The sequence below is a fragment of the Mugil cephalus genome, chromosome 12 (genome assembly GCF_022458985.1).
Source record: "Mugil cephalus isolate CIBA_MC_2020 chromosome 12, CIBA_Mcephalus_1.1, whole genome shotgun sequence".
Lineage (NCBI taxonomy): Eukaryota > Metazoa > Chordata > Actinopteri > Mugiliformes > Mugilidae > Mugil > Mugil cephalus.
Genome location: NC_061781.1, coordinates 24,835,229 through 24,896,176, shown reverse-complemented (window position 1 = coordinate 24,896,176; position 60,948 = coordinate 24,835,229). Strand labels below are relative to the sequence as shown.

The window sequence follows — 60,948 nt, the reverse complement described above, 5'->3', positions numbered from 1 at the left end:
CTCTCATTGGCCTTGTAAGTGAACATGCTCGGCCGTCTAATAGGTAAATGTAATGTTCATATCACCATTTTTATCTTTAACATCCTGATTCCTGAGCATTTGTTTGGAATGCATCATCTTTCTTTGAGATAAGAGTGTGTTCTTTATGCATTCGAGATTAGTAAGACCTGAGAAATATAATAAAAAATAAGCATCATCTTAGAACTGGAAGTAGTTTTTAAAAATAAATTATGTGAACATAGGGATTATTTCACTGTATATTATAATTTATGTCAGGTGTCTCCAACGTTTTTCAGGCCAAGGAAAGATTAAGTAGGAACCCCGTACCTGCTACATGTGTTCTATATTAATCTTGGCCTAGAGCTATTTATAAATATACATTCAATATTAAGTGATCCCTTATTATTACTAACTATGTATAAAAAAATGTCTAATCAACCAACAACTTTGCAGCCCCCACCCCTGCAGTACCTCCATAGAACCTCTAGGGGTCCTGGATCCCTGTTGAAGGCCAATGATTTAAGTCACCAATGTGTAACCAAAATGTAAAACTGTTTATTTTAAAGCAATAGCAGAATTAGAAACATCGAAATCCCAACGTCCTCAGACGAGCACTTGTGAATTTATTAAATTTTCATGTCACATCGAACTAGAAAAGTTAATAAGCATAAATAAACAAGTGTATTCGCTGCCATTGCGTGGCAGACAAAAGTGTCTCATGAGGACAACAGGTCTAAAGGAGGCAGAATAAGAAGCTGCAACGAACCTCAAAAATTATGTCCCCATATAAGGACACCAGGACCAAGGAGGAAACAGAAACAAAAATCTTAAACACTTAAATATGTACGGTCAAGTAATAGTCAAGAAAGTTATTTTTCTCCTTCTTATCAGTTTTAACTCTGTTTCTTCTCTCTACAAAAAAACAGAAGTATTGTTTATGGAAAGAGGCGGTGCATTAGTACTAATGATAAGAAATGAAACCATTGCTCACGCTGCCTGTTTAATGTTTAACTACCCTCCTCTCGTATGAGGGAGGAGGAAATGTCTGTGAGTTGAACGCTGGCTGACACTTTGCTCGGACTGAGGTGAAACCACCCGACTCTACACACGGGTTTACGAGGACTCCGGGGGAAATACTACGTGATCATTTGAGCTGTGAAGACATGGACCAGGCTTAGAGCCATACAACGAACAGGTCAATTTATCAAATATTTAGATTATAACAGAGAGTGCAGAAGAGTCCTCATATTTCCTTTCTGTGAGTTTTATACCTGTTGTTATCTGAGTAACACACCCACCGGGACACTAACCTTTAAGAATCAAGAATAACTTCTTCAGTATAAGGTGTTACCCTGTGAAACTGGTCACCTCTGGATCTCGGCTCTAATCTGTGAGGCTGCACCCAGACGGACTGATAAGCTAATCAATACCTGGAAAAAATCTGAGCTCGACACTTTGCAACCATGAATGAAGAAATAGAGATATCAGAAGAGAAGGACTGGAGTGAGCTTGAACCCAACTACCCGGTCAAAATCTTCCTCACAATCTTTTACAGCGCCATGTTGGTGACGGGCATCGTGGGCAATTCGGTCACCATCAGAGCGACCCAGGTGCTGAAGCGTAACGGCTACCTGCAGAAGAACGTGACCGACCACATGGTTAGCCTGGCGTGCTCAGACTTGTTGGTGCTCCTCATCGGCATGCCGGTGGAGCTCTACAGCGCCATCTGGTTCCCCTTCACGTCCATGTCGGGCAATGTCACCTGCAAGATCTACAACTTTCTGTTCGAAGCTTGCAGCTACGCCACCATCCTCAACGTAGCTACGCTTAGCTTCGAGCGCTATGTCGCCATCTGTCACCCCTTTCATTTTAAAGGCCTGGGCGGGAAGCGCACCTCCGCCCTCATCGCCTTTGCCTGGGTGGTTTCGGTGCTCGTGGCCCTGCCGTTGCTCATCGCCACGGGTACGCAAGGACACATCCCCCTTCGATCTGAAACTCCCGTCCAGAATCTGACCTTCTGCACCAACCTGAGGGAACGCTGGGTCATGTACAGGGCCAGCATCTTTGTGGCTTTCATCGTCTACATGGTGGTGTTGATCTGCGTGGCCTTCATGTGTCGGGCCATGATACTGGTCCTGAAGAAACCTTTGGGATCCACAGATCCAGGAGTCAACGAAAATCCAAAGCATGAAAGTTCAAAGGTCAGGGCAGCCAGGAAGCAGACCATCATCTTTCTTGGTAAGTCCCAGTTTAATATCTCCTCCTGAGACCCGGCGTCCTCATATGGGGACATTAGGTGTTAGCTTTGTTGCAGCTTCTTATTCTGCTTCATTTAGACCTGATGTCCTCATAAGGAGACACTTTTATCTGTCATGTCCTGGTAGTGAAGTGTCAATACTCTTGTTTATTTATGCTTATTAACTTTTATGTTGTGTAAATGTAACAAATTCACAAGGTCTCGTTTGAGGACGTTGGGATTCCATCGTTTTCAATTCTGCTTTTGCATTAAAATAAACTTTAATATTCTGGTTCACGCTGGTGACTTAAATTTTAATATACAGTAAAATAACGTCCACAAAACCACTTCCAGTTCAAAGATGATGCTTATTTTTTATTATACCTCTTAGGTCCTACTCATCCCAAATTCCTAAATATTGGATGGATGTAAATCTGTGAATGATGCCAGCAGAAATGTTTGTTGAAATAATATTATGGGGATGTGCAGATGTGCTCGACAGCCTTTTCATCTGTTTACACCGGCAGTGTAAACAGCACTTTGACTCAGTGCCACGAGTGGAAGTGATGAAGACGACGTTTCCAATGTTATGACAATTCAAATGATTAATTGCGCACAAAGACACACGGACACACACAGTGTTTTTATTTAGGGTGTAGTCTTGGTGTTTAAGTGATGTCTTTACAGTCGCTCCTCTCTGTTCTGTCAGGAGGCTAAAAGTCCACGTTGTAAACTAGCAACAACAACAGCCATTAGGTTATTTTTTCCATTTTTAATAACAGAATAAACATCCTGTGGACAAGATCGTGCACCTTGTTCCACTCGCTACTAGCTTGCGTTGGACAAATACACAATATTGCCAAAAGTATTTGCTCACCCATCCAAATAACAGAATTCAGGTGTATAAATCAAGCCCGTAGGCTGCAGACTGCTCCTACAAACTTTGTTGCTGAAAGAATGGGGTGCTCTCAAGAGCTCAGTGGGTTCAGGTCCAGGTCCAGTCACTGCTAAATATTCCACAGCAAACTGGTTTTAGATGAAAGTGGAAGCCCTTGAAGTGGCAGGCCCCGTAAACTGACAGAGGTCACCAGCTTTCTGCAGGGTTAGTCACTCCAGACCTCCAGACGACATGTTTAGCTTCAGATTAGCTCAACAACAGAGCGTGGACACAAAGCTTCATGGATGGGTTTCCATGGCCGAGCAGCTGCATCCCAGCCAAACATCACCAAAGCCAATGCAAAGCGTGGGATGCAGCATCACTGGACTCTAGAGCAGTGGAGACGTTCTCTGGTTCTCTGATGGACCAATCCATCTTTGGAGCAGAACAGCACTGGTCTGCATCGAACCAAGTGTGAAGGATGAGGGGATTATGGTGTGGGGTTGTTGTTCATGAGCTGGGTTTCCCCCCCCTTCGTTCCTGTGAAATTAACTCTGAATGCTTCAGCACACCAACAGATTTTGGCCGATTCCATCCCAACTTTGTGGGAACAGTTTGCACCAGTGCACAAAGCAAAGTCCATAAAGACCTGGATGAGGAAGAACTGGACCGGCCTACACAGAGTCCTGACCTCAACCAAAATAAAACACCTTTGGGATGAATTAGATGAAGACTGGGAGCCAGGCCTTCTCATCCAATGCCAGTGTCTGACCTCACTAATGAGCTTCTGGAATAATGAGTTAAAAATGTGGAAAGTCTTTCCAGAAATGTTGAAGCTGTTACAGCTGCAAAGGGCAGAGACGTCATATTAAAGCCTAATGGATTAAGAATGGGACGTTCATGTCAATATGGTGTAGATAGGAGACACATCATAACAACACAACGCACTTCTGAGGTCCCTAAGTCCAACAGAAGACCAGTTTCAGGATGAAGTCAGAAGCATTTACTATGTATTTTAATAAGATTCCCATGTGATCCTAAAGTGTGAATTTGTTTCAATGAACTCGTCTGTGACGTCATGTTGGATCAGTCTGACATTGAACTTAGAGTCACATTTTAAAAGGTATTGATTTGATAAACCTCTCTGGAGCCTTTCTGTGTTCTGTTTTCCTGTTGTAGGAGCACAGGGTCAAGTTTACTGATAACAGAAACATGGATGTAGAGTTGTTAATCTCTCAAACTATGAGCGTAGAAGAAGAGCATAAAAGGAGAGACTGGGGGAAAGATATGGTGTGACATGAACGCAGAGGGAAGCTGCCTGGAAACATGGCTCATAGAGACAGTTATGGTGCTTGGAAACCTGCAGTGCTGATTGATGCAAATTGCGTCAAGCATGACGCTCGTCCTCTGAGACGTAATTCTGTCAAATAATGCACAGACATGACAAACATCATTTTAGATTCCGTGCAAATTACACCCTCCCAGCATCATCACAATCGTCACACCCATAAAGCTACTCGGAAAGAACCATTTATGGTATTTATAAAGATGACTCTGGGAGTGAAAACTAATGTTAGAATCAGAATCAGACTCTATTGATCCCACGGGGAAATACTCTGTGTATCAGTGTTCAGAACAAAGAGCAATGTAGGCAATAAGAATAAGGCTGTTAAGAGGCTGAATAATTATCGCTCCAGTAATTATATAAGGAAATCTGGGTGCTACATGTCTAAGTAACATCCACATTAATGAATTCCAGGTCTAAACGTTTCCCAGCAGAACACTGAATTATCACAAGATGGTTTAAATGTTATTTACTTCTCCTGTCAGTGGTCATAATGTTATGCCTGATCGGTGAATACTAAAACACACAACAGAACACAAACACAGTTTAGACACTAATGCCACATATTTGTTGGAAAGTTCGAAGGAAAGATAGAACCTGTACATCAAAAAGGAAAGAACAAAATAAAGTAAAATTAGAATAATAAATGTAAACCTGTGAACACAAAGCTACTAAAATACTTATGAGGATGTTCAGAATCATCACATCTGGGACTTTGACTAAGCTTAAGTTCTCTGGTTAGTTGTGTATAAGCCACAGTGAGACTCACTCAGACATTCAGGCAGCTTCCTGAGGAAGAAACTGAATTTAGGACAAGTTTACTTCTGGTTTGTACCCCAGATAAGTAATTAACAGCTGGGTGTGAAGTAGTTTAGTAGCTGATGTAAAACAACACAGAGCTGCTAATAGAGTTCTTCTTCTTCTTCTTCTTCATTGGTGCATATGGATCAAATTCTACCAGTTTTATGCATAAATATCAGATCAGCTGTCAGTGAGTCGAGTAAATCAGTAGTATATACGTACTGTATTTACACTAGAATACTGCTCAGATCCAGAGTTTCCTTTACTTAATACTGGTTTGTATTTTGATGAGATGCAACTCACATAACACGCTGCATTACAGAGGAAGTACGGATAATAAATATTAGAATAAAACTTAATAGATTCATTCTCATTCATTCTTAATTATTGTCAGGTAGGATGGGTGTTGGTAGGATCTGGACCCAGATGCAGGAGGCAGGGAATCCAGGGAAACGTTTTTTTTTTTTTAATAATTAACAAAAAGCGCTGCACACGGCAGGAAAACCAGAAGTCCAAAAGAATCATCAAACATGGAACAAGACATGAAAACATGGATCTAACATTAACGACGCAACAAGGAACAAAGGGGAAGGCAGGGCTATATATACACAAGAGGAAAGACAAGACACAGGTGAGACGCATGAGGACAATCAACACAGGTGAAACCAATGAACAATCAAGAGACAAAGAGGCACAAGACAGGAAATCTGGAACTTAACAAAATAAAACAGGAAACACAACATGACCCAGACAAACTACAAGGAAACACGATGGACAGGAAACTAGGAAACATGACAAAATAAAACAGGAAACTTTAAAACATGAGCACAAAATAAAAGACAGACACAGAACCTTGATATTTATGAGATGTTGCCTCCTAATTAATCTCATAATTATGGCGCAATAGGTCAGGATATCACCTAAAACATGGTTTATGTTCTAATAAAGCAACATGTCATTACTAGAAGAGAATAAGTCGTATGATAATAAATAAATAAATAAACTGATTCAAATCTCACAGCAGGACGATGTGTGGTTAAAGAGTTATGAAGAACTATAATATAAATTAAACATATATTACTACTGTATACTAGTATATAGTATAGTAAGATCAAATTTACTGGTTTTATTCAGAGAAGTGGACAGAACACAACAATGAGACCCAGGACTGAACAGAAATGAGCCCAAATTACACTTATTATTATTGAGAAACATCTTTTTTTTTAAACTATACTTTGTTAAATGTGAACATTTTCTTAGTTTACTTGTTGTTCTTTGCACTAAAACTAACAGGACGGGTCGTCTTCATTACAGCCAAGTCATAAAATGAGCTCAGGTCCATTTGTTCCAGTCCCTGTACAGACTAATTGTGTAATAGGGCATCATTTGTTCTGATGTGTAGATATGACTTTGAACCAGCTTGTAAAAATTTTGATTAACGGTCGTAATCTGATGATAAATATAAAGTCACTGCACCACAACTCCACCAGCAACACACACACAAAAAGTAGTGACGTTGACTTTGCAGCTCCAGCAGAAAACAGCCAACTTTATAAAAATCAATACCCTGAAAATGTGAAACTTCAGAGTACGTAAGAAAATTCCAGCGCTGTGACTCACGCAGACACAAGTTCAATGCCAGACTGATCCAACACGATGATCCTGGTTATTCAAACAAACTGTGTGAAGCCAGTCAAATAAAAAATAAATCCCTCCCACAGACAGATACAGGAATCACTCCTCCAAACTGAAACTACTGTGTTGACTGTGGTACATGTTTCTACCTTCATCATTATCTATGCATATAATAAAAATATCACACCCCCTCCTGCCCCACACACTCAGCCATGTCATTAGTTAGTACATGATGGAGCCACAAAACACAAAACTGAGGCAGAACATTTTCATCAGCTACAATCACCGATGCCCCTGGAGGGTTTTTAAGCGTCTTTCAGCTCCTAGTTTTGGTCTTAGAACCTGCAGGTTGATGCAGCTTCTCTCAACCACAGCAGGAAACTGCGTTCATGAAATCTCTGATAAGCAGCCGGACCAACAATAAATACAGAGATAAGTAATTAACAGTTGGACGGTTTGTGGCTGGAACCATTTCTCCCTGGAGCTGGTGTAAACTGAAACAGAGCCACGAATAGAGTTCTTCTTCTTCTTCTTCTTCTTCTTCTTTATGCATAAATATATCAGTTTATCTCTCAGTGAAGCAGTCGATATTTTTCAATTTACCATATTTTGTTTTGCAAGTTGACCTCAAATTTAGAATGATTGCTCAGATAGATAGATAGATAGATAGATAGATAGATAGATAGATAGATAGATAGATAGATAGATAGATAGATAGATAGATAGATAGATAGCAGGCGTCTGGCTCGAGGCAGGAAACATTTCCTGCAGCGTTCTTCGTCTGAGTCTCTTGGAGACTCGTCCGTTTTCTGTCTCATCCATGATTGATAACAGCTTGTTTATTGTCCTGAGGAACAGCTGTAAGACAGTTAAACTCTGGTGGAGCTGTGTGAATACATCTATCCTGTTTTTATTTAATACCTACTGTATTTATTACAGTTACTTCATAGTAAATCTCACACTTGTGTGTGAAAGAGACCAGAAAGCTGTTAGTTACGCTTCAATTTATGCAACTGTTTGCAACAGGCAAATACTTCAACTAAAGGAAAAGATTTCCTCCGTAACAGAAAGAAATAATTTCCTAATTAGACACAAAACACAAAGTGAGCAAATAAGCTGAAAATGAAAATGGGAACAGTTTAGAGACAGTAACACTACGAGTGTGAGTCTGGTTTATGATCCAGATGTAGACACAGGTATTAATAACTACACACTAACTGCAGGTGGTGCCTGAACCTCCAGAAATCCACTACAAACCTCTTTGGTTTTAGCTGCATTGATCTGATTTCAACTTATTTATTTATTTTAAACGGTGGAGATACATCACATATCACCAGAGGCACCACCCACAAAATACAGCCTCACATACAAATTCATCCACTTATTATGGAAATGCTGTGGAATGATGGAAGCTAATATACAGTGGTCGTCTCAGAAACACACCAAACATTAATATAACACAGCGGGAGGATTCATAAAGGCTCATGGGACATCTACTATTTACTGACTCGTACCTTATTACAACCTGATGAGGGCCGATCAATATGTATGTATTCTTTTTTTCCTACATCATGCCGGGCACTTTCACTTTTGCTTATTGACGTTTCAGATAATATGTGTTTTTAAACCTGCACCAATGCACAGTTTAACTCCATGACGTCATGTTTTGCCATTTCTGCTGTTAGCGACACAAGGCTAATTGACAAGGTGCACGTACTATGTGCTGTTATTGCCCTTATTACGCTCGTCCTGCAGAGGACAAAGTGATTTTAGAAAAAGTCTGAAGCTACGATGCGATAGCGTCGACGTTTCTCGGTGCATGAGGCAAAACACTGTTTTATTCAAACAGTTTGCTTGCATTTAATTTCAGTCAGAAGTGTGTGGGACGCTGGCAGCGCACACACCCCCTCCCTCCTCCACGTCTCTCCGTCCGACCACACAGAATACTGATATCTTTATAAATATTGATGAGGATGTATATAGAGTGGATTATGCGTTTCTCATGGTTGAGATGCAAGTCAGTCAAGGTTTTTTTTTTTTTTTTTTTTTAATATTTCTACCTTTACTGAACCCAAATTCCAATAAATCAAAAACTCATTATTTCCCAACCAAACAACCACATGGCCATATTCTAATCCCTCCAGTTGTTATCGTCTCTAACATTCACTACAGCACAGGCCCCCGCAAACAACAACAGCTCCAGCAGAAATACTGGACTTCATTATCTTCATAATGGAATATTACATTTCACTGAATATTACTTTGAAAGTCATGACACAGTCTGCAGCTATAGCATCAACAACGTTTCCTCTCCTCTCCTCTTATTGGCTGCCGGTGTGAGAAGGAAGGAGGTCTCCGGTGTGAGCCCGGGTGTCAGCCATCTCTGGAGTGGCCACGGTCTTGTCACTGCTCCACGTTACCTTGAAATAACTTTTAATCCCGGCTGGGCTCTGTGACTTTGGAGAGTAATTAAAAGCAGAGAACATCCTTGTTAAGTTGCCCACACATCACGTCCATGACAGAAGGTTAATTGCTTTAGATAGTTTTTTTTTTTTTTTCAGTCGCAGGGAGCCAGCATTTGTGAAATGAATATTAATTCTGTTTTCTGCTTTCGGGCCCCGACCTTTGACTTTTCACGGTCCGTTTGTGATGCGGACGTTCAGCGAGGCTGAAAGGCTGAAAGGATGCAGGAGGAAGCAGCGACGGGAGACGTGAAATGGTTTAGACTAATGTGTCAGACTGATGCAGAGGCCACAGCGACAGCACAGACCCCTGCACAGTATCTAACGTAACCTCCCCAGACATATAACCACTTGGCAGAGACGTGCGTATCGATCTAGAAATATCGATACTTCCAATCTAGACGTGGGTTTCGTTTTTTTTTTTTTAGAATCGATCTTCACGGCAAAATATCGATGCCAAGTTCACTGTCACAGGAAATATTAACACTTTTATGAATCTGTAATCAATTCGGAAAAAAAAAAGAGAGTGAGAGTTTAAGGGAAGGGACATCTGAGACAGACCTGTGTGTCTGGTATCTGATATGAGGCCTCTAGAAGTCTCAGGTCTTTAACCAGAACAGACGGAGAGGCCTCCTTATGGTCCTCGCTTGTGGAGCAGAGTTTGAGGATAAACAGACGATGTTGACAATGTTTTAAAAACAAACTAAAAATCTACCTTTTTAGTCTTTCAACTGAATTTTATATTTATGAAATTTTAATTATTTTACCATTTTATATTTTTTAGTCGGATTTTTAACAGAATTTTTTATTTATTTATTATTTTTCCCTTTTTAATCTGGTTATTAATTTATTTTTATTTATTTAATATTTTATCTTTTTAGGCTGACCTTTAACTAATTTTATTACTTTATTTTTTTTTTTAGTATGGCTTTTAATTTATAATTAAATTTATTTATTATTCATTTATTCTTATGTCTCTAGTGTTTCCTCAAGTTCAAGGTGGTGATGGTGGGAAAGCGTTTCCTCAGCGTTTTTAAATTTTCGTGTGTGTGTGTGTGTGTGTGTGTGTGTGTGTGTGTGGGGTCTCTCAGGTTTATTGTTTTTGTTTTTTATTTTTATGTAAAGCAGTTTGGGCTTTTGCATAATAAGTGCTCTATAAATAAAGTTTGATTGATTGATTGATTGATTGATTGATTGATTGATTGATTGATTGATTGATTGACATGGTGGAAGCCCTTAAGTTCAGAGAACTGCTGCTGCTGTTTCTTAACAAAAACATAAATGGAAATGACAGAATGTAGAATGAGGCCGTTGTGTTCTGTGAAGTTCTAACATGAAAACTCTGATGCTCTGATTAAAGCGAAGTCTGATATTTGGCAGCTTGTTTAATTCTTATACAGAGGTATAAACCCTTTTTTTTTTTTTTTTAATAATTACAGTCACCAATGTTCAGTGTAAAACTCATCATCTTCATACACACAGGTAGAGTCTGAAAGGATCAGTATCAGGATATTAGCCTTTAGTGTTTTTATTTGGTGTCAGACTGAAAAGTAAACATTGTGGTGAACATCACTTGACGTGTTATGTTTCTGCTTGTTTCTGCTTTCTCTAATTGTATTTTGTTTGATCAGTAAATTGACTCATCGAGTCAAATTGGTAATTGAGGATCAGTAAAGGTGGAACTCATCGAGGTCAAAGGTTAAATGAGGAGGTTCAGAGACACAAACTTTTGTAAAACTCATCTTCAGAAAAAAGTCGTTAAACGTTTCACTGCATAAACTGTGTGCGTAGGTTCCACAGTTTATTAAAAAGAGCCTGAAGAGAGTGGGAAGAGAGCTGTTATTCTTCTTTGACACATTCCTATTCAATGTGTGCACAGTGATAATCACGTGTTTTCACTGTTTAGCGGGAAATTTAAACATCAGATCTGGTTGAAGTTGAATTTTCCATTCAATCAATAAACCAGACATGGTGCTTCTCACACATCTGAACATACAATTGTTCACTAAGTGTTTCTTATGGATTATAAACAGGTCTCTGTCCATCTCTGCACTGATGAATGTGACCTCAGCCTGTTGTTGTTATTCACACAATGCGTTTTCCATTTTGTCCATCTTGCAAAGGATAATTTATTTCTCATTTTTAGCACCAAAGTGAGACGAGCCAGTCGTCATCTGGAAAAACATCTAAAACAACCTGTAACCATTTACAAGTGAGGGAATACTCCATTATAATATGTATGAGGTCGTTCATACTGTTTTAAAAAGAGAATCTGGAGAATGGTTACCTTGCACACTAGTAGGTATTATATTATCAATACTTACAGATCTATTCTGCAGCGTAACCTGGTTTCTTTGTGCTTTTTTTCTCACCTCTCAGTATATTTAAACCATATGATGTCACAGTGTAAATTAGTACCGATAGTTGATTGAAGTTTCATTCTCTGTAAAGACGCTGTTTAAATGCATCACACCAAAGACATGCACAAGAGACGGACTTCCTGGATTACACGGCATCAGTCAGTCCTCTCTTAATGCTAATCAGGAGCAGACAGGGCTCATCTCTCATCAGTCATGCAGGGAAAAGAAAACCTCTAAGGACCTTCTCAGACTCTGCATAAGATCCAATCAGATGTGAAGCAAAAACAAAAATGACAATAATTCTGTGGGTTAAAATCAAACATGATAAACCGTTAGCAGCTGTTAGAATATGTGAGGGGCACCAGGTTATTTTGGCCTTTGGTCTTATGTGTTTACATCAACCACTTTCCACCGCTCTGCTACAGCAGGATCATAACTCATGAAGTGCAGCGACAGCCCAATCGCCACCCTGAACCTCTGGCCGCTGGATCGATGGAGCTGGTTTATTGTCTTTGACCAGACTCCCTCTCAGCCTGTCCACGCTGCGTGGGTGGCTTCTTTCAAAGCCTCTTACCTTCACATGTAAAATAAACCTCGAGGAGGATTTGTTAGACTCTGTGGCCGGGTAGATGAATGTGTTATGATTCCTCCTCCTCATCCACTCCACACTGAGTGACAGAGCAGCAGCACGGTTTAGTAATAAGATCCAGATCCCAGCGGAGCTTCTCCCAGAGAGACAGACCTATTCCAGATTCTTATACCGTGTGGGCATGTTTACTTTATCTGATTTACAACCACACACTGATACTGTAGCCTCCCAGGAGGCGGGTAATTGATGCATTTTTATTTTTTAAGTTTTTTTGTCTTTAAAAAAACAGATTCGGACTCTTCAAAGAGCATTTATGGACGACAAAAGAAAGAAGTTTTCTTTAGTGAAAAGCTGCCACACAACGATGGACCTCGTGATCCAAAGGGTCATTTTTAAAGAGTAATTTTTAAAGCTGCTCTTGTTAATATCAAATGATTAACATATAGTAATATATGTTTATAAGTACATTACAGGCCAAAGGTTCAGAAGCAACTTCAAGTTTCTGTTCACGATGACTTTCTCTAAAACCAGCATGAGTTCTTTGTATTCTGGGATGTATTTACTCCATGATCAGACTTTACTTTTATTGATATGAACCATTTTCCATTGTGACAAGAACATTTCTGAATAAATGTCAGCAGAAGAAAAGAAGAAGGACTTAGTTTTAGGGTCGAGGAGATTTGAAAGACTCACAACTTCAGTACAAAAGTAAAAAAAAAAAATAATCACAGTTTGCATTATTCACTTTAACTCTTTAAAATGGGCTTTTGAGAGTCTTCATATAAATATCTCTTGTGGAACAAATATATGTCATGATGTTGTTAAAGCCAGAGGAGGAAACTATGAAGAAAGAAAAACTTTCTAATGATAATTATAGTAAAATGTCTCCTGATAAGTTACAAAATAAACCAATGAAACTATGATATTTTATGTACAGATTTGATGTTGCTTCCAAACTTTTGTTCTGTAGATTATTCCAGCTATAGAATTATACATTAGCGACATAAACTTTCCACTTTTCACTGATATCGATACTTTCAGACTTGTGTATATGGAAATTATGACTTTTACAATGAACACAGGTGAATGTAATTTTGAATTTTGTATTCTATACCTTTGTATAGGAATTAAACAAACAAATGCCAAATATCAGATTTATCTTTAATCTCAACAGTTACAGAGAATATGAGCAAATCACATTAAAAAAACAAACAAACAAAAGAAATGAAAATAAGATCAGTGTCTCTGACTTGGATCTAATTCTTTTTGGAGCAGGCAGAGTGGTCTTCAGACAACAAAGGTTACAGATTCATAAAAGTGTTAATATTTCTTGTGTATCGATATTTTGATGTGAAAAAAAAACACAGTATCTTGTTAGCTGAACAGTTAATCTTAATATTAATATCATTGGTGTATGTTTAACCTTTTATGGGGCAAAGAACCGTATCTGGTAACTTCATCACATTTTGAACAGTTTAGAAACAGTAAATCAGTTTAAATTAAATGAATTTAAAATTTCTTCAATTTTCTCTCAACTAGGGTTGAGTTTTATTATTTCTGAGTATTTCAATGAGCGCACTGTAAAGGGTTAAGTGGTATTTGAGTTGATGAAATGACCTTTCGCATACATCTGGAGCAGAGAGGATGCAGCACTACAACTCTGAGGGAAGATTAGATTAGTGACTCAGTGCTGGTGTGTCTGGACATAACTCACACTGGAGGAGACTCATCAGATTCCTTCAAGGTGCAGTGGCTTGAGCAATCTAAGCTACGGCAACAGCTACTAATTCAAATCAAATTAAACCTCGGGTCAAGAATGGTGGAGGTATATGCACATTAATTCAATAAATGAATGAATGAATGGAGGCTTTATTTAGAACATGAGAAACACACACAAAACAACAACAAATCAAAATAGTCAAAACAATAAAAAAGTGTTAATATAACATGTGTGAAAGGAAAGTAGGAAGAAGGATTTGTTTATTTAATTCGGCCACTTCTCATTTCTCTGTAATTAATAATGTAAATATTTGAATGTATTTACCAACACTTCATGATTATACATATTTACAGACTAAAGACAATAAAAAAAGTAAATAAGCAAGTGCATAAAAGGGGTTCATTTGATAAATACAGAGCAGACTTTGTCCCCTCTGTGTCCTCCTTTGGTCAAATCGTGTAGGGGTCAGTGAATATAGTCTCATCAGTCAGAGTCAACTTTTTAAAATAACACTCATGCTGTCCATATTAGTATGTTCTCTAAAATATGAGTTTTCCTCGTCCATTCTTCCCAGAACAGTCTGTTGAAATGTGCTAACTGGTGTTTACAGGCTATAGTGTTATAAATATAGATATTTTGCCTCCAGTTAAGCCCCGCCCCTCAAAATATGTCACACTGTTTACTACAATAACCAGTTCATAAAGAATCTAACACTCTGGGAAAAGTGCAAAGGTCGGTATATGAAATAATTTCATCATTTCATCGTGTGATTAAAAGAGGAAATCTCTCATTTACCAAAGGTTTCAAGTGATTAACGAGACACAGTTAAAGTCCTGTTACCTTTAATTACCAGCGTCGTGTCTAGGGAACCGTGTATCACCAGCATTGAGACTGGTCAAAACTAAACGGACAGTAAATGCAGCCAAACACATCAAAGTCCTTGAAGGAAACCTTCTCTAGAGTTCACTGAGTTGAGAAAGAGCTGATGGATTATCTTTATCTGTTTATCGTTCCTCTGGGTGGTTTATGGGACGGCAGCAGCTTTTTGGACCAATCAGAGCTCTGGACACGAGTTGTGTTTGAGTAAATGCTGCATGATGCAATATGTCATTTTCTTCTGATTTCACTGATAAAAGTCATTATAGGATTCAACCAACACACTTCTTCTTTTTTTTTTAACTGTGTGCCAACTTTGATTACTAGAGAACAAAACCACTTAGAGAGATTCTGACTTTTGTGACAGAAACTTCAGAGTCTTCACTTTCAAAAGAGACCGAGACCATGAATGAGCTCCAAAGTGTTTATGAACAGCATTCAGTTTACTTTGAGTCTGTCCCAAATAGGAGTTTTTTTTGCAAAAAGGCTGGAATGATAAAAGTTTAACATGGCAGCAAACCAAAGTAAAGCAAGTTAACAGACAGTTTGCTGTTTCCGGTGTTGAGAAGTTTGAGTTAACCCTCGTTTTTCTGGTGTGTATCACGTCATTAACACTAATCAGATCATTGTCACTGACTTTCAGCCTTTGTTTCCATCTACGCTGAGAATCCAGATAGAATGAATATAATAAATTAACCATCGACCAAATCATCAGCACGATTCAGGAGAGGTCAGTTCTGGTTAACACACACCTGACATGCCGCCTTTTGATGAAAGATCAGAACAAAAAGATCTTTAATTGCAAACCACATCAGAACGATGCTGAGCTTTCTCTGTTCAGGAATCTATCAATGCACAACTCAAAGCTAAAAAAACTGCTTTCTTCCCTAACGAGAGGCCTGTGTCATCCCGGGTGCAGCTGAGGGCGAGGCTGCCGGCACCAGAGTGAGTGGGTGGGTTTGGAGGAGCTCTTTAGTTTTTCCTGTGGGACGCGGAGCTTCAAGGAGCTTTGCCTCCATCAAAACAAAGTGACATGTTTTATCACATTCACCGTTGAAAAGCTATTAAAAAGCAGGAGATTAGAGCAGCGACTGAGCCCACGTAAGTTGACTGATGAATCCCACTAACTTTTGCTGAAGTACACATTTGTTCCCTATTTGTTGTAATCGTTCTGGTGTTGCAGCAATGTCTCTGTGATGACTGTGGTGCTGATAGCCCACAATCATGTACAGTACTGTGCAAAGGTTTCAGGCAGGTGTGAAAAAAGGCTAAGAACATGTTAATAGTGTATTTCCATCAATTAATAAAATGCAGTGAATGAACAGAAGAGGAATCTAAATCAAACTAATATCTGGTGTGACCTCCCTTTTCTTCTATTTACACACAGTTCTTGAAGGAACTTGGCTGGTAGGTTGATCCAAACATCTCAGAGAACTAAACACAGATCTTCCTCAGATCCTTCTGTCTCTTCATATAATGCCAGACTCACTCCATGATGCTGAGATCAGGGCTCTGTGGGGTTCATGCCATCACTTCCAGGACTTCTTCTTCTTCTTTCCTCTGAAGATAGTTCTAAATTACCTTGACTGGATGTTTGGGCTCTTTGTCCTGCTGCAGAACAAATATGGGGCCAATCATCCTCCTCCCTGATGGTGTTGATGGTGGATCAGTATGAACCTGTATCTCTCAGCATTGAGGACCATTAATCCTGATCAAACTCTCCAGGAGCCTCCACCATGCTTCACTGTTGCCTGCAGACACTCATTATTGTAGCTCTCTCCAGCCTTCGCTCAACAAACTGACAAATATTTCACATGTTGATTCATCAGTCCAGATGTTTCTGAGCCCAGTTTCTTTGTTCTGGTTCATAGTTGAGTCTCTTGGTCTTGTTTCCATGTCAGAGGGATGGATTTTTAGCTGCAACTCTTCCATGAAGACCACTTGTGTCCAGACTTCTCCAGACAGTAGATGATGAACCTGGGTCCCACTGGTTTCTGACAGTTCTGAGCTGATGTCTCTGCTGGACGTTTTCTGATTTAAAAGGGAAATAATCTTGATGTGTTTTTCATCTGCTGCTCTAAGTTTCCTTGGTCGACCACTGGGTCTAAGATGCTACTAAATCCCTGACTTAGTGAAAGTGCATCCTATAAGGATTGATGCTGGTTTGAAGGCAAAGGGTGGTAACACCGGATACTGATGTGACTTAGGTTTTTCTTTAGTTCGCTCAGACCACTGGGTCTCGGATGCAGTAAGGACTACCTACCTGCTCAGCAGTAGGACTATAAGCATCGTTTTGCAGGTCGGGATCTGTAAGGAAATACACCAGGACACCAAACTCCCGAGTACTGTTTGAGTTTTTGCAATGAAATTTCAACTAAATGGACTAGCCTGTCGCATCATTTTGAATTTTTCTCTTTCATTTCCATCAGTGTTGCATCCTTTCATTCCTAGATTCCTAGCACATTACCCAGTCCATACCAGTATAGACATAGCGTGATCTATTTCCCACTGAGATCTGATGTGTTTACAAAGTGTTACTTTAATTTAAGCAGTGTATTATTAAGTCCTCTTATGTATTTGCAACTTTCTTTTTTTTTTCTCATTCCAGTTCAATAGATTGCTCGTTCTGCAGTCACTGCTGCAACTATAACATCCAATATATTCTTATAACATTCCTCGAAACGGCCATAAAGCAGTTTGAAGATCTGACTCCACATATATCTTGGATACTAAGGGGGAAAAATATATTCAAAAGAGATTAGAAGGCAGCATAATATTATCAGTGGACAGAGGTAGCAGATGGCTGATTGCACTCATGCGAGAACAAGGCCGACCCTGGTTCAAGTCTAACATGATCCATCATTAAATAGTGCCAGGAACAAACAGCACTTGATGTTGTCATTGTGGCAGAGCATTATGATGACGGACACTCATTCAGTGGAGCTCACCTTTCTGACTGGGACTGAAATGCCACTTTTAATTCAGACCAAATTCTGAGTTTTCTTTTTATTTTAGTGAGTATATGGTTTAGTTCTCCTTAGTTTTCAGTTTAATAGGCAATGGTTAACATCAAATTAGAAGAAACCAAGATATTCTGATAAAAAGAAAGATGACTTGTGCATGAAATCAGCTGCAGCCGGGAGTTATTTTTCAACAAATGATGGAAAGAAGAAGAACAAACTGAGACGCTGTGTTCAGTTAGTCCTGTTGTGATGCCTCCATTTAATCAGAGCAAACCAACGTCTGTCTTATTAGTGTGATTTACGCAGCCTTTATACAGTGTAATTGTGAATGTGCTGTTACATGCTCTCTTTTAATCGAACTCTTAGACGATAATCGAATACAGCGAAAGTCAGAGCATCTGGCTGGTGCTGGACTATGAGCTTTACTGACATCTTGTATTTTCCTTGGCCTCATGCTGTGTTTGGTAGAAGAAGGGAGTTGTGAGGGAGTGTGATTACTTAGACTTGGACAGACTTTAATGATCCACGAGGGAAATGACTCGGTCACAGTAGCTTAGTTGCACATAAAAGAAACACTCTTAAAAAGCACAAGCAAAAAGAAAGATAAAATAAAATATTTTGCACAGCAACAGTAACATGGATTGTGTCTGCGTTTCCTTATCCACTGAGGGAGGATTGGATGTAAACTCCAACACACAGGAGTGTGTCCCCACCCGTCCTCAGAGTCCTGAAGCTGCACTGTGGTCCACATGCACCCAGGTCTCCTCAAAACAAGACAAGACACTCTGGGTCCCAACAAGTCCGTCCATTTTGCTGCCAAAGACAAGTTATGTGCAGAATACGGTCACAAAATTGGAACAATTAATGAATAAATAAATGGATTTAAAGAGCAGGCTGTTTCTGTTGTTGGCTGCTGATAAGATCGAATTTAAAACTTTGTTGTTGTTTTTTTGGTTTTGTTTCTTGGTGAAATGTGTTATAGGTACTTCTCCGTATACAAGGGAGTACCTCCACCTCTTTAAGAGAAAACCAGATATTTGTGGCTGGTGGGAAGTGAAGTTACATAAGAGGAGACACCGTCTAGGAGTTTGGCCTTTTCCTATTTTTGTGCAACCAGTTGTTACAGGAATATGGCTGAGTTAATTTTCATCTTCATGAGCATTTCTGCCAGACAATCGCATGACAAACTCTGTCTCTGTAAACAATATAAAAGTCATGTGCTTCTCCATTGTACCTGTTTGAGATCCTCCTCACCACTTCATGTGTTGACGTACATTCCTCTCCTATTGTTATTGCAATATACTCTAATACTTAAACTCTTCCAGTGTTGTGTGATTGTTATGTGTCCACAGTGCTACCTTTCAGATAATATCCACCACCCTGGTACTGATGACTGAGTAGCGATGATGTGAATAAACGACTGATGGTTGTTAGCTGCTGCTACCCGGTCATGTAGACATCGGTACCTGACTTTCTTTGTGTGGCCAAAGGAGTTGATTAAATGGCATCATTTAAACTCCAGATTATAAAGCTTTTACTTTACTGCAGAATTAACAACTGTATGTGGGTGAACTTTCATAGAACTCACTGGATTGAGATATGTCACAGATTTAATTGATTTATACTTAAGGCATCTGCAAAAGTGCATCTTATTGCACCACTGATTGAAAAGGAGCAGGAAGAAGAAAATCGTATAATACCTGCCCCTTTCTTCAGTATGAACACACAGACAGATGGTCTGTCTCACTCTAACTTACTAATGATGTGCTGGCTCAAATTAAAAAACTGATGCAACAATTTGCACGTATATTTTTAAGTTATTTCAACTTAGAGTTGAGCACATACCACAAGACTTTTCAACTCAATTACTTCAGTACAAGGAACGTGATTGGCTACTACAAGGTTATTTGAGTTAATTGTAATTAACTAGAACAACCTTATGATTAATCCCTGTATTTCCAATGACGACAATGCAAACTAATTAATATTACTTTGTAATCAACATAACAAAAACAATAACATTATTTAAACTCAAACAGACACACAATGGATCAGAATCTAGACACTATTCAGCAAGTGTTGGCTTTAAATAATGCATGTGGAGAACATGATTCACTTTGCTCAGGAACACCTGTGCATATCCCTCTTTTATTTTCCTAAGATAACAAACATTAATCTCCACAGCAGGATTATCCAAAAGCACACATGCATGTCTCAGCGAAAATCTCCTCCGTGATAATTAGATTAGTTCCATTAGTACAAATATTCCTCTGTGACTGACTCAAGTTATTTCGAGTGGTTTAATGACGGAGGATAACGTGGCTTCAGACTAATTCCTTCAAACTATTGGAAACGCAGCTTGTGCTGGATAATGTTTGACTATTTGAAGCTGCGGATGCTTTTTTTAATGACGTCTACCTGGCGCTGTGTAAGTTGACCTGCTAGTTAAACCCATCTGGCAACAAAAAAACTCATTAGCGTGCGACTGATGTGCCAAAATTCTGAACTACAAGAGAAGCTCCTTTATTCTTCTCGGCGGGTATAAATCATCCACTGTGATTCTGTCCACTCTCGTCTGATAGTTTGTGGGTTCAAGGGATATTTTTAGTTGCAGTCACAGGCTTTGATGATGTTTGCCTTCATCGTGGTCGGCTTATTATCCACAGGACAGGACATGCGGCACAACTTCATCAAGTGTCTGAGGTGAAAATCTTTCCAGATCAATAAGGCAGGAGATTATTATTCACCTCCGTGTTCTGCATGACTTTGATTTTCTATTTTATTTTCATTTCCTCTCCCAGTTCAGTTTGTGGTTTTGATCTCGGCCTGAGATTAAACACAAGTGTTTTGAGTTCATCAGTTTAAACATTTGGTGAAAATAAAGGAAATTTTGTAATTCACCAGTAATCTTTTTAATAATGATGGAGTAAAACTTAATCTATTCTTTTAGTCTGTGAAGTCTTTCAGCTCCCTCGTTTTTCTGTCTCGTCACGTTTTATCATTTGTCTCTCAGCATTTCTCATTAACCTCATTACATCTGGTTTTACTAATGCTTATACGCTAATGAGATGTTTGTAATTGTGCACAGGCAGTGTAGGGACTGGCTCCTTTGTGGGAGACTTGTGTGCATGCATGCGTGATCGATATATTTTCTGGCTGCACTGTAACAAACTAGATTTACCACTTTGCGGTTGTAAATCCAGCTCAAGTTTCCACGTCTGCCCAGAATCATATAGTCATTTGAAATAATTTAACAAAGTATTACACGTATTGTGACATCGTGATAGTGACAGCTTCATCATGATGCAATGATAAATAACTGTAAAGTTCAATATCAATAAAACCATTGTGGTAAAAGTATATGAATTCTTGAGTAATAGACCCCTTCATGTCTTACGTCACTGTGACTTCACAACGTCAGCTGGAGGCAAAACAGAGGTGAACACTGTCAACTATGAAAATGACGTCAAAACCGTAAAAATTAAAAACACTAACTTGAACTTTGATCCCGGCCACTGCCAGTCATGAACAACTTGGTTTGGCTTTCGCAGTTAAAAGAAATGATTGGATGTCTCATCCAATCTAACCATCTAACCCCTAATCAATAACACATATACTTCATATCAGGTCAGATTATTATGTAATGCAGTATCAGTTTCAGCCTGGATAAGATTATGGCTTAGAATAAACTGTGACTGAAATTGAGTTAATCATTATTTGGGGGAGTGTTGTTAATGCTAATGCTAAACGCTAGCTAACGCCATGTGTTTCAGGGGTTTCCAAACAGAAGTTACTTTACTACGTTACCCTTTACTGGAAAGTACTGAAATATTGTACTCAAGGTACCACTACTAGGATGAAAATTTACTAAAGTACACATAAAAGTACTGGTCAAAAAAGGTACTTAAGTAAAAGTCCAAAGTAGCTTGTTTAAAATGTACTCAGAGTAAAAGTTACTTTTTTAAACAGGGTCCAGAGTTCTTTCTTCTGAAGTTTAAAAGGTTTAAAAAGGACTTCAGGATACACATATGAACTGGTTTTATTTAAACCTTTGACTGTTTGACAAATACCAACATATCAAATGAAGGACATGGCAGCAGCTATATAAAAAAATGACCAGGCTACATCACAGTTCTACTCTTTGAACTTCCTAAGTGAGTGGAATCGTTCAACTTTAATGGTAATTTCTTTGTAGAAGAGACTTCACCTGACAAAGGCAGCCCCTCTGTGTTCATAGAATTTTGTTAAGTTAATTATTTGGGAGATTGCTGTTACATATTAATGCTAACGCTAACTGCTAGCTAACACAACATTAGTTGTATGTTTCAGGGGTGTCCAAGCAAAAGTTGCATTTACTACGTTACTTCACTTGATAAAGTCAGACCAGACTTCGGAGTCAACTTTTTAAACTAACACTCAGTCTCAGGGAGTGAGTGTATTAGTATATTCTCTAAAATATATGTTTTCCTTCCAATTGAAATATACTGATCACCCTTCACAGGCTATAGCATTTGAGATGTTTTGCCTCCAGCTAAGCCCCGCCCCTAAAAAAACATCACATTGTTTACAAACCATGAAGGGTCTTTAGGCCAAACGGTTACAGGACTATAAAGTATATTAATGTTAGGCAACATCTTCATTTCCAAATAAAAAAAATACTGATATTCTTTGTTTATAGAAGTAATAAATATATTTCAGTGGTTCATGTTGCAGTGAATCTCACACAGACTAAAGATGAAATCAGTTGCATAACTGTTCAACGAATAAGTGAAGAAACTCATTCTTTGACTCCTCTTATCATGCAGATCTTCACCACTCACCATCTGCTCCGTCATTAATACTTCGGCATTTTTTTGACAGATTACTGTTTAAATCAATATGTAATCAAGACTTTCTCTTACGGCTGTTCAGGCCTCCAGCAAGACTGAGTCCTCAGTCCTCAGTCAGACAGTGTCTATAAATACTGGAGGGAATATTTCACTTCTCTTGATTATTCAGTTCTGGTCCATGAAGCCATTTCCACTCATGGAAATGAGGGGCATCAGTGACGTGGAGATCCGGTCTATTTGCAGAAACCCTGAGTTATGAGATAAATTTTGTATTTATGAAAGTTTTATGCAGCCTATAAAAATGCAGGTGTGTGTGGTATTTCTGGAAGCAAAAAGAAAAAGCCAAGTGAAAGAGTGAAAGTGGGAGTTCTGAGAGTGATGTTTTCTCCGCCTGCGCTGTTGAATATTTATTTGACTACGGAGCATCATCGTCTGGCTTTCATCCAGGCGCCTCAGTGGTAGATTTACCTGTTCTGAGTCCGTCTCCTCAGTCTGGACAGCCTGATTCCTGGAGGGCGTAGAAAGAACGCTAAATGAACGCTAAATGAACACTAAATGTATCTTAAAAGTGGGAAAATAGACGACTTGATTCCTCAACATCAGTCATCGGCATATTACCTAGACCAGGGTGATGTCCAGACGACACAACAGTTACTCAAAATTATGATTTAAAAAGTTTAGTTAACATAGTTTAACAGCCGTTCAGCTCTTAGACATGTCATCAATTAGTATTCAGTGCTTGCAACTATTTATTAATCCCTTTGTGACTGGACAAACAGGACCACATGGGGAATAATGGTGTCATGCAGAGCTCTTCTTTGCAGGGTGTTCGTCTAATTAAGTCATTTGTCTAATTGAGCTACTGTTCATTAACTTTTAATAATCAACTGCATTTCCTGCAATGTCTGTGATTATTAATTATCTATTTAATTGTGTAAACTAAACTGTTTAAATCATTTCCTGTATGTTTAACCCTTAACAGGGCACTCGTTGAAATACTTGGTGTTATGTTGGGACATAAGACGACCTTTTATTTTTACTTTTGTAGCATTTTTAATTTTAATGGAGGAAATCAAGATGAATTTACTTTATATGGTTGCATTGTTCAAAGTTTTTGCATGATGCTGTTCATACAAACTTAACATATGGCAGGATAATCAAAAATTAAAAAATGGAGCAAAAAGCATGGCAGGGAAACAAACAGATGGAGACATGAACACAAACATGAAGCCAAAACCCAAGAAAACTCAAACTATGAGGACTAAAACAACATGACGGGGAACAAAGGGAAAGGCAGAGCTGTATATACACACAGGGGCAGCGGGATGATGAGACACAGGTGAAACAAGTCAGGGAAATCACACAGGGAGAAACCAATAAGCAATCAAGGGACAACATGAGGAAGCACAACAGACAGGAAACCAAGAAACTTAACAAAATATCACAGGAAACTCAAAACATGATCAAGAATAAGAGACACAGAACCACGACTCAAACTATGAGGTCCCTACTGTTTCAGTGGACATACGCCACTCATTTCTAAATAATGCTCTTATTGTGAAACATCTGCAGGAAGGCGTCATCTTGCATGTTCAGGGTCCACAAAAAGGTTGACAACCACTGGTTTAGAAAACATTAGAACACTTTTTCATGCAGAGGTGGACCTTGTAGATCACGTTAGACCCTGATTAGACCTGAGAAACTTTCCTTGATCTTCTCTGAACGTCTGAATGAAAACCACATGATAATAAACCTCACTGAGAGGAACAGGGACGCAGTTTAAAAATCTGCTGCAGTTACCAGAAAATAGTTAAAACTGTGCGTTTATCAGCAGTTCAACAGTAGCTGCGCATACAGACTTCAGTTTAACTTACCCTGCAGCGCTGTAGCACTTTCCAGTTGTGTTTTTATGTGTTGGTTTTATGTACTGCTTTATGGTTTTGTTGTAAAAGCTCTTTCCTTTCGCATATTGTAAAGGGCTATGCAAATAAAATGTGACTGATAACTAAGCATATAGGCACAAGCCTTCAGCAACATTGTTCCTGTTACGTTCCTCTTTAGAAAAGAAAACCGTAACACTGACAATCAGTAAAACAACAACCCACGGTGCATGTGTGGCAAGAGAAGAGCATTTATTTACAAGTTATTTACAAACAGTGAAGGAACTTTCTGATATGAAAAACAAAAGAAACAAAATGTTTGCCTATCTTCTCTACAACTGGGCTTAAGTAAACCTTACATTGGTGCATCAACCCATTAACTAGTGAGTAACAGTGCAAAGTGTGCAGGTTTCCCCGGTCTTACCTGGGCTCTACCTTCCCACCACAAACCTTTAGGGTGTAGAAGTCAAACAAGAGCAGAGTCCAACAAGCAGGAGGTTCACAGGTGGCGGCCGATCTTCCAACATCCACCTGCAGGAAACGAGGGAGGAGGAGAGAGACACACACAAACAAACCTTCCACTCTTGACACGTAGCCGAGTGAAGTCGACTGACTACCTCAATGTACTGAATGAGCAGGTTATTCCATCCATGGATCTTCTCTGATACGATTCATGGGGCTCAGATAGTGAAAGAGTTCAGAGTCCAGACCTGAACCCCAGCGAGAATCTGGAGAAGACTTTGATCAGTGGTCAGAATCTGACATCATCAATACAAGATCTTGGAGAAAAATTAATGCAACACTGGCTGAAAATACCAATGAAGCTGCATTAATGATTTTGGCTTTGAAGAAACAGGAAATGCTTGAAATACGCTCCTTAAGGGCGAAAGCTTGACGTGGACAGCCTGTCCAGAAATGTTTCATAATAATCTTCTGCTAAAAATGAATGAATGAATGAATGAATGAATGAAATCTTCATTTTCAGTAGTAGCCTTAATGACAAATACACAGTGTTTCCTGGAGCTTCTTTGCTCTGATCGTACAAGGCAAACATGTTTATGCAATGATATAGCAAACACAACTGCTATGAGAATGACTTTCTTATAGCCAGTGAAACATATAGAAGAGTGAACAAGAAACAACACTGATATTATTCATGTACATGTAGAACATACACACTATTTTCCCACTGTTTTTCCCCATGTGACAACATTACAGAGGCTGAGGACGCATTGCATCCTGAGAAAAGTTGCACAAATAGACAAAGTTTCTGCAGCGTTTCTGTTTTCGGTTCTGTTGTTCGAGTATTTGTATCTGTTGTCAAATCTTCATTTGCTTGTATTTTGTATATTTGCATTCCTTACCTCAAGCTGCAGTGCTTCGAGTGGTTGCGTGTAAACGCCCCGTATTACATGAGACAAACTGGATGCTGATGCGCTAATGAAAGACGCAACCCAGCGCGTGTTGTTGGTAAATCAGTTACGTTTTTTGCACATTTCTATACACACAAACCTTTAGTAGATCTGGTTCTCTGCAGAGAGTTATATTTTGCTCATGGCAGGAAGACGATGAGCGTGTTTGAATCCAGGGACGTCACTGATGAGGCTGTCAGCTCACTGCAGTTCATGAGGAAGATCTATTCAACTGCACAATAATAATAATAATAATAATAATAATAATAATAATAATAATAATAATAATAATAATGACGATGATGATGGATCTACAGCACGTGGGCTCTAGAGCACAAACACTCACACTTTCACTACTTCTGCTGCATATAAACTTCTCCGAGGGGTCGTTACTGATCTGCTGACTCAGCTGTAATTTTCCAGACGGACGCTCAGAGTCGTGGTCAACGAGCCGACGTGACAGGTAGAAGGGAAGGGAAAAAATCACCTTATACAGAGATGCTGCTGCTTCCTTCATGATCTGCTGTCTTGATTCGAGAGTGACCTCTCACAATACAGTCAGCTAATCCGTAAAGAGCTGCATCATTCCTCTAAGTAATGACTTTTGTAACAATGTTTTTCAAACCTCAGAACAAACTCACACAATGCGTCACCTCTCTGAGGTTTACAAGAACTGGATCAGTGCCGTGTGTGGTTCAGGTACTGCATTAATTCGGACTATTATTATCAGTTATAAAGATGTCAGGATAATGGATGGCACGTGTTCCTGAACTGACCTTCAGTTCAGAGTTTTAAAAGCAGCTTAAGAACTTAAAGGACCTGCTCAGGATGTTACCAGCAAATGATCATTGTTTCAAGCTGAAACAATGAATCGAGTTACAAAGAGAAAATTAATCTACAACCTCCCTAAAGTTCCCGTTCACTTATCAAACGAAAAAATGTTCTAACAAAAACATTTGCACATTGTCATTCTAAGTCAATTATTTCTGAGTTTTCAGAGTGTTAAAAAGGAAACAACTAGCAATTAAAAGTAAGACTCGGAGCCCCAGAGATTCAGAATCAAATTATACCCGACACCCCAGGGGCCATTCGAGAGCCCCTCCTCCTCAGAAGCTGCATTTATGCAGAGTTTTACAAATCCACATCCTCCTGTTGTGTCCACGGCAACAAATATATACCAACTGGAAATGCAGCTCGGTTTGAATCCACCGGGCGACTGGGTTCTGTCCGGCCTCCTCCCACCCTCCAAAGACGCGCTCGTCAGGTTAATAGTTGATTATAAACCGGTCGTAGGTGTGAATGTGAATAGTTGATAAACTCGAGACGTGTCCAGGGTCTCGTCCAATGACACCGGGGATAAACTCCACCAAAATCCTAAAATCCTGTGTAACGTTTTTAGCATCAGCTGCATAGACGGGGTGCAACCCTGAAATAAGGATTTGAATTAGTGATGTTTGATACCTTTGATTTCCTTTCCGATCCGATACTGAGTAAAATTCAGGCTGTTATCGGCGATACTGGTCCGATACTTTTTGTAAATACACACTAATGTGTCTGATAAACCTAAAAAAAGTAGTGTATTTCAAATTATAGCTACATAAAGAATCAGTCATTTATTTATTTGTTTTAAACTCATTTACGATTTAGCTGAGCTAATATAACAAAAGAAAAAACAGAGACACCATCATACAAAATATGTGAAAATGTTGTTTCAAACACTAAAAAAATCATTTACAAAGAAATAAAATTAAAAAACAACAACAACGTAATAAGCGGCAAAATAATGATAAAAATAAAATAAAATAAAATAAAATAAAATAAAATAAAATAAAAAAGCTGTTGGCCAACACTGACGTTCACGTTCCATTTTAGATACATAAAACAAAACAAAAAATAAATGTTCGTAGACCTTTTTCCACAACTACACAATCAAACTAACATATTTCATTATATTTCCTTAACATACCGGCTTTAATTGTTCATTTAAATGTTAAATTTTGACTTGGATTCTTTGGTTTCTTTGTTCATATTGTTCCATAAACTAATTCCTTTTGTTTAGCTTCTTTCCACTGTGTTCCTGTTAATGACTGAAGTATCAAAAGTATCGATATTTTTTTATTTTGAGAATCGGTTTAAGAGCGTAAAGACCTGGTATCGGATGCATTGTTATTTCAGTATCGATCCGTACGTCACTAATTTGTGTATCTTAACCATCTGTCGTCCTCATTAACGAGCTCTAAGGCCATTTATTGTTTGCAGAAGTGAAAAGATAATTTCATTCAGGTTTCACTGTGCAGTGAGTCTGTTGACTGTCTGTAAATCACTGACTATAAATATATATATATATAAATAAAAAATAGAAAACAGATTGAGGGTTAGCCCTCAGTCGTGGTGCCAGCTTATGTGAACTTTTAAAATGCCAGCACTGAAATGCATCATCCTCCCACATCATATTTATGACACATGTTCAAAAGTGAAGCGCCTTCAATTAAAGCTTCCTCGTTTGTTAGTCACTGACATTTTTAAATGCTCGAATACAATGTGTTGATGTGTCACAATTCCAGCGTCACTCGTGGTTTGATGTAAGAGGATGTGAATGATTTAACATCTAGAAGTTCTTCTAAAATAAAATGCTCACTAACAGTTTAAGGCTCAACTACGGCTGTAAATGCCTTAAAATCCATGAAAGCAACCAGCGTATTTAATGAAAATGTTTATTTGGACTCTAAAAAGCCTGATACAGTACGAAGTCTCCATGGTACTGAATATTTGTGATCACTCATCGTCCTCCTTTAAATGCTACAGTATTAGCATGGCAGTATTGTAAGGCTAAAGCTCTTAGCGTTAGCATCTTTTACTTAGCTGCATTTATCTGAACTGAAATGAAACTGAAACTAACTGAAACTGAGGTTAATCCACTGTTTTTCCAAATAAGGGGGTCCTCTAATACAAAGCCACTGGAGCTGTGTTGTATAAAGTAGCTAAAGGTCACACTTTAGTGTAAGTGAAGTATTTCCTAGTGATAAAATCAGGTCCATGGAAATATCAGGATTTCTGGCCACATGTTAATATTCGTGGACCATTTGTTGTTTGGTAGTTCGTATGGATCATTGTCAGTTCTCTTTAATTTAATCTGATAATCCACATTTTTCCTGGTCTCACTGTATTTACTGCTACATTTCACCATGTTCTTGCCACTCATGTAGCAGCAGTAAAGTCAATGCATACCCTCTATTTTCCATTATAGGACGAGATGCTGTTAATCTCAGGCCTTAGAATAAAGCCGGAGTTGTCACTTATCGACCAAATTGCTCCTTGAGCGATAAACCCAGCCCTGCTGATCAAGTATTTGTATTTTGGAAAAGGTCACATGATAGGAGATTACATTTTGACACAAATAGGCCCATTCATTTATCGTAGAATCTTTAATTATCTTCAAACCTCCGGGGAAAAATGAATCGGCTCCTCCAAAGTCGTATTTATCCTGAAAACAGCCTGACGCCTCCATTGTCTGCGCTCACTCATTCCTCTTCTGTTTCTCTGACATTTGTATTCCATTGTTGTTACTTTTCCTATTTCATCCTCCTCACGACTCGTTTTCGTCTCAGTTTTCACACACGAGCTCCGTCTTTGTGCTTTCGCACAGAATCTCTTTCTTTTCCTTGTCCTCAAACTTCCATTAGACTCGTTCACTCCGAGTTATCATCAGTGACGATTTACCGCATTGTATTTGAGTCAGCATGGTACAGCCAGTCTTAATAAACCGCACTCTGTATCTGGCCTATATCTGGCCTCACATATAACACATCTATCCTACATTCTGCAGACACACAAGGGTCAAGTTCTGCCTTTGTTGCATTAGGGATAAAAATACAGACCCTGTGATACTTTAAGAAAGACAAATTGCATGATTTAGTTTTGCTTTTCCATTAGGTTTGTGTTCTACCTCTTGTTTGCACTGATTAAAAGCCATTTGGCTAAAATAAACAAAACAAAAAGCTTGTGATGAAGCGTTCAGTGACCCTGCCAGGCAACAGCATGCATTGCTCTTGGGTTTATCTTTCCTAACAGCTAGAAGACTTAAGTCACATCGGCAGACAGATGGACGAGCCTCTAGCCCCATGGAGATGTTGTGTTTGGACATGTCAGGACCTGCACTGTGGCTTCAGTATAACGTGGAACATAATTGGAGCATGTGCAGAGAAAACAAGACACGTGTGTGAGCTGAACAGTCAAAAAAAGCAGGCACATTAGCAGAATATTCTCTATGTGTCACCACTTTAATATTAGGAAGGTGGTCATAATGTTATGCCTAATCGGCATAAATGTCTAAATGTGCAAATAAATCTATTACTTGCAAAGACGTTTTACTCAAAACCAAAAATGTCATGGCATTGTGGTTGACAGGAGTGTCAGTACGTAATTAGCTGTAAATCTATTCCTAGTTACAGCTGTGGATGCATCAAAAACAAATCTGCCACCTGTCTTCAATTCATTTGGTTCATAAAATGTGGAAGATCTAATTGTACTAATTAAAAATAACTAAGCACACGTCTAAAAATAAATAGATAAAATGTGTGTAAAAAAAACTAAACTTATTGTAATCGGATAATTTGGCTCCATGTAAACCCACCTAGTATAAATCTCTATTTCCAACTGAATAGATGAACCTACATTTATCCCCTCATGTATCACCAAATCAGTACATTGCTAGTAATTATATTTTATAGAATGATTCTTGAAAAAACAACTACACTTTTTTCTCCTTTCTCACATTACATTGAGATAAATATCCTCCTCCTCCTCTGCAGCCTTGGACGCTCTGTTTTGAATAAACGTGTTTATATTTGTGTTCCTCAGCAGGAAGCGTCGTCTCAAGTCAGGTCATTTTGTGAATGCAGAAAGTCTGTTTGGTCCCAGTGTAATCCCATTAAAAACACTGCAGGGAAACGGATAAACACCAGATTAGAGAAAAGAGGTTCTCTGTTTGTCCCTGCACCAAATAAGAGCACGGGCTGGTTTAATGGTAGTAATCACATTCAGATCCTTTGCAGAGGTAATATTACTGTGAACAAAAAGTCTATAGAACAAACTATGTTCTCCAAATGTCACTTAGTGTGTAAAAAATGATGAAGTACAGCTGTGACTGTACTGATGCATTATGGTTGTGTCATTGCACCATTTATTGTTGCTGCTGTATAATAGATCAATCTGATATTTTTTACACATTTTAAACAAAAAATAAATAAATGATAATAAAAGTAGTGTCTGATTAATTTCCTGTCAATCAACTAACCAATGTGTCGATTAATCAGCACTACTGAGCAGTTTTTATGCAGAAACCTTCAATTTATGTAAATAATTTGTGTCTAAAGCTGTTGAGTGAATAGTAAAACCTACAGTGTTTTCCTGAATGAATGTGTTTAGATGCTACTCGGTAAGATCCTGTGTCCTAGAGGTCAGTGCCACATGTTTCCCTTTGATGGATCCGTCCTAACTAATGTGTAATCAGGCTGCGTGGGTTGTGTTACTCACACACTCAGTCTTGGATGCCGTTCGTGTTAAAGGGTTCTAACAGTTTGGGAGAAAAACACAACAAGGAAACCAACTAAATGGAACCAGATGAGTCAGAAAAACTCAATAAATGAACACGTATAGAAGAATGTGTTCACAGTAAAGGACTTTTTGGGAAATATACATTCATTTTCTTGCTGAGAAGTTGCAGCGCTGATTGGTTTCCTAATTTCTTCCTCTGTTAGATGTGATAACTGGCTATTGTTACGACATAAAGACTGGAAATGGAGAAGGCTTTTTAATCCATGCACCTTAAAATACAGAAGACCTTCCTCATGGGACAATTTACCTGCATCTTTAAAAGCAATATCCCCGCCATCATTATTTAAAAAACTATAGAAGATGTCACTCTCCAGTAAAGATTTCTAGCTTTTTAATTCATCTTTTAACATCTACATATTACATTTATGTTTTGCTAAATTCTGACCTTTTCAGCTTAAATCGAGACTCATCAGACCAGGCAACGTTTTTCTTCTATTGTCCAGTGTTGTTGAGCCTGTGTGAACTGTCTCAGTTTCCTGTTCTTAGCTGACAGGAGTGGCCCCTGGTGTGGTCTTCTGCTGCTGTAGCCCATCTTCTTCAAGGTTGGACGTGTTGTGTGTTCAGAGATGTTATTCTGCATTCCTTGGTTGGAACCAGTGGTTATTTGAGTTACTGTTGCCTTTCTATCATCTCCAACCACTCTGACCATTCTCCTCTGACCTCTCACATCAACAACTGCTGCTCACTGGATATTTTCTCTTTTTCGGATCATTCTCTGTTAAACCCTAGAGATGGTTGTGAGTTAAAATCCCAGTAGATCAGCAGTTTTTCTGAAGTACTCAGACCAACAACCAGACCATGTTCAAAGTCACTTAAATCCTCTTTCTTCCTCATTCTGATGCTCAGTTTGAACTTTGTTGTCTTGATCTCCTCTACATGAATAAATGAACTGAACTGCAGCCATGTGATTGGCTGATATTTGTGTTGACAATCAATTGAACAGGTGTACCTAATAAAGTGGCAAGTGAGTGTATAGCTGTGCTTTACCCTTTGTTACCTTGCTGCCTTTTTTTTTTAAAGTCAAGTCATATTTCTTGCATTGTGATTTTGTATTAACCTGCTTTCTGCAGCGCTTCCAGTTCCTTTTCATTAAACATAATTTTGCTTCACATAGAAGTATTATTTCAAAAGCCTTTCTTGGCTTCCATCTCTCCTGCACAACATTTTAAAATATTTTCTTAAATGTGCAAATGAATAAATCAAATCAAGACAGAGAAATGACTCCTTGTTCTGTTTAGAAGTTTGTTTATCAGGTGCTACTGTGTTGGAGTCACTGCACCTCTGATTAAACTAACAGATATTACAATTCTTCCCCCGTTTTCAGTCTTTATGAAGCTTATGAAGCTTTTACCTTTGTCCCTTAAATAAACTTTTTTCATCCCATATTTTACATGTTTTTATTATCATTATTTTTGTATTTGTGTCTTTGCAATAAAGCTGCAATAAAGTTGTCCAAAACAAAGAATGCCTTTCAGAGTTTTATTATCACACTTGCAAGCAGGCACAGCTTTCAACAGACCAAGAGAACGCAATAAATTATTGTAATCATAAATTATTATAATTTAATATTCACATATGTTTACCACAGGATTGCACTTTTTCCTTATAGTCAAATACTTGCTTTTCATTTTCTTGTTTTTGTTTGTTTGTTTCTGGCTCTTCCCAGGTCTCATTGTGGGATCCTTGATGGTTTGCTGGCTTCCCAACCAGATCCGGCGTCTCATGATGGCCGCCGTGCCCAAGTCCCGCTGGACGATCACGTTCTTCCGGAGCTACGTCACCCTCCACCCCGTGGCCGACTCCTTCTTCTACCTGAGCTCCGTCATCAACCCGTTCCTCTACAACCTCTCGTCGAGGCAGTTCAGGGAGGTGTTTGTCCAGGTGCTGCGGTGCCGCCTCACCATCCAGCACATCAACAGGCGCACCTTGCAGCCGTCCAGACCCGCCTCTAAGCGCTCCCTGCAGCCCCTGCTTCTAAAGTCACTGCGCCGCAACAGGCCGAGTCAAAACACCGCCACACTAGAGAAACCACCCCCCACGTTTGCAACTTTCCAGCCTCAAAGTGACTCGGGCGTGGTTTTAGATGCCCACGTGTCCCTCGGCCCGAACGAAGATTCAGACTCGGGGTTCGTAATGAACAAAGATGAACCATCAGAGAGTGACATATAATAACTAAAGTGCTCCACAATTTAATGCTTTGCTTTATGAATGGGCGCTTGTGCTGTGCCATCAGAAACACGTATACACATATTCCTTACACACAGTAAACACAATACAAGTTCAGCAGACAGTGCCGTGCAGTAGAAAGCTCGACAGGCTGGGTGTCACTAACACGGACTATTTAACTTCAAAATGTCAAAGTGTTTTAAGTCATTAAACATTTTTGCGTCTACTTTGTTCTTTTGTTTTTGTGAAACATCATCAACCCATAATATGACCCCAGTGTTTCATCTCAGAGAGGAAAGTTTTATTTCAGCAGGATGTGTGTTTTATGTCTCTGTAGTGATTTATATATATATATATACACACATACAACCGGTCAAAAGTTTTAGAAACATCATCCTCCAGTTTCCTCTGGTATAGTTGGTCAGAGCTTCATCCTATATATGGAAAGCTTGAAAACATGGAGTGGACCATGGCCCAGTCTCTAGACTTTAACCCCATGGAGCTGGTTTCTGATGAACTGGACAGAAAAGTGAAAGTAAAGCTCCCGACAAGAGACACACATTTCTGGAAACTTTTGGGAAATTGGGAAGAAAAATATTCAATTTTAGAAAGAAAGAAGTCACATGTGTGTTCACATGTTAAATCAGCCAAAGATGGTTACTGTGATGAGTCCAAACTTATATACTGATTCCATGATATTTGGTCTATGCTTTCATTTCAGAGAAATGACCTGGATACATTTAAATAAAAAAGAAATACTGGAGTGATATAAAACTTTTGACCGGTAGTGTGCATGATGATAAATGTATCTTGGAAGTATTTCCCTCTCATAAACAAATAATAAACGTTAAAATATCTGTTGCGTTGCATTATTTAAAAGACACAACAACAACAAATGTCACTATAAACCAATACAATTTAAATATAAATCATTTATAGTTGGGATAGTTTTGGAACAGTGCATGGACTCCAGGTTATTGGGCTGCGTTCTCCTGTCCTCAGGAGTTGAGTGTCGACTAAATTCTACTAAAATTGGGTGAAAAATTGACCAAAAAGAGAATAAACATGTTGAAGTCTATCACCCTCAGTATTCAGAAGCCCTGATTGTATCACATATTATTACATTCTGGCCTCAACCATTATTTGAATGCTGTAATGAGATGTTTGAAAACAGATTTCAATGGTTGTTAGGGTTAGATGATGCTTTTTGGTGGTTAGTGCTGATGCCTCACAGCAAAAAGGTTCTGGGTTTGAATCCCATGTCCAACTGGGGCCTTTTTTGTCTGTGTGGTGGAGTTTGCATGTTCTCCCTGTGTCTGTGTGGGTTCTCTCCAGGTTCTCCAGCTTCCTCCCACCGTCCAAAGACACGCTCGTTAGGTTAATTGGTGACTAAGGTTAGTACTAAGAATATACACTTACTGTTACTCCTACATTTGCAATGAATGATAGCAAATGTAATAAATAAAAGGAAGGTATCTTTCGTCCAGATGTTTTTCACCACTCCTGACGCTGCCGCATGTTTGTGACGTGACGAGAACATTTTCCCATGCTGTGTAGGAGTCTGGGACTCGAGAGAACAAATACTGTATAAATCTTACTCACGTATGTACATTTAAAAGTATGTTTGCCTCGTCGTGTACAGTTCCAGTCTGTGCCGTGTCCACTGTCAGTAGAAGAGCGGTTTTCCACGGCCCACACATTGTTCGAAGGTTTGTCAGCAGAGGATGGAGGACGGCAGGAAGAGGATGAGGGGAAAGAACACGGGGAGGCGCGGTGTGTTCAGGGTCACGGCGGCTGAGGGCTGGGGACGTTTCTTCTGCCGCGGGCCGTTACACAGCGGTGTGTTGCAGCAGCTGATGCACACTGAGTTGAGCTTTCCGGTGCAGAACTGCTGGTATCCAGAAGAAGCGATGAGACAGGCTCCTGACGAGGCGCAGGACTTGCGGTAGTGAATCCCTGGAATAAAGTCAGACATGGATGCATTAGGATCGTAATGACTTGGAGGCTGCATGTGTCCGTCTGTGGGAATAAGGACAGAAACAGGTAAGTGAAAGTAATTGGGGACAAACATGATCTGCTCTTTCATCTTAGATCCCAACTTGAAAGGAAACAAATCTGCTAATGCTCCTAATGCAGCTACTATTACATTTCACTGTGCATCTCTGAAAGTCTCTGTGCCTTTAGAAGCATTTACTGACATTTTCTTGCTTTTTAACCGCTGAACTCTTTGAGAGAGGCACATTTTCCCCTTCCTTTCAGTCCGTAATGCTAACCAGCGAACCACCGAGTGAAACCTGTGAAACAGGGAGCTGTAAACCATGCTGTTAGACCAGCAGATTAGAAACTTACATCCCGTAGTTTATCATTCAAACCAGACCATGCAAGGAAATACTGAGTCTGCTGCTACAGTCCAACCAGAAAGATTAACTCTGATTGGTACAGAAATGCTCAATAATTAACTTAACAACAATGTTCCTGTTGTCAGAGGTTGGGTAGATGAAGTCAGTGACCCTCAGATCGATAGATAGACACAAAAAACATGTGTTTTTTGTTTGTTTTTTTACAAATACTTATTTTGAACAAATGGTTTTTGTATTCGAGAACAAGACAAACATCCAGTCAAAAAGCTGGATATTTGTGCGTCTGCCTGGACTGAGTGACGTTCAGGAGTCAAGGTGAAAAGTCCACGTAACAAAGGAGACTCTGATTGGACCAAATACCACTCAACTGCATCATTATTTTTGTCAAATAGATTTTTTTTTAACTGGGTTGTGGAGGCAGCAAATAACTCCAGTTTGACCTGGAGATTATTCTGTTATTAGTATTAGTATTGAGACGTCTGCAGTCAGGTTCTCTCATGGTAGCATTTGTCTTTGCTAGCATTCGTTAGCCACTGCTGATGTCAGAGACTCCAGCTGTGCTCCTACCACAGAGTCCACCTTCTGTCCAGTTTGTGATCCAGATGTAGACCCAGGTTCTTATAGGTCTGAAACACCTCTACACACTCCCTGTTGATGGTTACAGGCTGCAGGTGAGGTCTGTACCTCTGGAAATCCACCACCACCTCCTTGGTTTTAGCTGTATTGATGAGAAGGTGGTTTTCTCTGCACCATGAGACAAAGTTGTTCACCACATTCTTGTCCTGTCCATCCCTAACTGCAGCGTCATCTGAAAACTTCTGCACAGGACATGACTCTGTGTTGTGCTTGAACTTCAGCTGCTGAACGTTGACGTTCAGTGGAATCAACCAGTTTCTTTCTCGTGTGGTGCAGGGTAGCCCTTCTTCTCCTTTCTCATTTACCTACGACCTGCACATCAGAAACACTGAGTTTTCTTCTGCAGTGAAATGTTGAAGTATTCACGCTTTTCAAAAGCAGAAATGAGTGTGAAGCCGAGCACAGCAGTTCACCACTACTGCCCCACCACAGATATTATAGCAAATTTGAAGTTTAGGATGGAGTCTATTACTGAAGGTAGAATTTTTATTTAGTCTCAGTTTCATGATGAGGACTAATTTTATTCTTTAAGCAATGCTTTGCCACCGCCTGCTGTTTACACTATGTGCTGGACAACTGGCTGCATGGATCCAGCTGATGTCAACACACAGTAATGAAGTTGTGGTGTCAGGCTCTGGAGTTTTGTCACGCTGTGAATTTGTCAGTTTCTAATTTCTGAAGCGTGCACAAATGAAAGCAGCATCAGCTCTTTGTCCTGAAGAGGATTGATTTGAAAATTTCCTCACTACAATAAAGACACAAGTCTCCTTTCACCAATGGGCTGTAATGCCAGTTATGGAATATCTCAAATCCATCCTGGAGTTTGTGGTTTGGTACCCACAGAATGTGGTTGCTCTGGTTTTATGCAGTCATTGAAATAAAACTCTGTACTTTCCACAACTGCCCTCAAGTAAAAAGTCACTGCAGTGTTCCCCATAGTGCTAGCATAGCATATCTACTGTCTAAATATGTGGGCTCTTTATTCTACTGGTTTATTTTTTACGAATGGAAACTGTAACAAGTAGATCTAAGTCCATGTGATTGTAAAACTATCTATATCTAATTGTCATACAACAGAACTTTGGTCTTCTTGTGTTTTGAACCTTGTTCTGTTATTATGATCTGAACCATAGACTGTATATAAATATGGATGCCATGTTCTCACTTCCTTCCTGGGCATCACCATTTAGTGTCAAATTACTAAAATGAAACGTATCCCAAAAGAAATTGGCTTGTGAACATGCATCAACATTACATTAACCACTTAAAATGACTGAAAACATCCTTGAAAAGTTTTTATTTTATGCATTTTAGTGTTTTAGTCCCGCCCACTTACATGAAGGAGGTGGAGCTTATGGCCTATACTGCAGCCTCCAGCCACCAGGGGGAGCTCTCCTTCTTTTGGCTTCACTTTAGAGGAGCTAAAGTCTACGTAGCTCAGTGAAATACCTTAGTATTTGTGCAATAGAGCATCATTAATGTCATTTAATTAATAATCTGTGCTCGTCTTTATGTCTGGTTTGAAAAAATCATTTACATAAGAACTCAAACTAACTCTAAGTTCAGGTCGGATGAGTCATAGATGAAATTTTCTGATGCAAACGTGACATTAAATGACGACATGTTGAGATAAATTACCAGTGTGTTTGCATTAAAATTAAACTTTCTCCACAATGATATGAGGACCTTCAAAGTTATTAAATAATTTAACATGATGACGGTTGGCAACAATGCTTCTAAGTGACCTGACACTGTCCAGCTCATTACACAACCGTTCGCTAATGATCCGCTTGTGTCGTGTTCCTTTTTTACTCATGTGTGAACCTTTTGATTATAGGATCATTTATAGAACCTTTCCACTCGTCAACACAAGGAGCCAAGAGCATTAATGATGGCTCGGTCCCGTTTAAGTGTCCATGTGCGCCAGGACATTTGTCGCCTTTAAATGGAGCTCGTGGGCGTGCGGTTACATCACAAGAATTTATCTACACAACATTTCAAGTGCTAACATGAGCTGTAAATCATGAGAGCCGCTGCTCTAGACAACTATCGCTGCCTAGAAGCTACAGTAGCGAAGAGTTTAGCAAGCTAACAACCATGCAGGGTATAAGAGAGTAGAATATATTTATAGCAACAAATGACATGAATATATGAGAAAATAAAACAGAAATGATATAAAATACATGCAATACAATACAAATATACAGCCCAAAATATGGACAGTCAATACAACCTTAAAATAAATAAATGAAAATAGCAGCAAAATCATTTTGCTTACATGTCCGAAAAAGTACGATTTAATTAACGCCCCTTCTCCAAAAATGATTGTTAGTTATTGGCCTCCCTCTCATTTAATATCACTACTTACTATTTAAATATTACAGAAGAGGACAAAAAAAAAAGAATCATGATATTAATCTGAGATTAATCACAGGATTCTGAAATTAGAATCAGAATTCTGAGAAAAAGTCTGAATTCTGAGATTAAAGTCAGAACTAAAGAAGAAAATCATTTGCTCTAACTAAATTTTTTAGTTTTCAGTGAAACGTAATCCTCTCCCTCATGTATATACACACATCCACTAATTTACTGCTGCATTACTGTGGAAGCTGGGGGAGTTTAAGAGAAGGAGACCTTCAGCTATGACCGTTTCATTTGCCGCAATCATATTTTTTCCATGTTTTGCTTTATATGCAGTTACTTAAACGCCGGCTGGAACATGTCAGTTTGTGAGATTACTACTTGGGGGTGTACGGGGGTGGAGGGGGGGGGGCTTTAACATTTGGCTGACATTTTGTTTCAGAGAAATTTCCTTATGAGTGCATGAACTTCAAACAACCCTTGTAACATCTCATCCTCCTCTCAGAGCAACAGATAAAGGCAAAGCAACACCCAGAAACCTGCAGGTTTGTTTAAAATGTGCATCCTCCCTTATGATCCTCCCAGAAGGTGTTGATTAGTCCATCGGAAACATGGTGTAAAATGTTGCAAAGCTCTGAAGAGAAATAACTGAACTCTGTGTTTATATCTCAAACTGAACAACACCAAGGAAAACTGTCTACTTTATATTAAATAACATCTCTTAATTTACAAAGCTTAAGAAAAATCTCTGATATTCACTTTATGGGAAATATTTGGTGTTTGTTTTAAATGTCCCAACAACCATTTAATGGGATTCATATCTGGGCTTTAACTAGAGCGTCTCATGAACCTCCATTTATTCTGTTTTCAGTCTTAGTAGATTTGCTGGTGCGTAATTTTGCTGCCATCGTTAAAGCAGCAAAACATCTCGAAACCTTGACGTTTCCATCGCCAGTAGATCTTACGTTGTTCTCCTGAGAAACTTTAGACCAAAACATTATTTGAAAAGGTCGATATAATCTTCAGCGTCTGATTAAAGACACACAGACAGTTGTTATATATCTATGTAATAGGATTTTTAAAGATTCTGTTAAATCACTATGAATTTCCGTCAGTGCATCACATTTATTGGTGTATTTAGTGAGTAGAGTAAAAGTAAGAAAAGCCAGTGTTAGCAGCTGAATAATCTGTTGTGTTATTTAGAAAAGCACCAATAACACGGGCAGTCAGTGGAAAACGAGCCACAGTAAAAGTGGGACGTGGAATCTGGCAGAGAATACAGATTTCACAGCTTTTTTCATCTCACATAATCTCACGGGCTGTTTATCAGCGTGTTAACCATCCACGATGCACACAAGCCGTTCAACGTCTCCTCCTCAGCCTCCTGCTCATTTACACCTTCAAGTCCTATCATTTTCTTTTTTTTTTACCCCTCTGGGCTTTACAACTTTCTTACAACTCACACATTTACATTACAGCCCAACAATTTACACATCAGCTGCTGTACGTTTGGCTCCTCGCTCTCTCCTCAGTAACTTTAACTGCATCATCTGCTGCATTAAACTTTAGGACTTTCACCTCTTTGTTCATCTGCTTCCACTGCTCACAGTTTGACTGACAAACTCAGACATGAAATACTTCTCTCAACCTGTAAATTGTTCAGTGCTTTAGAATGAAGAGCTGAATTGCCTTATTCTTGCTTATATTCAAATGGCAGTTCTACTCTACAGTGTTGTAGGATTATAACAAACAACTTTTTTCAGTGCAGAAACTATACAATTAAACAAATAAAAACAGTTAAGCACTGTTGGTTTATAATGGGAATACAGTTCTATTAACAGGAGGTAACAGCTGATCACTGTAAATTCACATTATCACTATACAATTTAAATGCAGTTTACTTCCTTACTTCCTTGTTTACTTCCTCATTTACTTCCTTATTTTGAAATGTTTTACTTTTTTCAAACATGAAACACGAAGTCAGAACTCTTCCACATGTACTTCCAGGTTTCTGGGTTTTGCCGTCTTTTGACGCCTCACTTCCGAGTTTTCATTCCTTACTTCCTGTTTAACTCATTTACTTCCGTTTTTGACGCCTTACGTCCAGTTTGCTTCTGTACTTCCAGGTTTGCCACCTTACTTCCAGGCTACCTTCCTTGTTTACTACCGTACTTCCTCTTTAATTTCCTTGTTTGCTTTCTTACTTCCAGGATTACTGCCCTACTTCTGGATTTCTAAAAGCCCACCACAAACCGGTCATTGTCCAATCTCACTTGACGGGGTAGCAGCGGTCACTAAAGGGGGGCGTAATACAAAGTAATGATCTGATAATGAGTCAGTTATGAGGAAAAAGTCACAATTGTGAGCTAAGAAGACAGAAATATGACATAAAATGATAAAAAAATGTCAAAATTATGAGATAATTGTTTATATTATGAGGTACTTTTAATCCAATACACTCAATAAAGTAAAAATACTAGTAGATCACTGTTTACAGCACTATTCATCTTTATCATCACATGCACGGTGGAATTATGCTGTTTTCAGCCTGTGTGCTGCAGGATAAGGCAAGAAAAAGCTTTCTAGTTCAAATGCAAATTATTCCAACACAAGTTATAATTACATTCTGTTATGCAGACGATAAACAAGCACGATTATCATTTTGAAAAATGAAACCAAATCACGTTTAATTAACATGAATTAACATGAAGAGTGAAGAAAAGTCGTTCCATTGATCGTGAACTGCTTAATGTAAATGGGTCTATGATATTATCATTGTCTGGCTACGTTCAAAACTCCAAAACCATCCCACTTCCACCTCAGAGTCCCAGCAGATAGATGAGCTGAGAGACTGCAGCTACAACAGTAAAACAATGAGCTTTGATAATCTGTGTAGCGTAGCAACTGGATGTGATCACTGCAGACTTTTCTGATACATTAATAAACAGGAAAGTTGCAGTGATGCATTCAAAGTCTGCTACAGACTGCAGAAGTTTCTTTTTCAATTGTGAGCTGGGCACTTTGGCGTAATTAAAAATATTTTATTCATGATCTTGAGATCATGCTTCGCCAGGAGGACCGATCCCAAACAAAATAAACTGTTGTGATTATATTCTATAAGCTTCTGTAAGTTTGAGAAACGGAGGGATGTGCTGCATTTGTTGAGCAAACACCGGCACAGACAGTGAAGCTCTCACCTTATAACATCTGAAACGCTTTAGGGGAATCTCATTTAATGTGCGTACGTGTGAATTCTAAGATTCAGCACTTCAATCTAAATTACGCCGTTGAGTTAATTTATGGGGACATGGGTGAAATTTCTTATCAGCTTTGGAGTGCTCAGAGAACTAGCAGGGTTTAGTCTAATGAGAATCAGCATGGTCGACCGCACAGGGTAGACAGAGCAGTCCAATATGTCCGAGTGTTTGGAGAAACTGCCTGCATGTCCAAATGGAAAAGTCATTTAAAGATGCACAAACCGAATCAAGCAACCGCTGCTCGCACTCGTAAAGTTGTGATAGATGCACAGAATACTATCAGCAGGAGCGTATGTGTTACGTATATAAGGACAGTTCACACATGAACGTCTGCAGGGAAACATTTGTCTAGTTCTCTTTAATTTTTACAGTAAAGTATCAGTGACCAGACTGTGCTCAGTGTCAGTGGTTACTTAGAGATGTATGATCTGACTCAGAGGGGTTTATTATACATCTAAATCCATGCTGACTAGCCAGTAAAATTAGATGGCAGTTGGTATTTGAGCCGGTGTAAAGATGTCGTCCAGATTAATGGACGAGCAGGGACCATAAATTTAGATTTTATCCAAAAGTTCAAGTTAACACCAGGTTCTCATCATTTGAGCCAAATCAGAAGCTCATTTATTTGAAATGGGGAAGAGGAGTGTGGGGAAATAGAGACGAAAAATAATAAGGGAATTTTTTCAACTTCTTCTTTTTTAACTGTGTGCCAACTTTGATTACTCAAGAACAAAACCACTTAGAGTGATTCTGACTTTTGTGATAGAAACTTCAGAGTCTTGGGTGTCAAACGAGGCCAAGACCATGTATGCACACGCTCCAAAATGTTCATGAATAGCTTTCAATTTACTTTGGCTCCTAAATAGGCATTTTTTTTATAAAGGCTGGAATGATAAAAGGTTAAAATAAAGTTTATCACCTTAGAAACAAAGATAGACTTTCTAAACATATCTACATGTGGTATTTATCACATTAAGTCATCGTTGAACCTCATGCAGAACTTGATGCATCTAAAAGCCGCTAAAAACCAAGGATTTTACCCCAATCAGCCACAACATTATGACCACTGACAGTAGAAGTGAATAACATTTAAACCATCTCGTGACATTTGTAACTTTTGGACATTCATTAATGTGGATGTTACTTAGACATGTAGCACCCACCTAGACCAGACCAGACCAGACCAGACCAGACCAAACTCCCCCACCCCACAGCAATGACACTCAGCAGCCTGACACAGACACACACACATATAGTGGAAATTTCTGCTAGAAAATAAGAAATCTCTGGCCTCTCAGTGTGTTTATGTGCTCACAGCACAAAGCACGAGGCGTAGATGAGGCAAATGAGCCAGTGAGTTGTGTATTATAAACCTCGTACCTGCTGAAGGTCACAGCGCTTAGAGAAATAACTTTAACACGGACGCAAGGCAGCAACACTGAGTATATGCAAAAATACATTTTCCATTACGCAAAAATGCTTTAGGACCAAGTAAAAACGAAACAAACAAACAAACAAACAAAAAAAAACAACAGCTCAAGGTGTTGACCTGGCCTCCAAATTCACCAGATCCCAAACTGATCAAGAATCTGTGGAATGATGTTTTTTTTTTCCTTCTCTTCTCGAAAAAGAACGAGTAACAAAGCAACAAGTTTCAGGTAATATTTGTTTTTTGAAGGGAAGATGAAATAAGATGTGTCTTTAGTCTACATGTAAAGAAAAAGATATGGAGTCTGATTAATGGACATGTTTATATTGGAGATATTTCTATTTTCCTCTCGTTAATTTCTTAAAAATCTCCTTGTGTTGATGATAATTTTGATATAAGGAGCAAGTTACGAGAACTCTTGTAATTATATCCTGCAAATGATTGGAAAAATAAAACTAACCCAACCTGATCCACAGAGACTCCTCCCTTTAACCCATAGGACGCAAACACTGTGTTACCAGACACCACAGGACACAGGTCCATGTCCATTCTCTGAACAGTCCCCCTGAGGGACACCTACACAGTGTTATAATGCTAATGCTAATCAGTTTAAGCTACTGTGACCAAACAACATTCCTCATTTCCTTAATACTTCAGATGATCCTTTAAATCAGAGGTGTATTTGTTGGTGTGTCTGGAACGTCCAGATCTCAGCAGCATGTCGAAGCTTCACTGTGTAAACTGAGGCGGGAGTCTGAGAGTTTGTGAGAAGGACGTCAGCCTCGAAGGACGGTGTCATGCTGAAAGCTCATTATCTCTCGTTGTGAGTCGGCTGCAGCCATTAATTTGACAAACTCTGTCAGTTGAATATAGTCACTGAACTGCTGCCATTAAAACAGCAAGATGAATTTCAGTTGGTGAGATCCAAGAAAAACATCTTTTGAGGCGCCTGTTATTCTTCAGCCAGACGCACAACGCTAACACAACGCTAACACAACGCTAACACAGCGCTAACACAGCGCTAACACAACGCTAACTGCAGCAAATCATCGCTCTGTTTTCAGAGCCTTCCGAGTACAATCCTCACATTTATTCGTCTTGTCACACAGTTTTGTCAAGGTTCCGTGTCTGTCTTTTATTTTGTGATGGTGTTTTTTTGAGTTTCCTGTTTTATTTTGGTAAGTTTCTGGTTTTCCTGTCGTGTTTCCTTGTGTGTGACTTGATTACTCATTGGTTTCAGCTGTGTCTCGTCAGCCCTGATCCCTCTTGTGTATATATTGCCCTGCCTTCACTTTGTTCCCTGTTTTGTCGTTGTGTTGTGTCGCCATGTGTCGCCTACCTGTGTGTCCCATGTTCCTGTGATTTTTGTCGTCTTGCCATGTTTTTGATTCTTTTGTATTTATCTGCAGCGCCTTGTGTTTCCTGTTTATTTTCTGTTAAATACTCTTTTTCGTGGATTCCTTCCCTCATCATTTGTCCTGCGTTTGGGTCCTCACCTTTAAAACAAACTAACCCTGACAGATTTCACATCTTCAGTGTGAAGTAGGGATGGAAGGAAACTGTGGCATTAAACATTTATTTTACCACTGTTTCTGGAGATAACTGAGCCCTGGGCAGACTGGATGGAGGAGGGAGGCTTCTGAGAGGAAGTGGGCCAAGTGTTAGTGACGTTCAACACCACCGACTTCTTTTCTGATCTGATACTAAGTATAATCACAAGACATCAGAGTAATTTATTTATTCATTTTAAACTCTGAAGTATATTGAGGTAGCGGCCTCATTTACTATTTATATAGCTGAGCTAATGCAACAACAGAAAAACCAAACAGAGACACAATCATACAAAATACGTTATTAAATAATAAGACCATTAAAATAAATGATTGTTTACCTATGAAGAACTACTCTAAAATGAAACCTTGCATCTTAATTGTGACCCTGTTCTCTCCTCTTCTGTCCTCATCATAAATGTCTCGTATTCTGTGTTGTGGTTTAACCTGAGTTTGTGTTTCACAAGGTTTGTTGTGTTGCCACAACTCAATAGTTTAGTTACTTTCCACCATGTTCCCACATTAACTCCAATGACTGAAGTAGAATCGATTTTCTGCTATTGGGACTATCGATATTTCAGTATCGATCCCCTCTTCACTACTAAGTATGAGGAGCTGTTAGGCCTCCTCCTCTCAGGTCAAGTCCGAGTCAGGGTGTCCTCCTCATCTCATCCCGATTTTTTACTAACGCTTATCCTCACTAGGGTTGTGGGGGTTGCTGGAGTCTGTCCCAGCTGTCACTGGGTGAAAGGGGGGGGCACAACCTCACTAGTCTATCACAGGGCCAACACAGAGACAAACAACCATTCACACTCACACTTTAAATTTAGGGTTTAAAGACACAGGGAGAACATGTAAAGGCCCGAGCTCCTGTGCCACACGCTTCACTTCCTTCCTTCATCACCTGGACTTATTCCAGGTGATTCTCTTTGTGGACTTCAGCTCCACTTTTAAAACAATCCAGAAACATCTGCTGATCTTGAAACTGCACCGTCTCAACCAACCCCTCATCCTCCTACCATCAGATCGTACACTGTTTTCTTGTTTTCTTTTATTTTATTTTCTCCTTCTGTATCCTGTATCATCCACCTCCACCATTTTCATTGTCGAATGTCATAAGTCAGTGTCGATCTGAGCACTTTCTTGTCTTGTCCAATTTTCTGTTGTGTTGAATACAGTCAAGTAGAAACACGTCTCCCTTCTGGGACAAATAAAGTCTCGTCCCTCCGCCTCACTCAAACCCACCTGTTCAGATATTTATATATTTGGGTTTTGGTTGTTTGTCAAACACTAACACTGTGACATTTAAATATAATCCACTGAGGTTTGTATTAAGTAAGAGTGCCATGTTTTAATTTAGTTTCTTTGATGTTTGTTTCATCTGGCTGGACCCGAGGAGAATTTACATCCTCTTTATACGGGGTTTATGTTTATTTGTAAGCCTTAAATTGATTTAATGGACTTCTTTCAATATTTGGATGTAGTTACTGGATATCACATTGTTATATATGAGAACGTATTTCTCCATTATTGAAGGATACTTTTATTTATGAATCATTTGTTAATTAGCCTATTAAAGACAGCCCGTTACTTGTCATGTCTGATATCTGAGTGGTGCTGATGGACAGCTCCTTGAATGTCTGATATCTGAGTGGTGCTGATGGACAGCTCCTTGAATGTCTGATATCTGAGTGGTGCTGATGGACAGCTCCTTGAATGTCTGATATCTGAGTGGTGCTGATGGACAGCTCCTATAGTGACGGTGCAACATGTTACAGATGCTGCGTTAGCGACTGTGGAGCTTCCAACATGTTCCTCCTTATAGAGGCGGAGATAGGAATGTTTGAGGAGAAGTTTGGGAACCACTGGTTCCACAGTTCTGTTTTTCTTTAAGTGTGTGTTTGTATGTGACGTTACATCAATCAATCAACAGTGCCTGGCAGGAGAAGTTGAAAGGAAAGGTGGCCCATTTTATGTCCCTCACCTTGACACATCTCAACCCCCTCCACCCTACAAAGGGAGGGAGCAGACACTGAAATGAAAGGCCTGTTGGAGTGCAACAATCATTTCCACTCTAAAGACACAGGGAAACCATCCTCTCTAGGGTAAAGGAACACGCTTTTATCATTTCTCAACACATAATCAGAGCAGAATGATGATGATGATGAATAAAAGACAGGGAGCTTGTCTTATGCTTCCCAGCAAAAAAAAAAAAAAAAAAAAGCCATCATCTGAAATTGGTGTGACTGCTGCATGTGTGTTTGTGTGTCTGTTCACTTTTGACTGATGCCTCAAAGTTGTGCAAGCCAGACTCCCTCTGAGCTAGAGAGCCTGGTCGTCGGATCAAACAGGGGAGGATTGTATAACGCCCTCCAGATAGAGGAGGATTAATCTCTCAGCCAGAAAATAGCCCGGTTTGAGGACAGATGTACTTTTTGCAGTTATACATCTCCACATTGTGGAGCTGTAGCCAAAGTTGGAGCTTCGTAGAGGCAAACACTGGGAACGTGTGCGTAGTAGAAATCAAGCAGCCTGATCAATTTTTAGCCTTATCACTTAAACACATTTGCTGGGAGGGGGCAGCGTAAATGTGAACATATCTATTGCATTTTAAGCAACGGGCGATAAGGTGCGGCCAGTTGAATTTCTAAGCCCTCCTTTTCATGCACAGCAGCAATAATGATAACGCAGGGAGATAAAGGCTGGGATGTACATGAGCATTCATGCGGAAATTTTCTTATTAAGGAACTGTCGACGCTCTAGTGCGATGCGCCTGCCCTTTGAATTGGGAGCTGCATTTCCACAGACATAAACTTACTGAGTTGGCTCATTGTGCAGTAGAGATAGGGAATAAAAAATATGAAATAAAATAAAAATTGCTGGGTGTGAAAATGAAGAAGACCTCAGAAAGAGAGAGCGACCTTTAGTGTCTGGATTCTAACCAGCTTTAAAAAATACAGCCACACACAGAATAAAATCTACAAAAACAAGCGACTCTCAGATATGTATTGAATAACTTTGAACAATATTAAAAGAACTCATAAAAAGGTTATACATCTATGATGAGGAAACTTGTCTTGCACAAAATACATCTAGAAGTTTTAATGCTTTTGAAAATGGCTCATGGCTCCAACCTGAACTAAATCTATCTCCAAAAAACAGCTGAATGAAGAGCTTGAGTTTCTCATGTCACTGCTCATCCATGTAGCTTCTTCAGGCGACCGATGGGGCGTTCGAGTGAAAATGGGAACATTTGTGGGCGTTTCCGCATCAGTGTTGGGCAAGTTACTTCAAAAACATGATGCATTACTTGTTACTCGTCACTGTAAATTAAAAGTAATTAATTACATTAAAATATTACTGTCTTTGAACTGTAGGGCATTACATTACTTTTAAGTTTCACCAAAATAAGTGGAAATATGGATTTTATCGCATTCAGTGTAGCTCATGTCCACATTCAATAAAATGTGATGTAGAATATGACATAATAACTAAGCTAAGCTAACGCTAACAACGGTACAATATAAGGGAGCAGTTATGGCTCAGTACATGTTGTGATAGAGATACTGTAAGTTGAGGTGCACTCATATTGAAATCAATACTGCTAGAAGCTACTACTGCATAATGTAACCGAACACCTACAGAAAGCTGCACCACGCTACATGTTTCCTTAAATGACCTGTGCTATTTGTCCGGGTACAGAGACATTTTGGTTTAAAGTGAACTTAACTATGTTGTTCTTTGAATCCCTTTCTCTGACCAACTGAAAGTAATGAGCATATGTCCATCTGAGTCCGACTCTTCTCCCCAATCAGCTGTTCTCTAGCGTTAACAGGAAGTTAACATTTGCTCTAGTTTTTTTCCTCCTCTGCTAATCTCCAGTTTGTATAAAAACACACACTTTAATGAATTTAATTCATTTTGGGTTTAAAATCCATTGTATGAAGTAATGCATTACAGTAATTGCTGTAATTATTTTTGTAATGTGTTACTACCAACACTGTTCCACATCTGACTCATGACTCCTGTGACTCAGGCTAATGACCAGACTCATAAATGGAACCTGTTGTGATTCTGTCGGTCATGTGGTTTTCATTCTCAGGTCTAATCAGGGTCTAATGTGGTCTACAAGGTCCACGTCTGCATGAAAACTGGTTTATTAGGAGCCATGAAGAAGAACAAGTGTCCTAATGTTTCTAATGTGATGATGTTGACAAGTGTCTGAATCAGCTCTAAAAACATGTTCACATTAGTTTAAGGACCAGGAACCAGATGTGGGAGATTCATTCATTCATCTGGATTTTCTACATGAGAATTAAAAATTGTGAAAAACTTCACAAAAGTAAAAAAGTCTTCTTATGTTCTACAATAAGGTCTGAAATTTTGAATTTCCAGTATTTTAATGAGACTGTAAAGGTGTGATATGAATGATGAGCCTGTTTCAATTTCGGTCACATTTTCTTTCTAACACTGTTACAAGAAATAATTCACTTGTCACATGTTTGGTGCCTCAGCCCCTCATAAAGACTTGAACACATATATTTATAAAAGCTGCTATTCAGTGTCTCACTAAAGGTCCCACCAGTAGTATTTACCTTTTTAATGACAAACAATAGCAGTAACTTTTGAATATTAGATTATTGTTGCACAGGTGAAGAACCTGAAGAATGAAATTTACGTCTAATGATCAGTGAAGATTTTGGGGTTGTTACTAGGACTCTGCAGGAGGATGTTGAGCAATGATGGGGCTCATTTAATAAATCTGATATGAAGCGAGAGTCTGACCATTCAGGACAAGAAAAAAAAAATCCTACAATCTCACAATGAAGGGCAGCAGTGATGGGTTTTAATGTGATAGAGCAGTAGCTTTTTGTGTCATAGTTTGTGAGTTTGCAGGGAGGAATGGTTTGATCCTGGGCACCAGGATATGATGATTATTATTGAAATGATTATTTGAATAAGGCCTGGACTGAAATAAGACTTATTTATGAGCATCATTCGATAACGTTTGGCTGCTATTCATCATAATGTAAAACATTAACTACACTGTGATGACTGTTATTCTTTCATGAGGCTGTAGGAGAGTATGAGACCGTCTCTGTACGGACTCCACGGCCTGGAACAGCCTCCTCTCAGATGTGTTAGCATAGCTCGTGTCACTGATTTGTTAATGCTGACCCACAGCTAAGACCTTCATCCTCTATCGATAGTTGTCGTGCCGTCCTTGCTGACCTCAGATCAGCTTCATTTATGCTCAGGGCAGAGCCGCTGTCTCCTGTCTGAGCGGGATGGAAAGCGTTCTTTCTTTAAACTGTCTTATTAAAACCTGCTGTCAATATAAACAGTTCCCTTGGGCACATTTCAAAAATCCCTTTTGTTGATAAGATTTCTATTGATTAAGAAACTTGTCATGGTCCTGGTTGTCCTGTGCTTCCAGCTCCTTGTTTTTATTTTCTTCCTCTCTCCCTAATCAGTGCTCTTTGAAAGGATTGACGTGACTTCCCTCCAGTGCTGGATACTTGTGTGTAGTTAGTTTTTCCTGTTGCTAAAGTTTATTCATCACCTGTGTCTCTTTCCTCTTTTAGTGTCTCAGAGAGAAGAGACAGTTTCCTGGCCTGGCAGCCACGTTTGTGTTTTCAAATCAAATCATTTATGCAGCAACTTTTCATACAAAATGCATCGCAAAGTGCTTCACTCAAAATAAAAACATAAAACAAATCCCACATATAAACCAATGCAAAACCACACACATGCACGTACACAGCATGTTAGAAGGTCCAGTAACATGGCAGGACACTGAGGATACAGGGGACGAAAAACCACCCATCCACAGGGAGCAGACATCACCCGTCTGACTGGACAGACATCACAAAACTAAGAAACTGTCTGAAGAGTCTAATCCGGCTCACGAGCAACAGTTTCCCACTCACAGACACAACTTCTATCAACTCAGTGCAACGTTATATTAATGCAAAGCTCAGAGTAAACTAAGAAAACTGTTTAGACTCTGAATGAGTAAGAAAACCAACACAATCTGATCTATTACCAGCACTTTTAGACGCTTCGCCCTGACGTAAAAACATATTTATGAACGTTACAGTGGAGGAATGAGCCACGGATGCATCTTACCGTCGTCCTTCACCAGAACCTCCTTCTGGCACATGTCCTGCACGTTCACAGTGCAGTTCACTATGAACTCCGGCGTGGAGCAGTCGTGTGTCATCTCCTCACACTGGTAACACTGAATCTGCAGAGCCAGCCCTGCAACACACACACACACACACACACACACATCCAGTCTGTTATTCAGACCTTATATATGTCACCATCCACCATCAAGCTCGACCACTTTTCATTTAATTTTCTCTTGTTCCATAAATAAAGAATTAATTGCAACAAAAAAAAAAAGTTTCACGTCAGAGTGAAACTAATTTTATTTTGTGGAACATTCTGACTTCTCCTCTTCTTGTGCTCAAACCGTTTCAAATCGAAGTGACGTCTTTTATTTATCTGCGTTTGTGCTGCTGCTGCTGCTCCATTTATATCAGCATCAAGTTGCTGCAACATTTCATCACGTCTTGCTTTGATAGTTGATATTTGTCTGCTTCTTCTGTCAGACTGACTTGTTTATATCGTTCAGAGTCTCCTTGATTTGGAAAGGAGGGAAAACATCTCTGGCTCTGCATGTCATCATTAAAAATGTTCGGCCCAATTTCCATGCTTTTCCTCCTGATACTTTTACTGATGATTTTTTTTGGGGCTTATACTAAGATATCAATTTGAATGCAGAATTTTTGATTTATTTATATTTATTTATTTATTTTTAGCAATATTACAGTTTTTCCATTTTTGAGTTTTCCCTCGGGGATTTGAATCGCTCCTCCAGACTCGTCAAATAAATCTCATCGGCTTGACAGGAGGAAAAAAGGGCCTCCTCATCTATAGTCATTACGGAAAACTAAGACTGGCTTGTTTAACAGTTTGAAGAGGAGTCAGATCAGCAGCCTCCATCAAAACTTAAGTGGGTGGTTTCAGGCGCACGGGAGCGCAGACAACAATCACCAGCGGTAAAATAAATAAATAAATAATAAAGCATCTTCTGCCTTAATTTATCTCAACATATTCCATCCGTGTAATAATCTGAGATCTGCTCAAGTGGAAAGAAAACACAATGTTTGATCAGCTCTGATTTCTCCAAACTGCGCTCTTGGCGTCTCCTGGTGCGGAGGTTTTCTTCTTTCAAAGGTCCTTGCGCGTCTCCTCCGGTAATTAATAACCCCCTCATTTTTTTTTAACTTTTGCTGCCGCACCGATCAAATCCCCTCAGTGACATGACTGAAGAAAAAAAAAAATGCGAATCCATACCTGAGCTGAAGAGGAACAGGAGCAAAGTTGAGACCGTGAGCAGCCACATCGTCCGCTTAGTGCGTCTCCGAGCAGAATCATGAGAGACGAGTGTGCGCCGCCTCCGAGGTGCAGACGGAGAGGAGCAGGCAGACTGGTGTGGTGAGCCCGACACCTCCGAGATGCTTCAGTCCTCTTATCCGCCGCTGACGCACGCACTTGTGCGTGTGCGCCACAATATTGTGTACCGCGTGATTTGACAGTGAGACTTAGAAAAAAAGCAAAACATCTTCCATATCATTATTATTATTACCATTATTATTATATTTTCACTACAGGAATCCTAAAGTGTGGACCCATGCTTATGTCTGTACTCTTCTAAGTCCTTTTACAACAACATTTAATTCCAAACTCTTATTTACAGCTCATTATTTAACAGGGAAGACAATAAACTGACAATCAGCACAGATTTAGTGCCGTGACCTCCAAAGTCCCCTATCAGAGTTTTATTTATCTCGGTGTTTATTAGCACGCCTCAGTTTTATCTCCCACTTTGACCGAATAGATGGACTCCCTGAAGGATGGAGGCGTCTATTCACTTCTGATTACAAACTAGTTTTCATCTATTGCAAGGAATGAGAAATGAAACACTTGATTGGAGGCCAGAGGTCAGAAAAAGACAAATGAAAATTTTGAATTCAGACAAATACTGGATGCCACCGTGAATGATTATGATGATGATGATAAGATCTCAGTTATTGTTATATAACACACAGTAGTACCTGATGAATAATTGAGTGTTTCCAGCCCCAGTGAAACCATAATTCCCATTTATGTATCTTCCAAAATAAGACGAAAAGATGGAGCTGTTCTGTGCGCGTCAGCACATTCACAGTTTCCCTAATAACCGCCTGTAGGATTCAGCCTTCCTGAAATGAGTTAGTTTTTACCAAACATGAGGTAGGAGTGCAGCTGTGGAGTGTTAAATATGTGAAGAGATTTGGATCGATGTGGCGTGTAGCGAGACTGTCGATGAGCTCAGTGGAAGAACCACTCACTGTAGTAAATTTCAGATTAGCTTCGAAAGTTTAAAATCTGCCTTAAATACATGAGACAACTCAACTTTGAGAAAAGCTTCATTCCAGCTCAGAAAGATAAGACATATGTACTCTGAGTTGAAATGAATGTTACATTATGCATTAAATAAAACTTACACTGCCACTTTATTAGGTACACCTCGCTAGTAAAAGGTTCATTCTTGGTGTCATACTTTTAACAAGGTGTTGGAAACATTCCTCAGAGGTTTTGGTCCATATTGACATGATAACATCACACAGTTGCTGCAGATCTATGATGAGAATCTCCCGTTCCACCACATCTCAAAGATTCTCCGTTGGATTGAGATCTGGTGACTGTGGAGGCTGTTGGAGCACAGTGACAGGTGTACCTAATGAAGTGGCAAGTGGGTGTATTTCTCTTATGACTGTTTCAAAGCTTCAGTTGTTTTTCAACTCAAACTAAACTACTAACTACATCCACCATTTGAGAAAACATGAAAAAATGTCTTGTCAATAGAACATTTGTGAACATAGAACATAGTCACACACCCTTTAACCCTACATTTCTCAGTTTAACTAATTATCTATATCCGCACTAGTTGCTTTTTCAAGTTAACTCTTGTTTTCAAGGCAGCTTTTGACATATTTCAAAAGATCTTGGAAAAGTCATTTAAAAAAACATTAAAAAGGTCCAGGCACAAAAATGTGTTTGAAAAGGCCTTTAATTCAGTGTAGGTGTTGTTGTTTTTTTTAATGACTCCAGCCTGTTGAATTAAAGTGCTTTTACTTTTTCAAACCAATTCAGTGCCTGGACCTGGATGTTTTTTGTTTTTTTTGCATTTTTTGCATATTTTTTCCATTTTCCTTCAGCCGTTTGTTCCCTTTCCAGTTTCAGTAGCACTCACTTTCAGAAGATCTTCCCTTATTATCAGATCAAGACGAAATTTCAACTGCTGTTTTTATGTCGCTGGAGCTACAGTCAATTCATAGGAGATCCAGTTACTGTTGTAAAACTCACATTGAAATTAACATTTCATTAAACTGGCTTAAGCTCTTAAGTTGGAATAACAAGAACTCATTAAAGTAAGTTGAATTCTTTGTTTTAACTTATGTTAATTTGATTTAAATGATAGTGGAGCCTTAGATTAAGATTTTTAAAGTAAATTTCTAAGTTGCTGGAGCGACCAGTCAGTTCAGGAGTTTAGGAGAAGGAAGACAAAGACCTGACAGAGAGACGCAAACTTTTACAACTTCTCCAGCTGTCAAAGCTCAAACGTGACAACGTTACAGTTCCACTGTCTACCAGAGACAACATACAGTAACATGTTTAGCTACTTTCTCAACCCTGTGGCTTCTAACGATCTTAAAAGTTAATACTGACCAACACGTTACATTTTAACTGTTCATGAAAAGGTAACACTACATGTTGTTGCCTGACTGATGCTACAGTTTCCTCCACACACATGACATCAAACCTGTCAATCCTCCTTAAAGACCAGCATCTCTTTTGTTTCCCACAACTTTATTTAACAAAAAATACATTTGACAGAATGTGTCACATTAAATCCAGTAGTTGCAAAACTAAAAACACAAACAAAGTTGCCAGTGAGATGTGACACACAAAAACTACGACAAAATAGAGAGAAGAAGAAAAGGGAGAAACACGCTACATTTAGCACATCAATCTATCGTAAGTATAATTCAAAGTCCTTGTGAAACACCGAGAAAATCATTAAGAAATAAAAACCGTTGAAATAAACCGCTACAGGAATCAAACCCCGCTAGTGACCAGTGGCTCGCCGCTGCTTTCGCTGCCTCACAGGAAGTTGAACCCATGATGGTTTCTACATCAGCGCCCCCAGGAATAAGGTGGAAAACTTGGACTGTCTCATCATCAAACCACTCATGCCCCCAAACAATCCTCTCTTTAATATCGGCTCCGTTACCGGATTATTTTTTACGCTGATGAGAAAGAATGAAGGACACTGTCATGACTTGCAGAAAAGAAGTAGATGACTTTTGGAGCCAGCACTTGTTTTGCTCTTCAGATTTGGCCAGATCCAGATCTCTTACCTAAAGTCTGTGGTTCTAAATCAAATTTATCCATCTTTTTTTTGTTGTTTGTTTGTTTTATTTATTTTTTTTTTGCAGATACATCATTGGATTTTGAAAAAGCACATGAGACATACTTTTTGAAAGTGCTGCTGGCTGGTTTATGTCCTGCTGCTCCTAATAGAAACAAATGGATGATTTCACCTCCTCAGACCTGGCGTCCTCATACGGGGACATTAGGTTTTAGGTGTGTTGCAGCTTATTCTGCTTCATTTGAACCTGTTGTCCTCATAAAAAGACACTTTAGTCTTGTCAGCGACAGGTCAAAACACTCATTTATTTATTCTTTTTAACTTTTCTAGTTTGATATGAGACAAAAATTTAACAAATTCACAAGTACACGTTTGAGGACGTTGGGATTTCATCGTTTCCATCCAGTTTTATATTTCGGTTCATATTGGTGACTTAAATCGTCATATGCACTGAAATAAACCCTGTGTCCACATTATTTCTTACCACTTATTTTTCGTACTCCTACTAATCCCAAATACCTAAAGATCTTAATCTCATTTTAAAGAAATGAATATGCATTCCAAACAAAATTACCACGGGACCTCTAACACATCATGTGCTTAAGGAAACCAATGAAGACAGTGAAATACATCATCAGTTTGAACGTAAACACTCTGAACTTTACATCTCAGCTCTTCTCTTCAGCTTTGTGCTGAAGCCTCTTGTGAAGTGAAGCAATTTCCAAAGACTTTTTACAAACTCTTAACGTCATCTACAACAGCTGACAGCAGGACCCTCCTCCGCAAATTCACAAGATGGATTAGTTTCTCCAGAGCTCTACGCTGTGGGCTAATATTTCATATACGTCTGAAAACCTGGCTGAACAATTGCTGCTTCTCAGCTGTGGTCCTGACACCTTATCAACGTGTTCTTTCCAAAGCCCAAACTCATTTAGAGCGCGTACGCCTCGGTACACCGCCTCAAGAAGAGTAAGAGGATTTCAGAGCAGAACTAACTCAGGAGAGGGCGAACGGCTGATCTGCAGCAAAGAAGGGTCACATCGCAGCTTTGTCATTGTTTACTGGTCTCGGTGTTATTCCGTCTCAGTCCTCTGCCTAAAACTCCAACACTTTCATTCAGACTCGTCAACATCAACCAGTTTTAATTAGCGGATGAAACACTGCGGCTCCACGGAGCTGTGGAGGAGTTGTTTGTGATCTACTGTGCTAATCAGCTTAATTGGAACTCACATAATTACACATTAAGACACAATTAAATGTTATGAATCCCTTCCTTTCTTTGGCTGAACTTTAAATTAGCCAGGGGTCATTTATGCTACAGCTGAAGCAGTGAGAAGATTTGCAGCGTGAAGCAAAAATCTTTTAACTCTGAGATGTGTAATAAGAGACGCTGGCAGATGGTTAAAATATGCTGAGTGTTTTAGATGGAGAATGTAAAAAGTGACGGGTTAAAAAGGTTTTGTTTGATTTGAGGGCTGTACTTTATCCTACACATTAAGCTGCAGCTTCTCTCTGTGACATTTTCTGAGCAACATAACATGATGGATGGCACACTCCAAGGGATTATGCACACAGCCTTTCTCAAACAGCGGCACTAATCAAGGATGACTGACCAAAGGATCAGAAAAGAAAAGACTTCTGCATACAGAATGTATGTGGTCAGCATCTTAAAGTAGAAGGGAATCAAATGTCCAAAATGAACTCAGCTCGTAAGTGAAATATGAGACTTCTTTGTCTCTGGGAAAAGTGATTAAATTCTTTCACAAGGAAGTCATTATGTCAAAAAGAATAAGGCTCCTGGACATTTGCTGTGACAGCTGGAACTGCACAAGGTTGTCAGGGACCTTGATGCTTCCTTGGAGACGTGACCTGCTGTTCCATCCGATGTTTACAATTGTCTTGTCATCCCAATTCAATAAAACACAGTCGATGCATCCACCTCAGTTCTGACTAAATGAGCTGAGCTTGACAGAAGCGACAGTTCTGCTACAAGAAAGGCTGAGAAAAATGAATAAATCACTCAGTGCATTTACATGCACAGCTTAATGGAGATAAATGCTCCAAATTCAACTTTCTGAATGTGGTCCTTGTCCCAGTTTACATGCAACAGAGAAAATCAAATAACTGACGGTAACATATCCTCCTCCTCCACACTAGGTGGCGATATGTGTCTTATCAGTCGGTTAATCCTCCTTTCTGGTCATATACTAGACAACTGGTAATTTTGAGTTTTTTACCATCTTACATTCACAGATCACTTAGTAATTTAACCCTGTGTTCACACCACTGACTGTTTATACTATGGACAAACCCATCGTGACGTCACCCATTGGATTTTGAACCTTGAAAATGAAGCCAGAAGTGGGCGGAGCCTGTGGTCGCCATGGTGGATGAGCTTTACTCCACTTATTCCAAATATGGACGTGTGGGTTTGTGTCGGCCGTTAATACCCGCCCACCCAACTCTCTGCTACCTGTTAGCTCAGGCTAACACCTGTCACTCAAAGCGGGAACGCCCCTAATTATGCAGAATTTTAAACATGAATAAAAAACAAACAAATTAGTTAGAAAAAAATTCAGTGAAATAAACCCTTGAGACCAAAACCATTTTTTTGTACCAGGCTGTAAACATGTTTAATGTTGCTGTAAAGTTGGTCTTTTTAACATGAGGGTCTATGGGGATTTTGGCGCCTCTAGTGGCCACTAGATGAACTACAGTTTTCTTTGCACTTCCACATGGACTTCATTGGTCAGAGCTGGAGGTTGACGCTTCATTCACACACAGGCAGGATGTGTTTCATGGATCCAACTAGAGGCTTAAGCATTGCGTGTTCATAAATGTTAAACATACGTCCCTGTAACTGAAAATGCAGATATGTAGACGTCATGTTATTTAAACCATTCCACTAGAAGAAATGTGGATTTACACATTGTGTTTGCTTTTGAAAAGGTTTGCACTGACCCCTCCCGGTGATACTAAACCATAAATGTGGTGCTTGAACTCAATTATGTTTCAGTTACAATCTAATTAGTGAGTAATTTCGAGGATCCATGACAATATGAACTAGACAGAGACACATGTGCAGCTCATCTGAAACAGAGAAAATGAATGTGGAACATTGAGTCAATAATATTCTCAGCAGTCAGGGTTCACCAGAGGGATTTAATCCTACAGGTGTTGACTGCATCAGCCAAATCAGCATGACTTTGTGAACACAGGAATAGTCAGAGCTCCACAGAAGGACGGCAGAGAGCTTGGCCTCGCTCATGTTGTTAGATTGGGAGGACGAGGTTAGCGGTTAAATGGTTAAATTAGACATCAGCCACGCTTTGCACTTTTTTCTGTTCACCTACTGAAAGACACACACACACACACACACACACACACACACACACACGTTCATGTATGGCCATCTTTGTGAGGACACTCATTGGCATGATGCATTCCCCAGCCCCTAACCCTAACCATCTCAACTAAATGCCTAATCCCTAACCCTGACCCCTGACCCCTGACCATAACATAACTGTAACCTTTACCCTAAAGCTGAGTTTTAACCTTCAAAACAGCTAAAAAGTGAGCACCGGCCAAAATGTCCTTACTTTGCACAAATGTCCTCAATCTGATGGTATAAAACTTAAACTGGGTCCCAGAAAGACACACACGCACACACACACACACACACACGCATCCACATCCTACTGCTGCAAATTGAGCTGTTAACTGCTCTTAACATCAGACTGGATGAATTAATGTGATTCAAGGAGGAAATATTTGTATGTTTTACAGTGTTGATATGAAAATGCCTGAGCACTTTATTATTATTATTATCATTATTTATTTATTTATTTATTTTACTGTTTCTAGACACTTTAATTCAAATGTTTAAGAACTTGTGTCTTAACCTCCTGAGACCTGAGCTGTTGTTTGGTTTGCATTTTTAATTCCTCCATTTTTCTTTCTTTTGGCATCAGTCGGACCTAAGAACTATAAAAACTAAGCATCATCTTTGAACAAGAAGTCGTTTTTGGAAAAATAATGCCGTCATCAGGGATTATTTCAGTCAGTATTATAATAAAGTCACCAATATATAACAAAATATAAGTGTTAATTCTCATATCTGAACGTTTCTGTACAAAAGCTGAATTGCAAATAAGTCCCAAAGTCCTCAATCATATATTAGCTAATTAGTGAAGTTATAGCTTGTTACTATTGATAGAAATTGTGTCAAATTAAATTAGAAAAGTTAATAGGAAAATAAATAAACAAGTTTCAACTGTAACATTTGCTGACGTTCTGAACCTTGTCCACTTTTGTTCTGTGATCGGCTGCAGAATGAATCTATCTATCTATCTATCTATCTATCTATCTATCTATCTATCTATCTATCTATCTATCTATCTATCTATCTATCTATCTATCTATCTATCTATCTATCTATCTATCTATCTATCTATAAAAAGCTTAAAAAAAAACAGGCAAATCCATTGTGCTGCAGCACGGTGCTATGCTACAAGAGTGGCTGAAAAAACAAATAAACAAACAAAACGCTCAGTAAAACAGTATTTTGATGCCAAAATGGTTGATCCAACTATTTTAGATGTTTAATCTCTTATTATTTCAACCTCTTTGCAAAAAACCTTCATGAACATTTTGGAGCTCATTCATGCTCTTGGTCTCTTTTGACTCTGAGTGATTCCGACTTTTGTTTCAGAAACAAAAACTTCAAAGTGGTTTTGTTCTTGAGTAATCAAAGTTGGCACACAACACAACTCGTGTGCAGAGCTCTGATTGGCTCAAAAAGATACTTCTGCCCCATAAACCACCAGAGGAATGTTAAAACTCTGGTGATCTGTTAACTCAATGCTTGAATGTTTAGTGGATTTAACCTGTAAACGTTTGTACGTCAAACCAAATGAAATTATTATAAATTAGGATCAGGATCAACAACATAAATATTAATGTCTTAACTGTTTGTACATGTCTGTTCTGCTCAGTTTTCAGTCCCCACCCTCCATATATACGTATATATATATCCCTGTTCTTCCATCTTCCATTATAAGAATGTGGGGGGAGATCTTGAGTCATGCCTCCGCCCTTAGTCC

At 39.1% G+C, this 60,948-nt stretch overlaps 2 protein-coding genes across 2 annotated transcripts; one reads left to right on the top strand and one right to left on the bottom strand.

Annotated features, from left to right (window-relative positions):
• The first annotated feature begins 1,057 nt into the window (after nt 1-1,057).
• On the top strand, nt 1,058-34,190 carry gpr39 (G protein-coupled receptor 39). Its single transcript, XM_047600082.1, has 2 exons — nt 1,058-2,238; nt 33,268-34,190. Exons 1-2 carry the CDS (start codon nt 1,464-1,466, stop codon nt 33,768-33,770), a joined length of 1,278 nt encoding a protein of 425 aa, XP_047456038.1. The 5' UTR covers nt 1,058-1,463; the 3' UTR covers nt 33,771-34,190.
• A 106-nt stretch (nt 34,191-34,296) lies between these two features.
• On the bottom strand, nt 34,297-52,871 carry LOC125017747 (ly6/PLAUR domain-containing protein 1-like). The gene is made up of 3 exons (XM_047601216.1): nt 52,726-52,871; nt 51,490-51,621; nt 34,297-35,723 (listed from the first exon to the last, which is right to left on the bottom strand). Exons 1-3 carry the CDS (start codon nt 52,772-52,774, stop codon nt 35,482-35,484), a joined length of 423 nt encoding a protein of 140 aa, XP_047457172.1. The 5' UTR covers nt 52,775-52,871; the 3' UTR covers nt 34,297-35,481.
• Nucleotides 52,872-60,948: the final 8,077 nt, after the last annotated feature.

Coding starts and splice junctions, on each gene's coding strand:
- gpr39 (XM_047600082.1), top strand. CDS start 1,464: ATGAATGAAGAAATAGAGATATCAGAAGAGAAGGACTGGAGTGAGCTT. Junction 2,239..33,267: donor GCAGACCATCATCTTTCTTG/GTAAGTCCCAGT, acceptor GGCTCTTCCCAG/GTCTCATTGTGGGATCCTTG.
- LOC125017747 (XM_047601216.1), bottom strand. CDS start 52,774: ATGTGGCTGCTCACGGTCTCAACTTTGCTCCTGTTCCTCTTCAGCTCA. Junction 51,622..52,725: donor CCTGTTCCTCTTCAGCTCAG/GTATGGATTCGC, acceptor TGTGTGTTGCAG/GGCTGGCTCTGCAGATTCAG. Junction 35,724..51,489: donor GGTTCTGGTGAAGGACGACG/GTAAGATGCATC, acceptor ACTTTATTCCAG/GGATTCACTACCGCAAGTCC.